A 72089-nucleotide genomic window follows, 5' to 3' on the forward strand; every position below is an offset into this window, starting at 1 on the left:
TTGGCATTGATATCTTAATACATGTATATTTTAAGATAAAACAACTAAGAGATTGAGATAGTGTCTTAGGACCTACAATTTTCAACAAAAAGAATATTAAATAGTTCAGAAGTTAAGTACCTGAAATTTTTAATTGGAATTGGAAATAGTGGCAGAAATTCATAATTTAGTTTTTGTTTTTTAAAAATTATGTATTTACTGGCTGTTTCCACTAAAATAGCCTAAAAATCATATCAACCCAGTAGCAATGGGCACCCTTAGCCCCTGACTATATTCACTTCAGTTTTCCAATGAAAACAGAGATCTTTGGAGAAAAGATTGATTCTAGGTCTGGAGCAGAAAATGTACTAGATGAAGTTGAAGCATGCTGTGGTGCCAGAGAGCAAAGGAGCTAGCAAAGACTATTGGGGTTGTGTTAAAATGACACATGAGATGACTTTAAGGGCTTCTACTGGACATAACTGAGACAATTTGAGCACCAAAAAATAATGATTACAATAAATATGAAAAAATCTATGAATGTGTAACGGGAGCAATCACTATTCAACATCGGATGTTGCTACCAACTCATGTTCTAAAAACTTGTAAATAGAAGGTAAGAGTCAAGTGTGTGTCCTGCTTTTCCTGTATGAACTGGGTTTTAGGGTTTCCAAACTGCAGATAAAGGAAAGTTCTCCTTTATGAAATGATTCCAGTTAATAAATGCAAAAGGAACAATTGAATTAGAAGGTCACCATTTTGCAGTCCTTAATGCAATAATGAATTCTAGGCAATGATCATCAGGCACTAATAAAACCATTAGGTGAAAGGTTGGTAGAGAACACTCTAGTCAATGTCCACATCACTAAAAGTGGTACAACTAGACATTATGGTCTTCCTGATGTTATTTCCCAAAGTGGGCTTGCTGTCTGATTCTCACAGAGGTCAACATTGTGACAACAGGATTTGGAGAAAAGAAAGAGTTTATTGTGAGCAGCTCATCAAGAAGACAGGAGGTGAACCTCCAATCTATCTCCCCAGGCTAAAGAGGGTTGAAATATTTATGCAGTTTTGGGTAGGTGATCCTAGGAGACTGGTTCAGGATAAGGTGAGGTGACGTGGGTTAAGGGGCAGGCTTAAGTGGAGCATGTGTGGTTTCAAATCATGTGACTTCATGCAATGCATGTTGAAAAATGGTGGCTTAGCCTGCTTGGTAGGTGTGAATTTTAGTATTATAATTAAGCAAAGGTAACTTTCGGTCAGAGTTATGCCCTAGTGGCTGGAATCTGCCAGATTTGGCTTTCAGCAGGTGCTGTAAGGGGAGAAGAAATAATAACTTTTCTTGAGTGTAGCAAGTTTCCTCTGAATAAACATGAGGATGTCAAGCCCAAACAAAGGAAATAGGAGCTTCTGCAAGGCCAGTAAAGGGAGGGGCTGTTCACTGGGAATGTGAGTATGGTTTCACTGATATAATGCAATAGAAAGTACACAGTGCAATTGGTAAGTTATCATTAACAGAAAAAATTAAGCATAAATCCAATTAAGGGCTCTAGGCTGAGTCATCAGTTTGAAGGAAATATTAGTCTTTAGGGGAAAAAAATGGGCTAGAGAAACACCAAAAGGACACAATTTGTCAGATTCAGAAGGTAGAAAATTCTACAGACCAAATGACCCAGTTTCTCTAGGAAATAACGTGGGTAGAAAAAAAAGGAAGGAGAAACCATCATAGATTTTAGAGGATACAGAAACAGCACACATTCTAGAATGACTCAAATTAAGAAGGCTGACAAAACCAAGTGTTGGGAAGGATGTGGAGCAAATGGATCTCTCATACATTGCTAGCATGAATGCAAGCCACTGTGAAACTGAGTTAGGAAGTTTCTTTAAAAAAATCAAACATGCACTTACCATATGAATCAGCAGTTCCACTCCTAGGTATTTATTCAATGGAAATGAAAAATTAAGTCTCCACAAAGATCTACTGTGGCTGCTCATAGCTGATTTATTCATAATAGTTAAAAACTGGAAACAACCCAAATGGTCCATTAACTGGTGAATGGCTAAAGAAATTGTGGTTTATCATTGTGGAGTGAGTTGCTCTATGGTGTGTTGTGGGAACATAGGCTCAGGCACAGCAGAAACTTTCAGCAAATAACCACATTATGACTTACGAAGGGTCAGCATAAAAGTTCCAAGAGAGCAGGGGAACAGATTCCATTATGGCGGGTCTCCTAGGGAAGCCAACTGCTTGGGTCAGGGTTAGTGGAAGGCAGCCCTGCACGCCCCACTTTGCAGTTGAAAAGAGACATAAATCTGTGCAGCCCAAAGGCAAGGCATTTATACTACTCAGGGGGGAGGGGGGCCCCGCCCCCCGCCCCGCCCCCGCCCCGCCCCAGAGACTTCCGCCCCAGAGACTTCCGGCCCTGATAAGCGGCTGGGGCCCCTTGTTTCCGGTTTCCTGGTTTAAGGTGTGGTCAGATTGCTCTGTTAGACCTAACGTCTCCCCAAGCCTGCGCAATGGAAACATTTACTGAGAACTGGATTAAATTAAGGAAATTATGTTAATTTTGTTCAGTGCGAGAAAGCATTGTAGATATAGATTTTATTTTAAAAAAGTTTGTTTTTAGATACAAATAAAAGCACTTATGATTGAAATAAATATGGTGTCAGGATTTTCTTTAAAAGCCTCCAGAAATGATTGCCGGCAACTGATTAACACGTTTTCTTTCATTCCTTCCTTTTCTCTTGGTAGACAAGGTGTCCATCCTTCTGTCTAGGGCTCATTCCTGGCCACCTCTTCAGCTCTAAATTTCACCAGTTCTCAACTCACAGTCAATGACAAGGGCTGATTCGTCACGCAAACACATAGAGCACTATTTACATAGACTACGATGTGGACGGCACCCCCAGGGTTTGGGCATCCTATGATCAGGTCATACTAAACGCTCTCCCTCCTCACTATGTCTGCACGGCTTCCCACACAACCTGGAACAGCCTATCTTCCTTTCTTTGCTAGGATAACGCCCATTCTTCATTCACAGCTAAATCAGATGTAACCTGCTTCCATTACATTACCTTTCTGCATCTATTTATCCCTTATTGTGGCAGGTTTCCCCTTCCTAGTTCCCCTAACTTGCTGAGATTCTTTCTCGTAGCTCTCTTACCACATGAGATCACAATGTCGGTTTATTTGGCTTCCTCCCCCATTAGACTACACGCTCCTTGTGGGCAGAGTGCATGCATTGTGTTTCTGCATTGCCAAGGTCTTGCTTTGCCTATCACAGAATAGGAGCTTAGTAAATATTTGTTAAACAAATGAATGAATGAATGAGTTAATAATATTGTAGTCATTAAAATCTGGTGTAATTAGGTATTCATGGAGGAAGCAGTGCTCCATTAGGCTCTAGACTTGATTAAGCATTTATTCAATTCCTTACCTTTAAAATATATCCATCCATTGTCCACCCAGGCAGTATTTATGCATTTTAATTCAAATAATGCTTATTAGGTTTCTTGGATCTACAGTTGGTAAGAGCTTGTGAAAAGTACAAAGCAATCATAAAAATAAAACACTAAGAACTTCAAAGAGATCACCATATAGTCAATTGATATGCTTTCTCTAGCCTTACAGGAGTAACTTTAACTTTCCAAACCCCTTTGCTTAGGGAATGAGCCATTCTTCCCGGCTCGAGACATCAAACAACTCTAAGAATCCCTGCAGTTCTTCTACATGGAGTAAGAAATGGCAGTGCGTCCATGGCATATCTAAATGGGCTGGACAAACGTTTCTGGAGCTGACTGTATGTAGACATCCAAATCTGGACTGTGTGGCAGGCAGTTGGGTGATATCTGTAAGAAATACCAATACTGCAAATGAAGTGTTTGGTTTTTTTTTTGTTTGTTTGTTTGTTTTTGTTTTTTTTTCATTGTAAGTTACTCTGAAAACCTAACAAACTGTTAAGACCTGACCTGGTGCTCTGATTCTCTCACCTGTGAAAATGACAGTGAGTGTGTCTCTGTGTTTTAATCACTGGTACTCCGGAGTTGAATTGCACCAGAGCTTCCTGCTGCCCTAAATTAATTTGCACATGCACCCTGCATGCCATGACAAATGCGCCTGCGGTCATTTTGTAAGCTAATATGAGCTGGTGCATCAGGACTGGGTCTCTGGTTGGCTGCACACTGGGCTGTGACTCAGAAAACCCCTGTTTCTATTTTTGCCTTGTTCACAGACAATGAGTAAGCTCAGTCTTTTAACCCCTCTCTCCTTGTATCCTTACCTGTGCTATACTTTTCTTTCTAAAGAGGTTAAGGTAGTAAAAAATAGTTTGGCACTGTAAAATATTGATGTTTATGAATTGGTTGCATCAACTGATTCTTTATCTGCCAAAATGTGTGTTAAGATTTTCCTGCTTGTCATTGTGGTAATTTTCCTCAAGGTTATCATCACTCGTAATGCTGAAGTCGTGGCAATTGACAGCTGAAGTGCCATGCCCTGCATTTCTGTCTAATTAGATACATCATTTGTATAGCAATATAATGGGAAGGAAGAAATTATCTTATTATATGTATGTATATATGGGTGTTCTCTCTCTCTCTCTCTTTTACCCCCTCCATCTCTCTCTCTCTCTCTCTGCTGGAAATAAAGAAAAGGAGGCTCATCACCAGTTTGCTGAGAGACACTACTTCAAGGGCAAGAAGCGAGACTTCAGGAGGAAGAGGGATGAGTTGGCTGTTCACATAGAAATAACAGATGAGAACCACATTGATGAGCTTGAGTTTTCTCTTCACACTTAACTGAGCAACAACATGGTGTATGATTCCCTAAGCAATCAACCTCTATCTTCTAATGGACGTGCACTAATCGAGTGCATTTTCCCCTTCTTTTTGTTGGTTTAAAAATTGTCACTGACCTTCCAGAATAAGCCAGTGCTCTAGGCACTGAATAAGCAAGATATATAAACCTCTATTTAAAAGCTATCATTAGGCCATATTTAAAGATAATATATAGTGTTTAGAAGTCCAAGTTTGGGCTTCGGCTAGTATTTCTAATACAGGAAATGGATTTGTGTTTCTTCACTCACATTCTCTCTGGCATTTCCCACCCATAACCAGTGGGATGCTTTGGCCCCACCAGCCAGCCCGAATCACCCTTTGATCAACTACATCACATTCTTATCTCTGGCCAAAGATGTCAGGTACTGACAAGCATCTAGGTAGAAAACAGAATGTTGAAGCCTGAAAGAAGCTAAGAGTCAGGTCAGTTCAACTCTTGTTTTTTTTGAGCCCCAACATTTTTCAGTTGCAGAAACAAAGACATGAATTAGCTTGATGAAGGTGACATAGCTAGTGTGATAGCGTGGTGAACAGAACCCATCTATCTGGTTAATCCTTATTACGTTACTGCATAGTTTTCCTCATTCCAAGTATATGCACTTTATCATAAAAGGTTGAGATGTGATATAAGAATTATAGCTTGGTGGTTAGGATCATAGATTCTGGAATCAGACATATTGGGTTTAGATTCTGATGTAAAACTTATGTGAGAACTTGGAAAAGTTGTAATCACCCTTAGCCTTCACTTCCCCCATCTGTAAATTGGATATAATAATAATGAATTCATAGGTGGTGTGTGTGTGTGTGTGTGTGTGTGTGTGTGAGGGGATACAAATGAGATAGTCCATATAAACTATTTAGCAGAGTCTTGAGCCCTTTTTAAGCATGCAATAAATGAAAGCAAGGTGTACCACCAAAATAAAATGAGTATTTTTTCCTCCTGGAATATTTTTTTTACTAAATCTGCTTAAATTACAGAGACATGCCTTATGTTCATATAAGTTAAAAATTGAGATGCTGTCTTAAAAATAAGATTCAAAGAACTGAAAGAAATCATTCTGATAAATGTGTGAAAACTTCCTTGAATGTTTATTTAAAATACGTAGTTGATTTCTGGAGTCAAGCCCAGAGTAAATTTTAACTGTTACATAAAGGAGCACAGTAAACCTAAATTTGGAAGAAAAAAGGAGAGCGCGAAGAAGGACAAACTTTTGGTGAGAATTCCACTTAAAATTTTTCCTTTTTAAAATCTCTAGAGGCTAAATTCATCTCCCAAAGTTTTACACATGGCCACGATAATTTATTTCGGTGTCCTTCAGAAAATACAAATATGGCAAGACACGAATCCAGGTTTTCCGTAGATCAAATAAAAACCAATGACGGGTTTTGCATTTCCCTCTTTAGTCTCTTGCCTGAATTCAGTAGATGAGTTCTGTGTAATCTGAACCAGTAAAACACAATTCCTCAGCTGCTCCAGGGACAGCAATGCTCCCACTTTGTCTCAGTTTTCCCTGACCATGTTTTTGCTTCCTCTGCCAGGCTCAAGTTATTCAGTCTCTCTTGCCTCTCTGTGGCTGCCGATGTACACAGATTCAAGTCTAAATTGCAGTACAAGCAATGAAATTTCAAACCACAATGAAATCTCCAACCACAGCCCTTCCTTATTATCATCTTAAGTTCTTTTCACCCTGAACATTACAAAACCAGTACATGGCTTTTCAATATAGGATATGAGTACACATTGGCCCAGGAAATTCACAAGTAAATGAGGCTGGTGACTCTTCTTTCTGTTGCATGAATTTTATATATAAGTAAACACATAGCCATCGAAACTGCTCCCCAGACATTGTCCTCTATCATAAACCTGGAAAGCTGTAAAAAGTTAAGCTTCATTTTAAAAATTCACTCATTCCCCATTTAGAGGACCATGTAGGGACCAGAATGAAAAAAGCAGGATTTTCATTGAATCCTTTTGCTTTGAAGGAAAATAACTTTGTGGTCTCTGTACTGCATTTTTGCACTGCATGTTGTGTTTAGCCAGGAAATGAAATGTTAGAGAATGCATTTGCCCAGTGACTCAGTGTGGATGCCGGGTGGTGAACTCCGTATTTTATGACAGTGGCTCCCATGTGTGCTTTGCCTACATTTCTCATCATTGTAAGACACTCAGAGCCCCATTTTCACCTCCAGTCAGTCAGCCTAGACTTGTAGGGCAGGCACTTTGCATCCAGTCTACCCTCCATTGTTTATTTTATTATCCAACTACTGCTTTTCTCTTTTTGCCCCAATTTCTGCACATGTCTTTCTGTCTTATGTGTTTTTAAAAGACCTCTTCCATACTTTTCAGAAAGAAGCACGAGTGAGTGAATTATAAATGAATGCATAAGCTTCTCAATGTGATCTCTAAGTTTGTCTTACTTTCTCATTTAAAGTTTCAACTTAACGAAAAACTACCACATTTTGCTAGGTAACAACACAGCTCTTTGCACAGTTGATGGTAAATTAATTCAGTTATCTGTTGAGGGCTTGTTTGGAACAAGGTTCTGTGTTTTGTGTCAATACAGTGGCATTTAAACAGACCTGGTTCCTGGCCTTATGGGTTATGCAGTCTCTATTAATGAGGTTTTTCTACAAATTAATTATGACAGCAGGTAATGTATCAATATTTTGTCTTCAACATATTTCGCTTCAATATATCTTGCACTAGTGTGTGTTTGTTTGCATTTAAGATGTATACTTATTTACATTAAACTTGTCCCGTCTCACACAGAATGCAGCAGGCCACAAAATCTTCCGATTTTCTGCTGAAGGAGGATAGGACTGTTATTTTGGGAAGTTATCCTTTAGGATACTGCCTTCATTACCTTCAGGTGTCTGTCCAATAGAGTTCAGTCTTGTTACTGTAATGATTTATGCAATAACATTTATTTTCTTTGGCTCATTATAAAAATAAAAATAATTTCCTCTGAGGGGTTATGTTTACCAAAAAGACAACTTTCTGCTGTTAAACTGAAATAAAGAAGGGCGTTTTTGTGTGTACAAGTGTGTACTTATTTATGTATGATCAGATGTTTATCTATATGCACAAGTAGTTAATTTCTAATTAAGTACACCCTTTTTCTTATCTTTTTCTTTCTTCTCCTCCTCATCAAAGCATTTAGTTATCTCCTTGCTTATGGACTAAGTGGGTTGAGCAGGCATGGCACCTGCTCTCTAGCATTATTGTCAAAACTTTCGTTAAGTCTGTAACTGCACAAGACGCTGGATAGCTGCTGCACATGATGTTCCCAGATTTTTTTTCTTGTCAAAGCTGATTCTTATGTAGTTTAATCTCCAGATTCAGAGTTAAAATATTGTTTTGTTTTCCTTGTTTAATGGGAGAGTGGGGCCATGTACATTAACTTGTGCATTCTTCCACATTGATAGCAATGTAGAAGGAGTGTTTTTTTTTTTCTTTTTCTGATTCTTTTACTTTCATACTATCTTCCCTGTCTGCAATTTTGTCTTTTCTATGCAAGAAATCCTTAAACAGTTTAATGAACAATTTTGGGGGAAATTCACAGGTGGATTTTTATCTATCTGACAATTTATTGCAAATCCATATGAGAAAATATCTTCAATAATTACAACATACATACTTATATTGTGTGCATGTCACAGCATTGCACATCTCCAGGGGCACCATTGTAGCTTCTGTGGCTCAAACCTCATGACCATTTGTGCACATGGGCCAAAGCCCCATCTCTGGCTCTCTGACCTTTCTCTTACTTTTCCACTCTGTCTGCTGAGTTTCCCATCTTCTCAATATCAAATAAAAATAAATGTCTACATTTGGCATTTTCTTTTCACCCCTCTCAACCCCAGTCAACTCCTTGCACTGGTATCCCTATTTTTGTCCTTTCTGACACTAGAAAAACACTAATCCAATCTTTTGAACTTCTCCTTCTTGCCTCATATCCAATTAGTCACAAAGATTTATTGATTCTTTGTATCAAAATGCCATGGGCATCCATCCAGTTCTTTTTCCTGCTGGTTCTAATGCTCCAGTTTAGATTCCTTATTAATTTGTGTCTGGGCTATTGCCAGCCCCCTTGCTTATAAAGGCCTCCCTCTGTCTCCCTGACGAAACAAAATCATTCAAGACCCACTTACATTAGCTAATTGCCACAACCCAAGGACATTCTCTAAGCACTTCTGTGGAACTTCTATGATTATTTTCTAAAATAATCAATGAAGTTGTAAGTTCCTTGAGGAGCACGACAGGGCCTGATGCACCTTGTATCACTGGCAGCACCCAGCACATAGTCTGTGATCAGAAAGTAAGCACATCAGATCTCCACTCTATGTGCTTATCTCCACCTGCCTTCTACACATCTCCCCAAAACATCCAAAGCTGGATCATTGCATTCCCATAAAATCTTTTCCCCTTTATTTCCTATCTCTGAATTGTACTGCTCTCCACCCAGTTATCCAAGCCAGAAACCTTGGCTCATCCTAAATCCTTCTCTGCCTCAGCCCCAACATCCCGTCAGTCACCAGGCCCTGCTGCATGGCTCCTCCTCAAGTTTTCCAAATCCTTCCTCAACACTGTTATCTTACATTATCTGTGGTTCTCCATTGTATTGCTGCAGTAGCCCCTAAATGCTCCCCTGTCTTTAGTCTTTTGCTCTCTAATACATTATCCACAATGCCATTTTAGTGAATTTTACATATTGCAGAAGTTGATTCTGCAGCGGCCTTGCTGGAAATTAATCCTTGGTTCCAGAAGCGTTCATGATAAAGTTCAGACCCATAGCATGGCATCCAAAGTTTATTTTCTGTGCCCTGCTTCCTTTTAAGTCTCATCTCTTTCCAGTTTTTTCCTCTCCTTGTCCCATAAACTGCAGTGATCATGGTGATTGACTCCCCACAGATCTTCACACTCATGTAATTCATCAAAACCTGTCATGGTTTGTTTAGGAGAGACTAGGGGACTCATTTTTGGGCAACAGGATGTGAGGGGCCAGCTGATGGTGCTCTAGGAATTATATCCTTGTTCTAAAAAATAGACAAGGAAAAGACAGCCCCTTTCTACCTCTGGGCACTCCTGGGTCTAGGTTGATGTCTGGACCTTTTGCAGCCATATTGCTCTAAGTAGGAGGCTGCAGCCAACAAAGGGAGGAGGTCTGAGCCACGAGGACTTCAGAAAAAACATTGCCTTGTTCCCAGAGCATGCCTTACTTACCGGTTCCCACCAGGTGAGATGAGACACTTCCTTATTGCTGAGGCCAATCCAGGTTTGGCTTTTCAGTTATTTGCAGCTGAAGACAACATGATAGGGTGTTGCTCCAAGCGTACCCGGTTTCTCTTCCTTTCTAATGCAGGTGCATGCTCCCACCTGGAATGCTCTTTCTCTAATGTTCAGATCTCAGAATATAGTGAAACCTTCCCTACTTGCCCAAAGTATACATGGTAGGACCCTTTGCTTGCCCAAATCTTAAAGGTTATCATTTATGGTTAAAATTAGTCACCCTTCTCTGCCAGTCGTCTGTTGTGCTAGACACATCAATCACAGTCCCTCATTCCCATGGTACCATTTAATACATTCATTTATACATTTATTGGACAAATATCCATTGAGTACCTCCTATGTGCCAAGCATTGTTATATATACCAGGATAGAAAAGTAAATGAAGCCAATGAATTCCTTGCCATTATGGGGTTTAAATTCTAGTGGGGGAATCAGCTAATAAACAAAGAAGTCAATATTCAATATGAGGAGCTTGAGGGAAATATGATGGGATGAAAGATGATCATTTAGATAGAGAGTCAGGAAAGACTCCTCAGAGAAAAGCCCTGAATGAAATGAGGGAGTGAGCATGTGGATGTCTCAGAGGGGAACACATCCAGGAGAGTGAACACTGAGCAGAAGGGCCTTGAGGAGCTAGAGCACTGGGTGTTTTGAGGAGCAGTAAGGTGGTTGGCAGGTCTGGAGCAGAGTGAGGGAGGGGTAGGGTGGAAGGAGATAAAAGCCAGGAACAGGTGACGTGGAGTCTTGTCAACATAGAGGGAGTTTAGGTTTTATTCTGAACAGGGCAGAAAGCCACTGGAGTCTTTTCAGCAGAAGATTGAAAATGATTTGACCAGGTCTTGAGACTATCACTGACTGCTGTGTGCAGAAAGGGCTCTGGTGAATGAGAGTGGAAACAGGAGACCATTTTTGTTGTCCAGGAGAGAGATGGTGATGGATGGAACCAGAAGGTGGGGCAGGGCGGGTTCTAAGGGACTTTTCTAGGCTCATCTCTTGTGAGGAAAGCAGCCCTGGATTCCTGATCAGAACATTCTTTTCCCATTGCCACTTGCTGTGGCTCCAGCTGCTGGTCAATCTATGAATGGATCATATGGTGGGCAGCAGGAAGAGGAGATATGAACCACAGAAAAGGAGATAGGAAAGAAGCGGCTGGGTTGGGTTAGTGGCAGAGCAGTGAGTAGGATCCAGCAAAGACAGTTAGCAGCAAAGACAAGTTAGCCCAGGCCTGGAGAAGCCTTGGGTGCTGAGTGGAATTGAGTTCCCAATTCTGTGGGGCTCACAGTGGGATCACCACTATTTCCTGTCTTCTCTTGATTTGTCTTGAGTTCTGGCAGCACAACTGATATTTCTGCCTTGCTACAAACCATTATTAATTGAATGGACCTATCTGGCATGTATAGAGAAATCGAGGATTTCAGATTGCACAATGGGTGTAGGACATTGGATTGTGAAGTTAGAGCAAATGGGAACCTCTAAAACTCCAGCTTGACTTTCACCGTGGATGCCAAGAGTCCATGGCTTGCAGTGGCAATTTAAGCCTCTGCCTGTGATTCAAACTTGTCTAAATGTGCTCCCTTTGAGAGCAGTACTTTGCATTACTGGATTGCTCCTGCGTTTGAGATACATCAAGAGGCTCAGAAAGGTAAAGATAAATGAGTTGGATGATTGCTTCTTTCAGCAGTGGGTGCATTCAAAAATAAATTTAAAAGCTCTGTCCTGGGTGGCTCAATTACTGGCAGATAAGCAAACAGAGTGTCATTATATAACCATTGCAAGATGAATTTTCTGCTGGCATCCATATCCAAAGCTAAGAGCCTGCAAATATTACATTCAAAAAATGGCTTTCTGCATTGAGAAAAAGAATGATTAAACAGGATATCTTTCTTGGTTATTTTACTGTGAGTTAAAAAATACTTGTTCAGTTGGTAGTGGGAAAGGAATATGAAAAGATGAATAGGGTAGGCCTGTGCATAGATAAATTTCCGAAGAAGAAGAAACTATGAGTCAGTAGAATCTAAGAGGCAGAGAGAAGGGGATTAGGTTTGGCGGTTATAGTTGAACCAAAGTGGAAAAGGAACTCATCACTCTAATAGTGAAGGAGGAACAAACACCCTCTATGGAGGGACAAAGCAATATCCCAAACTGCATTTCAGTAGTTCCTTCCTGTCAAAGCCTGCCTTCAGCTATATCTTGATGCCAAAGTGGTTTTCTGTTCCCCAGGACTAAACAGCATGATAAATACAATAGGACTTCTCTGAGGACAAAGGCTGTGCCTATAAAGACTTTATATCCCCAACACGTAGCACAGTGCCCCCAAAAAAGTAATGCTTAAGAAGTGTTTGGGTGATAAATAACAGGAAGAATGAGTGAATGTTTGATGAGTGTTGTTGGAAAATAATAGAAAGATCTAGAAGGAAAGCATAGAGATAGATTGGTCCTACCAAACCAATATCTGGAAGCAAAAATATATTATTTCAAGAGCCTTTATCATAAGGATATAATTACAGCATCAAAATGTGAGCACTCAGGGCTAAATAAAGGCACCTTGTCCATGAGGAAGTTTATATGGTGTTTTCACCCTGCTCTAATATTTAGAGGCATACATTTGCTGAATCACTCTACAAGCTCATAACGAAGTAAGTATGAGGTGATTTTAACAGTCATTTACAAAATGATTTCACATATCTGTTTTTTTAACTGATAGAATAATCCTAATGGAGCTATTAAGAGAGGTAGTATCTTCATTTAACAGGCTCAGCTGAGTTTCCCTTGGGAAGGTCACACAGCTAGTAGCAGCTTGACCTACCCAAGCCCCACATTCTCACCGCTATTTTGTGGAGCATCACAGCTTTCCAGTGAGCAGTGGAGACCATTTAGAATCAAGGCTGAACTGTAAATCATTTGCCATTATATACTAATTCCAATTAATTGGAACTCAATTATCTAAGTTTCAAGATCTTAGGTGCCTGTTGATTAATGGTAGGTATTGGTTGTTTTTTCTTTGAATGACAAGTTCCATTACCAGAGTCAGAATTTCAGGACTTTCCCACTGCAGTGCTCAGTAAAGCTGGGTGGTTATTTGAGACTCCAGGTTTCCACATGTTAAAGACTGCTTGTATTCAATGACCCTTAGCAAATGGGGTAGTTTCAAATATCCATAAGCAAATGACCTTGCTGCATTTTGGGGGAAAATGAAACACAATTTCTTTTTTAAAAAATTTAAATCCATACACAGTACAACGCGGAAGAAGACCAAGCCAAGCAGAGTTTTCAATAAATTTATTTTAATTTCTTCAAAACTACTCACTGTCAAATTGTTTTCTAACTTTATTGTCTGCAAACTACTGAAAGGCATCCCTAAAAGACTATCCTGTCACAAAAGATTACCGTTCCCTCTTAGCTGATGTTGTCACTGAATCCATGCAGGGTGCTCTGTTGTGTGAGGTTTTTGTTAATCCACCATAGAATCATACAATTTTCAGTGTTGGAAAAAACCTGAGAGATCATCTAGCTCCACCATCTATCTGAAGTTTGTAGACTATCCTAGTAATTCCACTGTTTGCAGAGTGAATTATTGTTTGCTGGAAATTCCTAGCAGGTAGAGCCAAATAAACAAATAAACACTCAAAAGAGAATATGACAAACAAGCAAACAAAACCCCACAACACTGAACAACTGGAGAAGACCTCTGTGGTTGACCAATGTCCTGATGCCCCATGAACTTCATTATTTCCAGAGCTTAGCACCTCAGTACAGGCAAGGACTCCAGGACTCAGCTCCACAGTTTCCAATAAAGACTAACACAAAGTAAAGCTGAAAAATAAGAATTGGTGCATACAGAGCATGAATCAAGGATACATTCTTTTTTTTTTTTCTTTTTTTCCTGGTGAATCCTCAGTAAATCTGGATGGAGAGAGGGGAAACTGCAGTAGCAGTTCAACAAGATTGAATGCTGGACTCAATAAAGACTGATGTGCTGAGGGAGAAGAGTTCTGGAACATCTTTTTGTCAAGATATTCCAATAATCTTCTCTAAGACATTCTAAATCAGTTGCCCCATCCTTTCAGACCCAAGATTTAATGAGACACGGAAATGTTCTCCTAATCCCTCAAGCTGGCTGAAGCTATTGGCAATCTGCTTGCAGAAATAACAGTGCCAAAGAATCCTCACTTTGCATATAACTGTTTCAGTAGACGACTGAGCAAGCAAGGAAGTGAAGATTAGAGTCCACATCTGCCGGACTCTAAAATCTGTACTGAAAAACCCAGAGCTATACTTTCCTCTCAGCCAATGTGAGTTGTACATTCAAAACAATGTGTTGTCAGCCTTCCGGAAACATTTCCATGAAATTCATTCCTGCATGGGTGGGCAACATGTGTTGACCATGTGAAATGACTTGAAAATTTAGGTGTAATAGAGGAAAAATCAAAGATCATGGGCTAATGCTACCAAGGATTACTTCCACGCATAGGGTTTAACTGATTAGAAATTACTTTCATGGATGTTTTTTCACTCGAAGCTCACAACAGCCCAACTGAGGCTCAGATATCTCAAATGACTTATAGAAGTCACAGAACTAATAAATGGAGTCACTGCTAACCAAACACAAAGATTCTTACACTGTGTTTGAATTTGTCAAACCTTGCCTCACATATTTAGATCAAGACAGAGGCCAGTTTGGGATCACACCCAGTAAACAGTATTTGTTGCTGCCCAACCAAGCTTATATAAACAATTGATGTCTTTTGTAATTCAAGACATCAAAGTTCAAGTTTAGGAAAAATCCTCAGTGTACAAAAAATCTGATTTAAAGACAGGATGTTCTAGGTTTCAAAATAGCACGCTGGGCACCCACTTCTCTTCACCTTGCCCCAATGAACCCTGGAAATGAAAGCTTGTGAGTATGTTAGTGTACATACATGCACTTTTGTATGTATTTAAGTAAGCAAACATGTAAGTCATGCATCTCCATTAAAAAGGGAAATTTCCAAATACTTTGATAAATTTTTAAATTACTGAAAACAAATGAAATCAGATTAAAGAGGGAAGTAGCAGCCCTGAACATGTGTAGAAATCCAAGGGGAAGTGACCAAGACCAGGATGGACCCTAAAAAGTGAGACCAACTCCGTGTGCATCAAGCTAAGAAGTTGTGGAAAACAGAACTGGAGGAGGCCAAGGGGCAATCAGAAGGAGGCTCCCTGTGTTATCTCAGTACACGCTACTTGGCTGGTAAGCCCCTTAGGAGGCCTCCTCCCCGACACACGCTGTTTTAGGGTTAGGAAGCTGGGACAGATGTTTCTGTTTCTGGAAGAAAGTAATACCTGGGACAGAGACAAGCCCTTGGTGGCAGGCGGAGCCTGGGGGAACAGGGATTGTTGAGCCCAAAAGACCAGGTGCCGAGATGAACCCCCCCTGCCCCCAGCAGCACACGCTGCCCTTCCTCCACGCTCAGAGCCATCTGGAGCGCGGCCCCTGCACAGGCTTCGGCTTTTCCTTCCAGGCGGGCGTGGTAAACAGAAGCAGAGGAGATCAGCTCAAAGTCAGGAATGCGAGACGGAAGGGACCCCCCCCCCCCAAAAAAAAGGGAGACAAAATTTAAACTGAAATAACAGAGCGGAAAAGTCCTAAGAACAGGATGTGTAAAATGAGTCTAATGCTTTTGTCAGAAAGATGAAGGGAAGTATTGCACCCAGGAAACAAATTACAGGCAGTTAAAGAACTAATTAGAAACTCAAAATTCAAAATTCAATATCCATGCATAATTAAAACACATACACACAGAGACACAACTAATAGAATGTTAGGAATAGCAGAGACTTTCCTCAGCCTGATGAAATTATTTACCAGAAATATCTAGCGAAGCTCGTACTTAAAGGTGAGACATTTGAAGCATTGAAAGTTAAGCCCGGAATAAGAGAGTGATGCTGGCTGTCGTGGCTAATATTCCAATTGTACTGGAGTAAGGCAACAAGTGAAAAACAGGAAGTAAATAATATAATGATTAGGAAAAAAAAAAAACTAGGACTATTTACGTATAATGTAATTGTTTACCTGGAAAATGAGATGACTGGCAAATGACTGGAATTACACTAATGATCTGAAAGTGGATCTGATATGATATCAACATACAAAAATCGATGGCTTCCACATGGCTCAGCAATTACCATGTAGAAAATTCCAATTGCAATAGAAATAGAAACAAAGAAGTAAAAGGAATAAATTTAACAAAAAAAAAATGTAATGCATTTGTGAAGAAAGTTGTAAGATGTTATTGAAGGCATAGAATCAAACCCAATAAATGGAAAGAGAACCATGGTCTTTGAAAGGAAGGCACACTATTATAAAGAAGTTACTCTTTCCCAAATTAACATACAAAGTAAATGCAATCCCCATCTAAATCCCCAACAGGCTTTTTCTAGAACTTGGCAGATTGAATTTAAATTTTCATGGAATACTAAATGTGCAAGAATAATGAAGACAATTCTGAAAATGAACTCAAATGAGCTGGGTTATCTCTACCAGATATCAAAGTTTTTTTTTGTTTTTTTTTTTTATAAAGCCAGAGTAAATATGATACTGGTGAGGAATAGACAGATAAATTAATGAACCAAAACAGAGAGCCCAGAAACAGATTCATCTACATGTGGATGGTTGGCATATGCAGTGAGAAGGAAGAAAAGCTGGGCTACCAACAGAAGGCTTCGTTACAACTGGCTTTCTACATGGAAAAACAAATTAGATGCCTACAAAAGCAATCTAAAAAGAATTATCCACTTAAAAGCAAAATTCATAACTATCCCAAGAATATGTAGGATATCTTTATAACCACCACATAAGACAGTATTTCTTAAGACACAAAAAGAAAAATAATGAAGAAAACATTGGCAAGTGTGCCTCCCTCAGATTATAAAATCTTTTACACAAAACCATCAATGGACCTGGGACATACCAGACAAAGACTTTTTAAAAATGGTCCTAAATATGCTCAGAACTAAAGAAAAAACAAGGACAAAGAACTAAAGGAAATCAGGGAAAAAATAGATGAACACAGAGAGAATAAATCTTTTATACCACAAACACATCATTAAAAAGTTAAAAGATAAGTGATATCTGAAAGAATATATTTGCATTCCATATGACAAAGTACTGAAATCTAGGAAGATTCAGTAAAGCAATATACTGTTTTTTCATTGATCAGACTAGCAAAACATTAAACATTAGATGATATCAAAAGTTGGCAAGGATTTGGGGAAGTGGGAACATTTATAAACTGGTGGCGGGCATGTAAATTGACATATCCACTTTGGAGAGGAATCTGTCAATAGGCAGCAAAATTTAAATGTTTTAAAATTTAAAAAGTTCTACTTCTAGGCATATGCTTAGGCAAAATTTTGTACCTGTATCAAGGATGGTCATGATAGCATTATTTTCATAGTGAAATAATAGAAATAATCTAAGAGCACATCCATCAGAGATAGATGAATCAAATGTGATGTTTTCACAAAATTGGAGTGCCCCCAACACTATAGCTAAAAGAAATGTACTAGAATAACAACATGGAGATCTCGAGAACAATGCTGAGGAATAAAACAGAACAGAAAATAAAATAAAACATCATGTTGTATGGTACATACAGTATCATAGTATTTAATGATTGACGTAAAATTTTAAATGCCAAAAAGTATGCTATATGCTTTTATGCATATATATGCTTAAATATAAAAATCTTATGATACTGATTGCCTCTAGGAGGCATGGAGGAGAACAGCATTAAAGGGGAGTGATAGTGAGTGGTCGAAGTAAGCTTTAATTTTGTAATGTCTCTATTTTTAAAAGCTGAATGTATTCTTTTATGAACTTGTGCATTTAAAGTTAATTTTTCAAACTTGCTATAAAAAAATCTAATGTTATAACTACACATACTTACACATACTCATTCACTTAGTGCCACACGATTGTTCTCATGATTTATAGTTCAGTCTTATAATAATATTAATAGGTACTATTTATTGTTCACCTACCACATGCTAGTAACTATAGCAGCAGCATTAGGCTCATCTCATCAATCCCACTATTAATTCTGGGAGTTGTGTCATTACAGCATCACAGGTAGAAAAAAACTGACCTTCAGAGAGGCCAAGTAACTGACCCCATCGGGATTCAAACTCATTTCTGTAAAGTTCTAAAGCCCACTTGATTCCCACTGCCCAGAGCTTACTTTCATCATAGACTGTCTAAAGCTGACTGCTTTCTGGCTCATATGAAGGAGTAGAGCATCATTTCAGCATGACGTCTTCCTCATTGTTGTATTTCTCTGGGCTCTTATGTTATAAAGCCAGTGTGGGGGTGCATGGCCTTATTTGCTGCTTGTGTTTCTATTAGTTTACGTTCCTGTATTTTCAGCATTCAGGATAAGTCCTAATGCTAGTTTAAGGGATTGTTAGCCTGACTTCCAGAAACTGGGAAAATGACCCAGTTCTATGACACTAAGAATGTTCCCAAACTAGAATGTACTAACCTGGAGAGAGTGAGGGTGATGAATGAGGTTTTTGTTTCTGCTTGAGCAAGTTGTGTATTGTGCTTTATAGAACCCTGAGATTGATGAGGTATAACTGGCCTGGATGTGGTGGTCTCTGGAACTTATCCTTGCCAGGCTGTGTGCAGAAATGTCCCAGACTGATGCATATAAGGCTTGGCCTGAAGAGGTGTAGTTGTGCTTCTAGAAAGTCACTCACTCGAACATTATCATCATCTACAACTCTGCAAGCCCTACAGTGAGGTATTGGGAGTGGGTCCAGAAACTGAGTGTGTCCAGATGCACCTCTCTGTCCAGCAGATCACCAAGTTGCCAGTGTCCTAGTCATGGTGCACTGCAATTGAATGGAGTTGAGCAGTGTACAGCCTGGGCAGCCATCCACTGGTTGGTTGTCCTGCTGCTGTGTGTACTGATCAGGCTGACATCTTTGATGTTCTCTGATAATTAAGCCCTGTTTAACTGGTCCTAGCAGTGCCTAGAGCTGTTTTTTTCATAAAGCTGTCCCATCTAGACAGTGGCTCTGTACATTTTGCTTTGCTGGATGCTCTGAGTATTCATTATGAGAGCATTTGTGAAGACAGCTCCTGATGTTTTCAAAGTAACCACTTGGATAATCTGTCAAACATGAGGGTGATCTTTCACTATCTAATCACTACAATCCTTCTGAGGGGATAAATTGGATTTATAGCCAATAATCCTTCCACTGATAGCAATAAATAGTTGTTATCTATAGACTCCACTCTCATTCAGCCCAAATGCTTTTATCTCACACTTCTATTGTGATCATGCAAAACAAGTACTCTAACCGACATGATTGGTACAAATTTCCAGAATACCAAAGAGTTATGGTGAGGTAGGAGCTGGGGAGACACGTCTTCTTGTTCTCTGGATAATAGCAAAGCCTTTTTTGTTTAGGTATATTTCCATTTGGTAGATGGCATTTTCCTTATGCTGTTGGCAAGTTATGCCTTAGATCCATTAGACAAATTGTTGCTAAGCACCATCCCAATACTCAAAATTGATGCATAAGTTATATGAAACAGGAGCTTATCGTGTAAGGATACCGTCATCATACTGAAACAGCACAGACTTGAAAGTCAGGAAATACTTTGTATTCTAAAAGTTGTCCTCAGGCCACTGACTTCACCTCCATAGAGTTTCCTTTTTAGTGTGAGTTGTAGTGACCCTACAAAGTTTGCCAGTAAAAAATAATAATAAAAATAAGTAAGCCTCACAAAAATTGTATAGAATAAAGTGATAGCTTTAGTTTATGGAAACCTTAATAATGGATGATATAACAGCTTGTCGTGGATAGAGTGATGTCATAAGGGAATGGCTGTGTGCTGTGCCCGGAAGCCGTGGGGGAGAGAAAAAGATGGTGTCTCAGTTGATTTCCCACACCCCTGGAACATGTGATGTACAGAAAATACATTGTGCTTTACGAAGTCCTTTTATGAATATAACCTCTGACAATTTCATTTTTTAGGGGATCACCATAATATGGAGTGACAGCTACAACACTAAGGAGACCCAGTTCCACAGAGCTCCAAGAATTTCACCTACACACATTTAAAATTACTCAGAAGGCTTCTGGAAGAGACACAACTGGTTGAATGCAGGAATACCATACAGGAATAATTGTTAAAGAGCTTGGGAAATGTTGAATTGGAGAGACCTTTCCCAGTTCTAACAGTAAGTTTTAACTGACAATTTTCCCTGGAAATGGGTGCAGAGAAGGAATTTTATTTCTGGTCTTCTTTAGTCTCATGACACTGAATTTCTTCATGCAAAAGGAACATAAATAGACTTCAAATGTATTATTAAAAGATATGCTGCAATTAGGGAATTCCTGGCTCCCATGTCAGCTCCCAGGTCTTTAGGTAACACCTAGGCACAGGTAATCATCACTGCAGGAAGGAGAGCTCCTGTTCCACATCCTTGTCAGCACTTGGTGTAGTCAGTGCTGAGCATTTTAGCCATTTTAATAGGTGTGTAGTGGTATCTCGTTGCTTCAATTTGCAATTCTCTAATGATGTGATGTTGAGCGTATTTTCATATTCTTATTTGCCATCTGTATATTTTCTTTTTGAGGCATCCATTCAGATCTCTTGCCCATTTTGTAATTGGGTCCTTTGTAACAATCAATACTACTCCCAATCCAACCCCCAGTGAATATAGAAACTACAGGAATCCAGGCTCACGAATATGAATATTGAATAACAGATAATAATAATAATGCTATTACTTTGGGACACACAAGCAGATAATAGTTAAAATTGTATGGCCTTTTCATATACAGGTAACTTATTTAATTTAATCCTAATATCCTATGAGAGAAATAAATCCCATTTACAGATGAGAAACTTGAAGTTTGAATGAGTTGTGTGCCTTAACTCAACATCACATGGCTTGTAAGTGATGGAATTGAGCATCTCATCCAGAATTTCTTTCTCCATCTTGCTATTTTCACTGCTTCTTGTTGGAATTTACTGCTCAACATTTCAGTGATTTTTCAAAACTAATTTTTAAGTCATCTTCCTTGAACACATCAATTAATGTTTTATTATCAGAGTAATAGACACAAATATGGTATATTTCCTACTCTGTTTTAACATTGCTTGAAATTGGAAAGCAGAATAGTAGAATCACCTGGGGGCTTTCTGAAATGCTGATCCCTGGGTTCCACCACTAGAGATTCTAGACTAATGGGTGTTGGGTATGGCCTGGGCTTTGGGATTTTTGAAAGCTCCCCACGTGATTCTGGTGTGCAGTCGGCTGAGAATCATTGTCCTAGAGTATCGGATCCCAATGGATATTGCTCAGAACCTGCAGCAGGTTTTCACTGAAAACTAGTTTTCACATCCAAAAGAGTCTGGGAAGTAATACATAAATTGTTCACCATTCTTTTGGAGATTTAACACATTTTGAAAAGTTTACTAGTAAAAATATCATTTTCCCCTTCATTCAAATAAAATCTACTTATAGTAAAACACACAGATCTTAAAGTGTAGAGTTCAGTGAGTTTTAACAAATGAATACAACCAACAATCAGCAAATCTGAATAAAGAAAATACTTAAGTTCTTTGTACTAACCTTGCACCTTTTCTGTAAGTTGAAAATTACAAGAAAATTAAAAGTTACAAAAAAAGCAAAACACGAAACAAAACAAAACAAAAAACAAAATAAAAAAACACAACTGGAACTATATATTATAAAAAATATTTTAAAAAATATATCTAAGGTAAGCAAATAGACTGCATAGTGATTTTTCTAAAACTATATAAACAAAAAAAAATGACAAAACTAAGACAATATATCACTGTCATATTTGTATGTAAAAAAGCCTTATTTCACCTATAAAAGAAACAGATCTTCAGAGTAAATCACCAATCAGTAACAAACTCTTTAATCTATATAAGAAAGATGCCTAAAACAAGTTGATTCGGAGGGATTGACAAATTTTTAATGGGCAAATCTATGCCAGAAAAATGCAAACCCAATACATCCCAAATCAGGTAATTAAAGTACAAGGTAGTTAACAGTGCAAAAATACATCCTAAGTAATATAATATAGATGACTGTAATAGAGAAAGTAGAAGAGAGCTGATAGAAGAGAAAGAAGAAATATTAGGTCACAATCCTAGTAGCAGAGAATAAGAAATTCAGGCCAAAGAGCATTCAGTGACACAATTCTAAAAAGTGCAATTCACAGTGAAAAATACAAACAACATAGCAGTAATGTTCACAAGGCAGAATTTACAGAGTTACAATAGCAAGCCAAAATGCACTAGTGGTGGGAGACTTTAATTCACTTCTCTTAGTCTATGCCAGATCAAGTAAATAAAGCAAAAAGTGTAGTATTATAATACATAGTTAATACTTAATGTTTTATAATTAATAAACAAACAATACAATTAATAGATCTGATTGATATATTGAAATTCTGTACCCTTCTTTTCAACTGCTCATAGTAGAGACTCAAAAATGAAAATTAGGCAATTTTTAAATTTTAATAAATTCCAAAAAGTAGAAAAAGCATGTCTTCAAATACCATGAAATAAAATCAAATTAACAGAGAAATCACTCAAGAGGCCTTTCCAGTTTAGGAATCAAAAATTGTAGAGATGGCTCTCTGCTTGTGCTGTCTCCACCCTTCTCCGCTTCACAGCCCTGGAAACTGAAAATGACTGGGGCTTTCTCCAAGATTTTATGCTGTGTTCTTGGGCATTCCTCCCAATTCAGGCAAAATCTCAAATAGTATCCAGCATATTGAATGTTGCCCATCAGTTTATAAGAGAAGTTAATCCACATGATCCCAAAGGGGAGAATCATTCTACGAAAGAGGTGGAAATGACAACATCAAAAAGAGCAGAATCTACAAATAAAAAAGATGGACCCCTGTGTGAAGGGTCGTTTGATGAAGAAGCTTCTGCTAGGTCTTTTCAGGAAGTTTTAAATCAATGGAGAACTGGAAATCATGAGAACACTGAGAAAGAGAACTTACGTGGAACAAAACCAGACTCAGTGGAAGCATGTGAAGTACAAACTAATCTGAAAATTTGGAGAGAACCTCTTGAGATTGAATTTAAGGAAGACAGTCTATCCTACATAGAAAAATTATGGCTTAAAAAACACAGGAGAACTCCACAGGACCAACTTCTTAACATTCAACCGGCTACATTCATCCGTTCATGTAAAACCACTAGTGAGACACAGTTTTCTCAGGATGAAAATGATGAAAATGATGACAATAGTGATGTTGAGGAGACCAAAGTACAACATCCAGCTCTTTTTTTGCCAGTAGAAAACAGAGAAGAAGTGAGACCTGAACCATCTTTAAAGATAATAGAACTGGATGATACTTATGAAGAGGAATTTGAAGAACCAGATGTTGTGCCTTACAAGGTTGAATTAGCTGATGCAGATAGTCAACAAAGTTGGATATTTCATGATTTTCAGAAGAATACTTTTCCATATCAGAATGACATTTATCAACTTAATTTCACTAAGGAAAAAACAGGCCTCTTAAATCTTTGTCCGAGCAACAGCTCTTCATACTGTAAAAATAACTCAAAAGCAGGAACTCCAAGTACAGATTTTGACAACATTGCTCATCCTGATGTTTGCTTTTCTGCCACTGAAGAAATAGAGGAAAGCAGCCTTTCTGAAAGAAATTTAAAAGAGAAAAGTGTAGATATAGAAAGTAATCAAAACTCTGATGATTCCAGCACTTCACTTAAAAGTAAGGATTCTTTGCCAAGTATAGATTTAGAAGAACCTTCCATTGAGGAGAAATTATCCCAAGACATCAAAGAATCCTTGGAATTTAATAATCTGTATGAGAGACCAAACTTAGAAGATACTAAAACTGCAGAGCCACCACTGGTAAATTTCTACTATGTTTATCATATAAAACTTTTATAAGAAGTTTCATAAGAGAATTTTATATTGACAAAATACATCTTAAAAGTTACGTTCTATTGAAGCTAAAATGTGCTCCCTTATTAACATGAGGTAATTCAAGTGTGACTCATATGAGAAAGGAAGTTAATGACTTACAGGACAAATTGCAATATGGTTATTGTCATTATAACAAGTAGTTTTCTAGGACAAGTAATACTTTAAGGCTCACAACATGAAACAGTAAAATAAATAATATTTCTACCACTTTACTATGAAATAGTCACTGATTCATTTGAAATATGTACAGGTATGTAGAAAGAACCAGTTTATGTGGCTTAATTTAAGTCTAGAGGGAAGCATGTAATCTTCTATCAGGAAGAGAGCTAATAAAAAATAGTGGAACATTTTTTTTTGTTTGTTTCTTCCTAGAGGAAAAAAAAGGTAAAGTAGATGATTATTGCATTATTACAAAATTTATAAATTATGTTTAAATCTCTGTTCTGTACACCAAAAATCTTTAGTGATTATTAATAATAGATTCTTGGGAAATTGGGCCAATAAACATTTTCCTATTCCTTCAAAAAAAAAAAAAAAAAAAAAAAATTGTAGAGATGAGTTAGTCCTCTGGAACAACTAGCATACAGCCAGGAACAACTAGTAAATAGTCTGGAACAACTGTTGGGGGATATCTGTGGTCAAACAAACATTGTACAGCAGTCTGGAATGTGTGAAACAGCTGAGATTACAGCATAGAACTGTACATAAAGACCCCAAACTGTGGAGCTGGCTCCCCTTCTGCTCCAGCATGGCAGGTTGAGCCAAAACACTTCCCTGTGGTTAAAAGAAGCAGTCTACTAGGAAAAAGGGAAGAGTAGCTCAACCAACCTCCAACTGCAGACTTAATGATTTGTGCTACTGAATACAAGCTACAAGTACAGATAAACCCAGAGCCAGAATCAAAATAAGCCAGAATCAAAAAGATAGACATTATATCACTTCATCAATATGGACTAACTATGATGTGCAAACTCTGAGAATTGAATCTGAGAGCTTAAGTTATCAGGGGAAGGCTTATGATAAAGGTTCCTAGATTGAAAGCTTTTATAGCAGTCACACATATTCATGAGTTGTAGCAGTTATTTCTAAATTCTGAGATGATGAGCTGTTTGTGTATAACCTGGTCAGTTCCTGTAACTTCAGGTATCTGTGTGACACCTGAGACTCAGAGTCAGAGTTCAACAGCTATGAATGTCAGCATTACCCCAAACAGCAAATGTTAAAGAAGCTGAAAAAGAGTTCAGACCTCAATTAGAGATATGAACAAAATGGGCTTGGTTAGGACTAATGAAAACTAGACTAAAGGGAAAAAGATGATATTGAGTGGGTTTTAAAACTTTAACTTCTATGTGAGACCAAAGGAATTGATGTTTATTTGGTGGAAAATCTGTATTTTTTGTAGCACACTATATAATTTAACTTTTGTGGTCAGTTTATTCAAACACCATAATTACATGGAACCTTGAATAGGAGGAGGTGAGATCTAGTTGGTTTATACAGGTTAGCATGGAGCCCCGATACATCCCAGAGTAATTTGGGCAGAGAATAAAAATTACAAAGCTGCCCTTAAGGGACTGGGGAAAAACTGGAGATATTAAACTTCCCCACCTGGGGAATTCCTGATACTCTTGCAAGCACTGGGGACTACCATTGCAGTAGGCCAAGCCCTCGATCTTGGGGCTTGCTCTTATGAAGTTTGTTACTACAAAGAAGAGGTTAAGCCTACTTATAATTGTGCCTAAGAGTCACCCCCAGAAAACCTCTTTTGTTGTTCAGATGTGGCCTCTTTCTCTAAGCCACCACTGTAGGTAAACCCACCGCCCTCCACCCTACATGGGACATGACTCCCAGGGATGTAAATCTCCCTGGCAATGTGGGACATGACTCCTGGGGATGACCCTGAAACCCAGCATTGTGAGATTGAGAAAGTCTTCTTGACCAAAAGGGGGAGAGAAATGAAACAAAATAAAGTTTCAGTGCCTGAGAGATTTCAGATGGAGTCAAGAGGTCATGCTGGAGGTTATTCTTATGCATTTTATAGATATCCCTTTTTAGTTATTAGTGTATTAGAATAGCTAGAAGGAAATACCTGAAACTGTTGAACTGTAATCCAGTAGCCTTGATTCTTGAAGACGATTGTATAACTATATAGCTTATATGGTGTGACTGTGTGATTGTGAAGACATTGTGGGTCATACTCCCTTTATCCAGTGTATGGACAGATAAGTAGAAAAAAGGGAAACAAAAAGTAAATGAATAATTGGGGGGAAAAGGATTATGAGATGTTTTAGGTGTACTTTCGTACTTCCATTTTTATTTTTATTCTTATTTTCATTTTTTTTTCTTGGAGTAATGAAAATATTAAAAAAATTTATTGTGATGATCAATGCACAACTATATGATGATCCTGTGGACAAATGATTGTACACTTTGTATGAATGTATGGTATGTGAATATATCTCAATAAAATTGCATTAAAATCTATTAGGGAATTCACTTTAATATTAAAATTAATATTTAATATTGAAAAAGAAATATGCTGTGATAATTTAATAATAATTATAAAAGCTGTTAAGTTTTGTAAAAAGACTATGAATAACTTTTAAATAGCTAAGTTCTATAATATGACTATTATAGAAGCTTATTTGCTAGATAACTTTAGAAAGAACATAATATCCTTTCTAAGTCAATAGACTATTTAAATTATTTAAATAATACAAGGCTGATTAATAAATATTAGATTATAATAATTCAATATTTGTTAAAATGTTATATGTTTATATGAATGTCATGTTATAAGACAAAATAACTTACAAACTGCATTTAATGTCTAGTTGTTTAATTCAATTTAGGATGAAAGTTTTTTAAAAATAGTAATCCTACTTGGGAATTATGTATGCCTTTTGACATTGTAAAGAAAGTATAATGATAAATTTGCCAGAGCAAAATTTCATGAGGAAGAAAATCTCCAAAATTGTGAACAACTTAATAAGCAGTCATCATCATCATCATCATCAACATCATCATCATGTGAAGTGTTTGAAGAAAACAAGTGTTAGAAAAAAATGAGATAACCTCCACCCCTACTAAAATCTTTCTGTTCAACTTTTAGAAATGTAAGATATAGGGACCAGTGTCACTCTAGCATGAGATAGTACTGAGAATGTATTGACCCAGCATTACAGTTTCTCATTTTTAAATTTGTATAACTAAACTTTTCAATAATAAAGGTAAAAACAATTATTTTAAGCAAATTTTTAGATTTATTTTATATTACAGAAGTCCATTCTATAAAGGTGATATTTGACTTTGACCTTACTTGACCATGTTACACAGAACAAAAAATGTACTTGGAGGGACTTCTACTATGTGTGTGTGTTTGTATGTGAGTATACATGTACATGTATATGCATGTATATTTAAATGTATGTATACATATTGCTTTTAGATATGTTTATGCATATATATTTAAATATGTGTATATATATTGTATTTATATATGTGTATACATATACGTATTCATATGTGTGTGTATGTATATCAGTCTATAAATTTATATATATGGAGAGAGAGAGCAAAAGAGTAATAAGAAGAGATGATGAAGAAGATGATAAAGAAGAGAAGGAGAAGGCAGAAAAATTAATTCAGGAAAGCCTTTAAAAATATTAATGGTAAATATCTCTGCAGGGCTTCATTAATAGAACTTTTATTTCCAATGGGGGAAAATTGTACAGTATTTATAAAAAATAATAATGAAAGCACTGGATGTATATCAGATCTAAGGAATATGTACAAATAATTGTCCAGAAGAAAATTCATTTCCTTACATCTTTATATTAATACAAGTTAAGAAATAGAAAGAAATAAAGTAATACCTGACTCAAAAAGTTAGGAAAAGAACAGCAAAATAAGATAAGTAAAACAGAAAGAAGGAATCATTAGAGATAAAAACAAAATTTTATGAGTTAGAAAACAGAAAAACATAGGAAAAATAAATCCAAAGATGCTTTGGGGAAAAAAGAAGAGAATAAATTACATAAGCCACCAGCTAACCTATCCAAGAAAAAACCAAGAGAAAGTTATAAGATGTGCAAAACAAGAAATGTTAAGAATTCCCTGGTGAAGCTATCTGAGTCTGATGCATATGTGAAGAATGGCTCTTTTACATTATTTACTTATTTTATATCAATCAAGATGGTGTAGATTTTCTATTTCTTCTGTGGTTAGTTTTGGTAAATAGTATATTTCCAGATAGTTATGTGTTTCATCAAGATTTTCAAATTTATTTTCATTAGTTTCATCAAATTGGTCTTTCGTGATACTTTTAGTTGATTAGGATATATTGTATTACCTGAAAGAGGAAGAACATATAACAAAGTCTCATGATTCATATAATGAAATGTGGAATGGAACTGTTCTTACTGTGTTTGAATTGCACTGAAAGCCCTGAAAGTGAAAACAATGAGTTCCCAGGAGCAGCAAGACATAACCCCTTTAGAAGTGGGAAAACCAGCCTTGCTACCATCAGCCCAGCTCCTTATTTAAACAGAAATCTAGAAATACTTGAAAAAAAAGCCATAGACTGGAGAGTTGTCAGCCTAAGCAGAGGAGGGCGGTGACTTCTCGTGGAGATGTGAGAGAAAGCCTCCAGCACCCACCCCCCAGCCACGGGGAGGTGGGCTCTAAGAACATCACCCTTGAATTGGGGATGGGAAGTCTACAAGGAGGTGGAACCAGCATTTCATCTGGGCTGATCTCCATCCTCTGTGGTTTTTTGATGAGGAGAAAAGGATTGGGCATGGTGGTGGGACAGGAAGAATGCCCTCCACCATTTGTCATGAGAGGATGGGTCAAGTGGATACTTCAGAAAGCAGCCAGGTTGAACCATCTTGCTAATAGGCTACCCAAGGTCACAGACCACCAGGGGAAGAGACCCCTGCAGCTAGAGACCCACGCGTGGGCTGCCAGGGTGGAAGTAGCGAGAGCAAGGCTTGTCCGTCAGACAACTGAGCAGAGAGGAGCCTCTTGGACAGCCAAGCAAGGACCAGCAAGAAGAGTCACCATCTCCTTCCATCTCTCTCCTCCTCTACCTCAACCCAGAGGAGATAAAAACAAAAATGGGGGAGCAGACCACTCCCACTGGCCTTGGGGGTGGAGGAGCTGGCCTTAAGATGGATCAAACTTTTAAATTGGCTGAACCGAGCTGGACTGTCTAACACCTGAAAATGGCAGAAAGCTATGGCACCTGAATGAGATGTCTTCAGGGACAAGAAAGCTCCAGTGCAGGCAGTGACTGGAGAAAAAAACACCACCACGATCTCATGTTGTACTCTCCTGAATTCAGGCTGTTCGGTGAATCACCAGCTGTAATAAAATACAGAAGGAGGATATTATGAACTTAGGCACCTCAGACCTCTTGTCAGATTTGACCTGGTAGCTTATTGCTCTGCATGAACTATTCTATGTTTCAACATTTGCAACAGAATTAAATATGAACGAGAAGCAGATTGACCTGAAGCACGCCTGTTTAGGAGAGTATTCTGCTCTGAAGTGTGTAGAATTCACTACAAGTAAATCCCAGTTGGAACTAATGGACACACGTCCTGCATCACTGTTTTGTAATGTAGCTGTTATGGGTTGAATTGTGTCCCCCAACAAGATGTGTTCAAGTCCCAACCCCTGATCTAGTGAACATGACCTTACTTGGAAATAGGATCCTTGCAGATGTAATTAGTTAAGATGAAGTCAAACTGGATTAGGATGGACCTAACCTAATATGTGGTGTTCTTATAAGTAGAAGGAAATTGGACACAGGCACAGAGAAGAAGGCTGTGTGAAGATGGAGGCAGAGCCTGGAGAGCTGCAGCTGCAAGCCCAGGGGTGCCAAGGGTAGCCAGCCTGTGCCAGAAGCCAGCAGAGGCCAGGGGAGATTCTCCCCTACAGTGACAAGAAACGTGGCTCTGACGACACCGTGATTTCGGAGTTCTGGCCTCCAGAGCTGTGAGTCAAAACCTTTCAACGTGCTGGTGGTAGTTCGCTATGGCAGCCCTAAGGCAATATCTAAGATGAACCTATTTTCATGTGTCTATTTAAGACCATATTTCTTACTGTACAATTTTTTTTCTTTCAAATGTAGAATGCCTATTTCCCCTCAAACTTAAGGGAAAGTAAAAATAAATAAATAAATAAATAATTCCAGGTTGCTTGTTACCATAGCGATAGCTACACACATAATGTGAGCAATAAGGATGTGCTCCACGGTGGGGGTCATTTCCTTAGTCGAGTAGGAGGTGTCCAGAAGCAGTGTGTGCTGACCACCCGTAACCAGAGTTCCCTGCCTTTTCCGCATGGCCCCGGGGTCCCACCAGTGTGTTCACTGCAGATCTTGGAAACAGAAGCTTTCTGCCTCTCGGCAGAGCTCTGCAAGGCAGGGAGCAATAACCTCTCCCGATTGCTTTCCCTCCCACTCCTCCCACGTCAGAAGAGCAGACAGAGCTGTTTTACTTGCTTGAGCTGAATGTAACTCATTTGTCATGACTTAATCCTTCAAGGCAAAGGTAAAACAAAACGACACTTCCTGGTGGTGAAATTATATGGGGTGGGGAGGGGGGGTGGGGGCAGGCAGGTGTGGAGAAACTGGGCACCATTCCTCCAACAGAATAGAGAGTGGTGGTAAGCACACAGCCCCTAGTAAAAAAGTATCACCTATGCCCTTTACTAGCTGGCTCATTGTATTAGCCTCACAGGCTTTTCCCTGCCCATCCTTCCCCTGAGGATGAAAAGCAAAAGGAGGAAGCAAATACCAGTATGAAAACAAGGTCTAACAGGAACACAGGAACAATTTCATGTACTTACAACAGAAGGTACTTAAGGAAGACTGAGAAGCCATCTGGGGCATCGGTAGAGACTCAGAGGTTAGCAGCCTCAGGCAGGCGCTCCCACCCTTAGGCTGGACAGGCAGGTGGAGGAGGCGGAGCTGCCACCAGGGCGACCAGTTGTCCAGTTTGCCCAGACATGTTCAGTTTCAGCACTGAAAGTCTCTTGTCCCAGGAAACCCATCAGTCCCAGGCAGCTGGGGTGGTTGGTCACCCCCATTGCTGTAGCCGAAGCCGAGATCCGCAGGACGACAGTGGGACCATGATGACCTGTCAAGCTGGAGCCCCAGAGGAGATGCAGCGGCTGCCAGAGCAGCTGTCCCAGGCAAAGAGAGAGGGGGAGAAATAGCCTCGTCACCCCACCCTCCACTCCCCCATCTGTGCCTTACAGTGGCCCAGACAAGCTGGAAACCAACTGATGTGGGAGCCCAGGAAAGCCAGCCTCCACTTCCCAGTAGAGAGCAGAGCAGGGGCAGGCGGAAGTCAGGCAGGCATGCCACTTCAGATTTGGTTTCCTTGTCTGTGTAGTAGAGACATAGTAGGTGGTAGGGAGAAAAATATGAGAGAGACGCAGAGTGCCCACTAGAAGCCAGGTGCATGATAGGCATCCGAGGTGTGGTAGAGCAGTGAGAAAATACTGAGATAGTAACCATTGTGTTTTATAGTGGTTATTTCTTCTCTATTTTTTGGTCTTCATACCTCAGTGGAGGAATGGGGCAGGAGAAATAGCTTGAAGTCTCTTCTTGGCTTTTGCCTCCCCAAAGTTTAGGCCTTCGGGAGATGGAAAAACAATGCAAAATGTTTGAGAGCAGGAGGTTTGAGGAGGGTAGAGATAACTTCCTAGTCTCCCCAGTCTCCACATTGCGATACTTGGTAAAGATTCCTCTGCAAAGGATTAGGAAGGAGCTTTGGAGGAGAAGCAGTAACAACATCGGGTTAGGTGGATGCTGCCTTAAAGGACCCTGTGGGTTCCTTCTGAGCAGACCCGTGAGGAGAATCCAGATCCCAAGGTAGGATCCTGGATCTGAGAGGGAGAAGGCAATGCTTGCCAGGGGCAGTGGCTGCATGGTATATGGACTCCTCCTGGATGTTCCCATGACCTGTCTAGCAGAGGGAGCAGGAATCTGAGGAGCCCAGGAAGACGGGAACAAGATACTCAGCTGCAACATGAGTGAGAGATCACAGCCACAGATTCTCTCTCCGAGTTCCCACTTAATGCTTTTAAACTGGAGATTGTATGAAGAACGTGCCGCGGAACACTGTAGACGTTTGATGTAGTCCCAAATCACATTGTTCATCGTGAGGCAGGTGAGGCTGGGGTTTGACTTGCAGGGGACATCTGTTCATTTTAATTCTCAGCCTTTGCACTCAGATTAAGCCAGTCAGAATATAATAAACCTTTCATGATTGCTTCAGGAGTGGGTGCAGTCTTGCAAGGTGAAAACTTCTGTTTGAGCTATTGGGAAATAGACTGTGTTTTCTGATTGAGCAGGAGCTGCCATGGAGTTCCATGCAGGGACAGAGAGTGGAATCAATACAGAGAAAGCTGAACTAGAGACCAAGAAAATCAGGTCCTGATGACAATATTTGGACACAGAATCAAGCTGTACCTGAAAATGGTCCTATTCCTGGACTTTCTAGTTATTTGAGCCAATAGATTCCTTTTTCCCCCCTCAAATCTATTAGTGTTATCACTTGCACCCAAATGAGTTCTGAGTGTTACACTTAGATACACTTTATTTATAATCCCATGTGACTTTGGGTAAGTGACTTAAAGATCCTGAACCTGTTTCTTCAGGAGGATTAAGTGAGAAAATATATGTAGTACCCCTGATTCCAGGGTATTAAAAAAACTGATAATCCTCTACACAGTATTGCTTAGTATTAAAGAGCTTGGGATTTAGAGCTGACAGTCAGGGTTTTCTAAAATCCTATTCCTGCCACATACTAGCTTTGTGACTTTTGGTCAATTTACTTGTCCTCTCTGTGCCCTCATTGCTTCATACATAAAATCAGGATATCCTTAGTATCTACCTCATAGGTTCATTGTGTAGATTAAATGAGTTAATAGTTAAGTGCTTAGAATGATGCTCAGGACATTTAGCTAGAACTCAACACACGTTAGAATCTGCGACATATGATAACTTGGGGCCTTTCATGTAATAGACGCTTGGTTACATAATTATTGCATTAATCTGAATGATGGGAAGGTTAAGTGATATAGTGGATATGATGCTGAATTTAAAGTTAGAAGACTTTGGCTCATGCCCCACCATGCTGGTTTGAATCTGTTATGTACCCCATAAAAGACCATGTTATTTAATCCAATCCTGTGTGGGCAGACCTATTGTGGGTGGGACTTTTTGATTATATTATTTCCATGGAGATATGGCCCTGCCCTTTCAAGGTGGGTTTTAATTAGTTTACTATGAGAGAATAAAAGGCAGAGACATTTTGAAGAGAGTTCAGAGACACTTAGAGAGAAAAGGCCCAGACACATTTTGGATACAGCTGTTGAAACCAGAACCACGAAAGAAGCTAAGAGATGAAATCCAGAGTTTGCCCTGGAGAAGTTAAGAGAGGACCCCCAAAAAACTTAGAGAGAAATGCTCTGGGAGAAACAAGCAAGCATGCAAAGGAGGCAAGAAAAAGAATCTAAGACAGAAGCCCATAAACATTTTGGAGAAAGCAACAGAAACCAGATGCTAACCTTGGGAAATCCCAGCAGACTCTGGCCATGTGCCTTCCCATGTGACAGATGAACCCCAGATGTCATTAACCTTTCTTCAGAGAAGGTATCATCCATGAGACATTTTCATGGCCTTAGAACGTAAATTTGTGAACTAATAACCCCCCATCATAAAAGCCAGTCCATTTCTGGTATATTTCATTTTGGCAGCTTTAGCAAATTAGAACACCCATCTTTGCTACTCAACATTGAACAAGGGAGCTTAGCAATTCATTGAGTAGCAAGTCTGAACTCAGTAATAGCTTCTTAAACTAAAAATATTAATTTAAAGATGATAAGCATTCTAGATAAAGTTTTGTATGAACACACAATAATAGAATATTAGCCCTGGAATGAGGCAGAGATTATCTAGTTCAAACCACTTATTCACAAATCATTTATTTTCCATATCTCTTGATGTTTCTGGACCTTAGAAATTTGTTCAAGGCCATACATTTTGTAAAATAGCTGGAATTAGAAACCAGGTCCTCACATTTCTTTCTCTTTCCCCATAACATCACCTCAACAGGCTATCCACATGAAATGTGCTTTTTGCTTCAAGAAATAAAAGGCAAGATTTCAAACCTACCTTCTGAACCCTGTTCTCAGTTCTCTGGTTTCAGCAAACTTGGCAAAGAGTTGTATTGTCTTGTCACCTTCCTGAATTCTTTTCTAAATACAAGCATGAATGACTAGTCTGGAAGGGAAGTAGGCTAATATTTACTGAACATTGATTCTGGAATCTAATTCACAACCACTGAGGGCTACAAAGGGGAACGAACACTGACCTAATGTGAAGATCCATGAGCGTGAGTTTTGTACAGCACAGCAACGGGGTCTGTGCATGTGTATTCTGCCATTTCTGTCACTAAGATTCAGCAACATCCATCTGTCATGTACCATTACTTTTTTCTCACATATCTCACCCTCTCTAGGGGAAGGCATGAGGGGATAAGAGGAATGGCTGAGTAATCAATTTATGCGGCTGGCAAAACAGATTCCTGAGCTCTGTTCCTATTCACTCAAATACCAAATTTGTTTTATTAATAATAAATTGCATTTATATTTAAAAATAGCTTCATAAGACATTTTGTAATATATATACATGACATTCTATTACAGGATTTGTATGGCACTGTTCTTCATTGACGTAAACTCTTAATGAGCCATATTTAAGAATCATCATCAAGCAAACCTATTATTACTCAAAGGCTATTAACATTTCACAAAGTTGTCTGAAAAGTGATTCCATTTAGATATAATTTATTTCATCTAGATTTTTAAATTTCTGTTTTAGAAGTCATTATTAAAACTTTCATCTAATTCCGTATATTGTTTTTGTTTCCCTAATGAGGAAGCCTATTTAACTAGTAGAATGGTGAAAGTGTTCTTTTTAGTAATTAATAAACTCTGCAGGAAATATTAATCAGCATAACAAGTAGAGGACTTTTAATATAATCTTCTAATAATTTTCAAGGACAATTTGGTTTTATGAAAGGAATCTGAGGATTTGATATGCCCGCTGGGTATTTCTGTCTTGAGCAAATACAGTATTAAATGTAATACTTTTAATATAACTTTCATGCCATCCCTTTCCTGGAGTAGTAGAGAATTATAAGGAAAATGATTATGAGAAGACCGAAGTGCACGTGTAACCAGCAGTGTTTTTTGAGCAGATTCACCTCTTTGCAGATTAGGTTCCTCATTTATTAAAATGGGAAATGTAATTTTGCCTTTTCTAATGCAGATGTGAGTCTTAAGTGGTATATTTTATGGGAAAGTGCTCTGTAAAGCTCTACACAAATGTTGGAGATAATAATCACTCTGTCAAGTTTCATAAACCATTTGGCATCCAGAAAATAAGGGGCTCCTTAGTTTTCTGTGGCAATTATAATGGTCCCAATAATATCTGAATCCATGGTACTTGTTGCAATCCCAAAGTCACACATATAACTGACTTTATCCTCAGTGTTCCCCTCTGTCTGATAGGGTGGATTTTATTTTCCTTATTTTATAAAAGAAGAGAAAAAAAGAAGCATTAGATATGTAATGGTTTTACCATCTCAATTAGGGTCCAAGGTGGGACTTGGAGCCTGGGACTTAGCTCTTTTCTCGAGAATGCCCTCTTCACTAGCATCCGTCTCCAAACGATTTCCTTCGTGCCGAGTTAAGAAAACCAGGAGGCAGGAATGTGGGTATTTGATTTTAGATGTGAACAAATGTCTTTTCTGGGACACAGGGTAGCTAGAGGCCATAGGACAGGCTGGGGCTCAAGGGCATGGCTCTCCTTTTCCCTGGTGAATCTGAGATTCTCCAACAGTGGATATCAGCACTGCGTAGAGTGGCCGAGCAAGTTCTTCTGAAATACAGAATTAAGGCAAATGATGAAGAAATGCAAGACAGCCCAGCACGACGCTTCTCCTATCTGAAAAGACTGTCCTGTGCCAGCAGCAGAACACACCTCTGAGGCTCTTTGAGGGGCCCTGGGAAACAGGGACAGCACAATCAGCCTCTGCCCTGCCACGCAAGCTGGGGTGCCCAGGCAGAGGCACAAAAACGAATTGATGGATTTTGTGCCATTTTGGAGTTTTTAGTGATGCTGCTGCAAAGTTACAAGAAGGCAGAAGGCAGTGGGCAATGTTGCTAGAGATGCTGACGGTGGGATCTAGGTCAGTACTGAAATAAGACATGAGGACAATGATAAGTCTCAGCTTCCCAAGAGTAGGGTTTTATAAGTGGAAGTGAGGAAGGGGCACACGGGCAGGTTTGTGGTCATCAAATTGTGAAAGATTTGAGTGTCCGATTAAGGAAATTACTTAATTTGCTGCTTCTTTTTACTAGAGCATAAGTAACAGTAAAGTTTGCTTATAGTTCTTTTGAAAACATTGCTGGCCATGTCTTGTTATTAGGAAGTTTATGAGTAGCCCCAAATAAAGCCATTTTACCTGTCTGAACCCTCACTATCATGGGCCTCCTGGAGGTCGTGGGTCTTCCGTTTGATGATGAGTCAGGGGCTTGCTTCAGATAACCTGAATATGTCACAAATACCTGACACAGCCACATTTCTATTTCTACTGAGAATTCCCCCAAACTCTCAAATGTGCCAGTTCCTTTGTCTGCTTTGGGTTTGGAAGGGGATGCTGGTTTAACAAATTGCCTCCTGACTGGTTCTACAGTGGGAGCACTTGCTAATGCTGCTTCTTTCATCCAGGTGCGAAGACGACTTTCATTATCACTGCAGTGATGTGAGTCAGATATTACTCATGGTGTCCTTTGTTTTTATTAGAGAGGAAACTGAAATGAAACAGTTCTCGGGGTGTCGCTAAGTAACGGAAAATATCTGGGATTTTTCACTCAATAGGTAGATTCTCCCTTTTCATCTGTTTACCTTCAAAGATTTAATTTATTCATGGTGAAGAGAGCACAGGGCTGTGTCTGTTTTACTACACAACAGATGTAGGTCTTTGGCAAGTCAATTTTATTGCTTTCTGTCTCAGTTTCATTATGGATAAAATGAAGAATTTTAAAAGAATTTTAAATGGAGCTTTCCTTTGTTTTTTTGTTATTCACCCAGCAAACATTTGTTGGGTGCGTATGGCTAGTCTCTGGGGAGACAAAGATGAGAAAATGACAGTCCTTGCCCTCAAAGTGCCTAGGGTCTCAGGGGGATAGACAAGTAACTTCAACTGCTACGCAGCGTAGTTTGTGACAAGATGGAATAAAGCTCAGGGCATTATGGGAACGTGAAGTTAGGACACTAAAATATTGAGGTTACTTTCTCAGTGTAATGATACTGACTGGCAAGCTTGAATTCAGACTGGGATCTTCATCAAAACACTCTTTTGTGACCCAACACCATTACTATGGAATAAACACAAGTATGGTGGATATATTTAAGGGAATAAAAATCATTGAGAGTAGCAAAACTTAAAAAAAACAAAAACAAAAATCCTTTTACCACCTGGGCAGCTGAGCCTCGTCTCCATTGCAAATACTCTGGAGAATGGCTATCTGGGATCAAATCCAAGCTCTGCCTTATGAACTCGGTCACTTAGGCAAGTTCTTCTGTGCCTAAGTTTCCCTATCTGTAAAATGGAGAAGACAATGCCCTAGCTCCTAGGTTTGCCGGAACTATTGAATGAGCCCAACTTTATTTTAAAAGTTTTAAGAGTCTAGCACCTTCTTGTAGTCTCTCAAAGGAAGACAAAATGGCTTTTATTATTACTTTCAACATCTTTGGTACACATTGCTGGGAATTCTATTTTGTTTCTCTATCCTCATCAGTAAGACCCCTGAATGGATATAGAGCTGGCAGTTAAAGTGGCAGTGTTGACAATCCAGCTACTGGCCTTTTTTTTTTTTTAAACCAGAACATTTATTGCACCACTAATCAGTGAAATCCTTAAGACAAACTGGATGCTAAAACAGCTGCCCTCATGGGTTTAGGTGTTTTACTTGCACAGAATCCGTGTCTGAATCTACACTCTGTGATTTTTCCTCATTCAACCAGTACCAGTGGTATTGCATCTTCTAGCCTTGGCACAGGGTCATACTTTCTCTTGCATTTGCCACAGGTCGAGTCCTGAAGGTGGTAGGCCTTAGAGCCATGGTGGTGACACAAGGTGTATGCCTTATTGCATCACTTTGCAAACTATGATGCTGTCTTTGTTATCTTGCTTCTGCAACTGAGACAAAGAGGAGAGAAGAGAAGGTTCTTCCACTATCATCATAATGGTTTCTTTTCTTTTCTTTTTTTTTATTAGAGAAGTTGTAGGTTCACAGAAAAATCATGCAGAAAATACAGAAAGTACAGAGTGCCCATATATACCCCCATTATTAACACTTTGCATTAGTGTTGTGCATTTGTTACAATTGATGAGAAAATATTATTATTATTCTACTATGAACTATATTCCATCGTTTAACATTAGGGTTCCCTGTTTATGTTGTACAGTACTAATACAGGTTTTTAAAAATTGTATTCTAGTAACATATATACAACCTAAACTTTTCCGCTTTTATTCACATCAAATATATAATTCAGTGCTGTTAGTTCACAATGTGGTACTACTATCACTACCAACCATTACCAAAACTTTTCCATCAACCCAAATAGAAATTCTGTGCAATTTTGAGTCCCAAGCTTTAAGACAATTAGGACTTTAACTAGTTGTGCCTGGTAAAATTGCTTATGGTATCTTGTTGATGCCAAATTTGGACATTTTCATGGTCTTAGAATTGTAAGTTGTAACTTAATAAATCCCCATTGTTAAAAGCCAATCTATTTTCTTGTACATTGCATTTCGGCAACTGAAACATGGTAGCTTTGTACTGGGCATTCCAACATTTGCTGTTTGTAACTTCTCCCACTTTGATCCCTTCTCCCAGATCAAAGTATTGCCCTTCTTTGAATTGTGCCTTTCTGCAGGGGCCTTCCCTTTCTGATCCTTTAAAGGCCCTCCATTTCTTGGAATGTTTTTATGACACAAGGTCTGTGAGCTTGTAAGGCACAACGACTATTTCCTGGGGAAAAGAAATCTGAAGGACCAACTATATGAACAGAGGAATGTGTAGCTATCTATCCAACTTGACATGGCCTTCAGAGCCAGCAGAATTTTCCAGTCATTAGTCTGTTTTATATCAAAGCTAAATAGCACATTCTACGGCCCAGCCATGGGAGATATTCTAATCTTTCTGATTAAGCTGCAGATGAGGCTCCTAAATCCTAGTTCAAACATGCTTCTCTGTAGATGCTTTGAAAAGTAACCTGCTGGGTCTGTCCTTCCCAGGGTCTCATCCAACTCCTCTTTATGTACCAACACGCTGATATCCTCTAGGATGAATTACTTCCTTTTCACGTAAACTGCTTCCTCTTTCTCATCATCCTTGCTGCACTTCTGATCTAAAAATAGCAACTTTTGGTAACAAATGACAAAATTCATTTTGTAGATGAGGAGACTGATTCCCAGAGAGGTTTGGGAATATCGCATCCCTTCTCATGGCTTGTGATAGTCCATTGCTTTTTCCAACACTCCATATTGATATAGCCACCTGCCAACTATACATGAGATGTGAAAGTTTTCTGAAACTGCTGCTTGTGTTACTTATTTACTCTAATAAGAATAGGAAGTCAAAATTCACACTAAAATCTGAGGTAAAGAGGGACTAGCTTTCAGAGATATCAAGACATTCCTTATAAAACTAGAAATCATGGCAGCAGGGTATGATCTCAGGAATAGACAAATGGAATTGGTTAAGTCAAGGAACAGACTTATACACAAATGGCATTACAAAGCAGTGGAGACAGGACTCAAAAAATAGTCCTGGGAAAACTGGGTTCCAAGCGGATTGAATACAAACTTGGATTCCAACTTTATACCATGCACACAAATGAACTTCAAGTGGATTAAAGACCTAAATGTGAAAAGCAAAAATTTTAAAGTTATGGGCATTGGAGAATATCTCTGCAAACTTAGGCTGAGGAAGGGGTTCTTTAAGAATACCCAAACAGGAGGAGAACCTAAGATGGCGGCTAAGAGAGACAGGGCAAAAAAAAATCCTCCATGAAGAATACTAGATAGAGGCCAGAAAGTGACCCAGAACACCAGTTCCAGCGATGCACCACTTGGACGAGGTCTGCTAAATCCACAGGGACCATGCACTTGGTGAAACCGGGAGTCTGTGTTCTGAAACGAGTGAGTGAGCCTGCTGAATGTCCAGCAGCCACGCTGTGGTGGGGTGAAACTGGGGGTTGGCATTTGGAGGCAGACTAGTTATTTTTAAAAAAAAAAACAAAAGCGGCTGCAGATATGGCAGCAAGAACCACACAGTGAAGCGCAGCAGGAAAGGGCTGTGTGAACGCCTCAATATCTGGCATGGAAGATAGACTTTCGTGCGCCCACTGCTAGTTGTCTCGGAGCAAGGAGGGCAGAGGGGAGCCAAGAGGGGAAAAAAACATACCCCTTGCAGCCATCTTCCCAGTGGGCTGGTAACGCTCCTCCTGGGGCCAGAGCCACAGCCCAGAGCCGCGCCAAGGGACCCAGTGTGACGGGAAGTGTTTCCGGCAACGCCACTCACATGCCACAATATTGGGCATGGATAATAGCCTTTTGCACATCCACAGCTAATTGTCCTGGAGCTGTACGAAAAGGGGGAAATTAACACGCCCCATTCAGCCATCTTTACAGCAGGCCGGGAATACCCCTGCACGGCCCGGTGGCCCAGGGCTTCCCTTGAGGGATGGTGTGCACTTGTGATGTAGCACAGCCTTCTCTCGGCAGAGGCCCTAGAAGGGCATGGCTGGGAAGAGGAACCCACCCAGAAATCCCAGGGACCCTACGCCAATACCAAGGACTTGTGGGTCAGTGGCAGAGACAATCTGTGATGAGACTGAAATGAAGGTTTAGACTCTTGCAACAGCCTTAAATCTCCAGGAACACCTGGGAGGTTTGATTATTAAAGCTCCCCTGCCTGCCTAACCACTCAGACACATGCCCCACATTCACGGTGGACAGTACCAAAAACACACCGAAACTGGGTGCACCAATTGGACCCCATAAGAACCAGACACCCACACACCACAAAGACAAAGTTGGGGAGAACTGACTTGAGGGGAATAGCTGACTCGTGGACGCTGTCTGCTGGTTAGTTAGAGAAAGTGTACACCACCAAGCTGTAGATCTGACAAATTAGAGACTGGTGTCTGAATAATCCTTCATATCCTAAAAGAGCCCTATCAAGTAAAGCAAATGCCAAGAGGCCAAAAACAACAGGAAATTTTAAAGCATATGAAAAAAACAGAGAATATGGATAACCCAAACCCAAACACCCAAATCAAAAGATCAGAGGAGACACAGTACTTGGAGCAGTTAATCAAAGAACTAAAGACAAACAGTGAGAGCATGGCACAGGATATAAAGGACATGAAGAAGACCCTAGAAGAGCATAAAGAAGAAATTGCAAGAGTAAACAACAAAATAGACAATCTTATGGAAATAAAAGAAACTGTTGACCAAATTAAAAAGATTCTGGATACTCATGGTACAAGACTAGAGGAAGCTGAGCAATAACTCAGTGACCTCGAGAACCGCAGAACAGAAAATGAAAGAACAAAAGAAAGAATGGGGAAAAAAATCAAAAAAATCACAAAAGATCTCAGGGATATGATAGATAAAATAAAACATCCAAATTTAAGACTCATTGGTGTCCCAGAAGGGGAAGAAAAGGGCAAAGGTCTAGAAAGAGTATTCAAAGAAATTGTTGGGGAAAACTTCCCAAACCTTCTACACAATATAAATACACAAAGCATAAATGCCCAACGATCTTCAAATAGAATAAATCTAAACAAACCCATGCCAAGACATATTCTGATCAGACTGTCAAATACAGAAGAGAATGAGCAAGTTCTGAAAGCAGCAAGAGAAAAGCAATTCACCACATACAAAGGAAACAATATAAGACTAAGTAGTGACTACTCAGCAGCCACTATGGAGATGAGAAGGCAGTGGCATGACATATTTAAAATTCTGAGACAGTAAATTTCCAACCAAGAATACTTTATCCAGCAAAGCTCTCCTTCAAATTTGAGGGAGAGCTTGAATTTTTCACAGACAAACAAATGCTGCGAGATTTTCCTGATAAAAGACCTGCCCTACTTCAGATACTAAAGGGAGAACATTACATCCCAAATCACCAGGATACACATTCTTCTCTAGTGTTCACAGAACTTTCTCCAGAATAGACCATAGGCTGGGACATAAAACAAGCCTCAATAAATTTAAAACAATTGAAATTATTCAAAGCACAGTCTCTGACCACAATGGAATACAAATAGAAGTCAATAATCATCAGAGACTTAGAAAATTCACAAATACCTGGAGCTTAAAAATGAGGGGGAGATGAAAACATTCCTGAATAATCAAAAGCTGAGGGACTTCATCACCAGTAGATCAGTCCTATAAGAAATGCTAAAGGGAATTGTGCAGGCTGAAAGGAAGGGACACTAAACAATTGACTGAAACCACATGAAGAAATAAAGATTTCCAGTAAAGATCACATGGTAAATACAAATACCAATTCTACTGTATTTTTGATTTGTAACTCCACTATTTACTTCCTACAGGATCTAAAATACTTAAAGTGTAATGATTAACCATTGGTTTTCAGCTCAATGTAAAATATGTAATTTTTGACAAGAACTACATAAGGGTGTGGGAATGCAGGAGTATAGGGACGTAGTTTATGTGTCCTTTTGAAGTTAAGTTGGTATCAAAGAAAACAAGATTGTTATAGACTTAAGATGTTAAATTTAAGCCCCATGGTAAACACAAAGAAAGTATCAGAGAATATGATCATAGAGATGAAAAGTAGAGTATGGGTTACAAGAAGTGGGGGAAGGGGCAATGGGGAGTTAATAAGAAATGATTGTAGGGTTTCTATTTGGGGTGAAGGGAAATTTCTAGTAATGGTTGGTGGGAAGGTGATGGCATTGCAACATTGTTAATGTGATTAATCCCACTAAATGGAATGCTTGGGAGGGGTTGAAATGGGAAGATTTATGCTGTATATATGTTTCCACAATTGAAAAAAAAGACAGTCTAAATAGATAATGACAATTAAATGCCATAGATGATCCTGGATGAGATCTAAGAATAGAGGAGAAAAGGCTCAAAAGGACACAATTGGGACATAAGAAAAAAAAAATGAAATATAGAATGTAAGCTTTATATCAATGTTAAATTTCTTCAACTTCTTAACTACGCTTAATGTAATTACATAAATGAATATTCTTGTTCATAGGAAATGTATATGTGAATTATATTATTTGATCAAGGATGAGTGTAAGTTGCTCTCATATATTCAGAAGACAGAGCAACAGATAATGGATGATAGGGAGGGAGGGAGGGAGGGAAAGAAAGAAATGGTAAAGTGACAAAATATTAAAGTTGGTAGATCAGGGTATCGGTGGAGGGAGGTTGGGATATGCTCAAGTTCTGTGTATGGGGTTTGTATTATTTTCACAACTGCTACTGTAAGTTTGAATTTATTTCAAAATAAAAATTAAAAAAAAGAATACCCAAACATAAAGATTAATAAATTCATATACATTACTATTTAATTCATTTTCACAAACAAGAGACCCCACAGACAGTCCAAAGACAAACTAGATGGGCAGAAGATATTTACAACATGTAAACTCAACACAGAATTAATATCAGACTATATTTTTTGAAACACTTCTAAAAACTGATAAGAGAAAGCACAAATAACCCAATAGAAAAATGAGTAAAATATATGAATGAGCAATCCACAGAAAAGAAACTACAAATAGTCAATAAATATATGAGAAGGTGGTTACCTTACTATTAACCAAAAAAATGCAAATTAAAACCACAAGATAAAATTGCTAAAATTGTAAAAGTCTAATAATCCTGAGTGTTGGCAAGAATGTGAGCAACAGACAATCTTGTGCGAATGGGAGTCTAAATTAGCACAATCCTTTGGACAGTAGTTTGGATTTTCTAGTTAAGTTGAAGATGCACCAACCCTAAACCCAGCAATTACATTCTTCAGACCACATCCTGGGGGAATTCTTGCACATATACACAAGGAAACATAAAAGTGTTTAAAGCAGGATTGTTGGCAAGGCAAAAAAGGCTATCAACAGAAGATTAGATCATAGAATCATGATGTTTTCAGAAACCAGAATATTGTGCAGTGATGAAAATGAATGAACTAGGGGTAAATAAATCAACATAAATAATTCCCCTAAACATAAAGTTTAGTGAAAAAAAAAGCAGTTTGTAAAATACGTATGAAATGATAGCATTTATATAAAGTTTAAAACATATCAAATGGTACAATATAATATTTTTGATACGTAGTTTATTTTGAGTTACCAAATTTTGTGCTGAAAGCTGTGACATAATCCTGCCAGGTAACTAATTTCTGATAGTGCAATTTATTTTGTTGAGCAATTAGCAGGTTGGAGAACTTTAACCACAGATTACCTCTTTACATTGTTCTGTTTTGAAATAACAAATGATGTTTTGGGGAGTTTCTCAGGTTGCCTCTAGGATGCTGTTGCTGGCGAACATGGTACAGGTGATTTTAACTGGATGCTTTACTATTCAATCTTATTTTTTCAGGGTGCTTATAGACCACTAATCTCTGTACAGAGTATGATCATCATGGTCACCAAGAAAAATGCTTTTTGAGCTGGTATCTGCTAGCAGTGCCCCTCTGGGATGCACAAAGCATAATTAATGGACTAGCATCTGCTACTAAGACAGGAATTCTGCAAGTGGCCAGTGTGGTCTGTAAAGACTCTTGTGGTGGTCATGGTGGGGTTCTGTAGCCCAATCGCCTGCTTTTTTCTTTGTTTAAAAAATCATAAGGAGGAAGGAAGAAGACAGAGGCATAGAAAGGAGTGGAAGTTAGTTAGTCCCCCCGAAACAGCCAGTAACATCTAGAAAATAATCTGGAATAACTGTGGGGGGGACAAATGTGACTGCCCATCATCATGTACCAATCTGAATTTGGAGGAATGCCCAAGATTGCAGCATAAAATCTGGAAGTAAAAACTGTGGACCTGAGCTGGGAGCCACCCTCCCCTCATAGCCCAAAATGCAAAGCCTCTTGGGGCTAGAGAGCAGCACTCTCCCAAACTGCAAAGCCTCGCTGTGCTAGAGAGTAGCACTCTCTGAGCAAGTGAATACAGCTTAGCTGAGCTCCAACTGGGCTTTTAATTAGCACATGTGGATTGCTTAATACAAACTATGAATCCCCAAAAAGCAGACAGAGGCTTTTGGTGATGACTGACTGTTCTAGTTTGCTAATGCTGCCAGGATGCAAAACACCAGAAATGGATTGGTTTTTATAAAAGGGGGCTTATTTGGTTACAGAGTTACAGTTTTAAGGCCATAAAGTGTCCATCAGCATTGGGTACCTTCACTGGAGGATGGCCAATGGTGTCCAGAAAACCTCTGTAGCTGGGAAGGCACATGGCTGGCATCTGCTCCGGAGTCTGGTTTCAAAATGGCTAAATGCTTACTCCTAGGACGTTCCTCTCTAGGCTTCAGCTTCTCTCCAAAATGTCACTCTCAGTTGCTCTTGGGGTGTTTGTCCTCTCTTAGCTTCTCCAGAGCAAAAATCGGCTTTCAAAGGCCATTTCCAAAATGTCTCTGTAAGCTGAAGCTCCTCTCTCAGTTCCAGTGCATTCTTCAAAGTGTCCCTCTTGGCTGTAGCTCCTCTTCAAACATCACTCACAGCTGCACTGAGTTCCCTCTGCCTGTCAGCTCATTTATATGGCTCCACTGATCAAGGCCCACCCTGAATGGGTGGGGCCACACCTCCATGGAAATATCTCATCAGAGCTACCACTTACAGTTGGGTGGGTCACATCTCCCTGGAAATCTAATCAGCAACAAAACATCTCCCCCACAAGACTGCATCAAAGAATATGGCTTTTTCTGGGGGACATAATACATTCAAACCAGCACACTGACCTTGGAGAGCTGGAGGACATCTCCGAGAGGGAGGGAGAGCCCAGAAGACCAGGTGCTGTCTCTGGCCAATGGGTGAAACTAAGAGAGGCCTGCAGACTGACCCTGAAGGGAATCTTTCTGTCCCCTTTTCAGCCCAGTGGAGAAAGCCTCAGCCACTTTCAATTCCCAGTGCTCAGACCCAGACAAGAGTGGAGATAGCAGAGTCAGAGACAATTCAAATGCAAACTACCTCTCCCCAGGGGGTATATCTTCCCTAAGAGGAAAGAGGCAGTGCCAAGCTCTACTACCTGCCTTCCATTCACAACCAGACCCCAGAGCCTGGGGGAAAACAGCCATGGGCCACACCTCCTTACACCACTCTGGAGCTACAGGCTGACAGATGCCACCTGCTAGGCAGAAAAGCACAGTGGCTCGAGGTCTCTCAGGGTGCATCAATCTTCTAAGACACCCTCAGGGAGACCTGAAACTATTGCCTGCTTCCAAGACCTGAGCCCATTCTGGTCTAGGAAAACCTGGTTGGGGTAACCAAGGAGGCCAGATGCCTAGACAACAGAAAACTACAACCTACACTAGGAGGGGTGAAGTTATGGCCCAGTCAAAGGAAAAAACTTACACTTCAACTGAGATACAGGAATTTAAACAACTAATGCTGGATCAATTCAGAAAGTTTAGGGAAGATATGGCAAAAGAGATGAAGCATAAAATGAAAATGAAAACACTGGGTGTACATAAGGTAGAAATCAAAAGTTCGAAAAAACAACTGACAGAATCTATGGAAATGAAAGGCACAACACACGAGATGAAGGACACATTGGAGACATACAACAGCAGATCTCAAGAAGCAGAGGAAAACACTCAGGAACTGGAGAACAAGGCACCTGAAAGCCTACACACAAAAGACCAGATAGAGAAAAGAATGGAAAAATATGACAAATGTCTCCGAGAACTTAAGGACAAAATGAAATGCAGGAATGTATGTGTCATTGTGTCCCAGAAGAAGAGAAGAGAAAAGGGGCAGAAGCAGTAATAGAGGAAATAATCAATGAAAATTTCCCATCTCTTATGAAAGACATAAAATTACAGATCCAAGAAGTGCAGCATACCCCAAACAGAATAGATCTGAACAGGCCTATGCCAAGACACTTAATAATCAGATTATCAAATGTCAAAGTTAAAAAGAGAATCCTGAAAGCAGCAAGAGAAAAGCGATCCATCACATACAAAGGAAGCTTGATAAGATTATGTGTGGATTTCTCAACAGAAACCATGGAGGCATGAAGGAAGTGCAGTGATATATTTCATATACTTAAAGAGAAAAACCACCAACCAAGAATCATATATCCAGCAAAACTATCCTTCAAATATGAGGGAGAGCTTAAATATACTCTGACAAACAGACAATGACAGAGTTTGTGAACAAGATACCTGCTCTACAGGAAATACTAAAGGGAACACTACAGACAGAAAGGAAAAGACAGGAGTGAGAAGTTTGGAACACAATTTGGGGAGATACAAGCACAGCAATGTAAGTACATTGAGCAAAAATGACTGTGAGTATGGTTGAAAGAGGAAGGTTAGGAGCATGTGGGACACCAGAAGGAAAGAGGAAAGATAAAGACTGGACTGTATAACTCAGGGAAACCTAGAGTGCTCACAATTGTGATAAAAGGTACAAATATGTTTTTACATGAGGTAGAACAAATGAATGTCAACATTGCAAGGTGTTAAAAATGGGGTGGGATTGGGGGAAAAATACAATCAATGCAAACTAGAGACTACAGTTAACAGAAACATTGTATTATGCTTCCTTTAACATAACATAGGCAATATACTAAAGCTAAATGCATATGGTGGGGGGGGCATAGGGGAAGGGATGGGACTTTTGTCATTGGTGTTGTCTGACTCTTTATTGTACTTTATTTTAATGCTATCTTTCCTTTTGTTGCTTCTTAGGTGTTATGCTTTTTCGCTTTTTTTTTACTCTTTCTTTTTTTTCTTTTTCTACTGTCTCTCTACCTTCTTTGACTCTTCCTCCTTCTTTGTGGAAGAAATGAAGATGTCCTTATACAGATAGTGGCGATGGTGGGGAACACATAAATATATGACCATAAGGAGAACCATCGATTGTTTACTTAGGATGGAATGTATGGTGTGTGTGAACAAAACCATCTTAAAAAAAAATGGGTTGATGAAATCTTGAGGGCACTCTGTTGAGTGAAGTAAGACAGACACATGAGGACAAATATTGCTGGTTCTCACTGATATGAACTAATTATAATATGTTAACTCATAGACATGAAATGTAAGTTATCAGGATATAGAATGGGGCTAAAGAATGGGGAGCGGTTGCTTATTGCGAGCAGAATGTTCAACTAGGGTGAACTTAAACATTTGGAAATGGACAGAGGTGATGGTAGCATGTTGTGAGAATAACTATCAGTGCTGAATGGTGTGTAAAGGTGGTGGAAAGGGGAAACTCAGAGGCATGTATGTCACCAGAAGGAAAGCTGGAGGTTAAAAGATGGGAATGTATAAAACAGTGAATCTTGTGGTGGACAATGTCTGTGATTAACTGTACAAATATTAGAAATCTCTCTCATGAACTAGAACAAATATATGACACTATAACTAGAAGTTAATAATAATAGAGGGGCATACAGGAAAAAAATATATACCTATTGCAAACTATATACTGCAGTTGGTAGTATTTTAACATTCTTTCATCAACAGTAACAAATGTACTATACCAATACTATGAATCAATAATGGAGTGGGGGTGGTTAGGGGTATGGGAGGACTTGAGTTTCCTTTTTTTGTGTGTCTTTATTTCTTTTCTGGAGTAATGAAAATGTTCTAAAAATTGAAAAAAAATTAACTGTGGTGATGGATGCACAGCTGTATGATGGTACCACGGGCAAGTGATTATACCACTTTGGATCTTTGGATAATTGTATTGTTTGTGAACAATCTCAATAAAAAAAAATGGGAAAAAGAAAAAAATCACAAGGAAACATGCTAAAATATTAAATATCCAAATTAAAGATAATTTGGTGTAGAAGGAGAAGGGATCTCAGAGTGTTCCATAGGGGCTTTCAACAGTGTTAGTAGCACTTTATTTCTTAAACTGAATAATGAATATATCTGGAATATTTCATAATAACTTTTTTAATCAGAAGAAACATGTAATATTTTTCATTCACTTCTCATAAAAATTCCTTGCATAATCTCAGGCATTACAAAGGAAAATGTTCTATTTACCTTCTGAAATACAATCCACGTTGCCAATGTTAGACTGAAAACACCAATGGACTGGACAATTAGTGTCTTATGTTCTAGTCTAGCCCATGCCACAGACTAGCTCTGTGGCCTTGAAACAAGATGCTTAACCTCTGTGGGTCTCTGCTTCCTCATTTATAAAATCAGATGGTTGAACTGGCTGTTTTTTAGGCCCCTTCCATGGTTATTTTCTAAGTTCCAATAATTGTATTATCTCCCATGAATAATTTAATTTCACTTAAAAATTAAAACAAGAAGAAATTACTGACAGAAAACTTTTGGATGAGAGTAGTAACTTGCAGATATCAAATGTCTTGAGTGGTTATTAGAATGATAGTATAATCTGATAAAATATGCTTGTTGCAAAATACATAGAAAAAACTCCTCTTAAATATAGATAGGGAAATCTATTCCTCCCTGAACTGACTCAGATTCTAATTAAGCAGATTATGTAGTGTCAGATTCTTTTTTTTTATTGCACAGTAAAACTGAATTATTTAGTACTATAATTTGAGAATTGGTCACTATGGTTTCTCTATTTCTATTAAATAGAAATGGAATTGAAAAGAACACTATTGTTCATATGATCTCTTCCCGCTCAATCAAGAAATCTATATTATCCTTAAAATGCAACAAACTGGTCTTTCACTGCAGTTATTTCTTATCGCATTTTTCCATCTTCTTTCCCTTTCATTAATATGCAATTTTGTGTCATGGTTGTAGGGTATATGAATGGGTAGTTCTATAGTAATAGCCACTGGGGATACTTCTGCTTGTCTGTAACATCTTCCTGATTGTCCAGAACCAAAACACCAATTTCCTGGATACTGAGGGAGAAGCACCGACAAATTCTTGCTCAGCATTTCCCTTTTTCTATACCTCCAGCACTCCACGGAAATAGCTATTAATGCATCCTGCTATTAATGCAGTTGCAACACAGTTTAGTAGACTGTGGTTTCCTTACAACATTTCAAGATTTTTAAAAAATCGAAATCAAAATACAGAATTTAATAACCTCTCACAGAATTTGGCAAATGATGCAGCCCAAACTGTATATTGTCATAGAGAATTTGAATAAATATTACTAAAATAAACATGCTCAGTATAAAGGTATTTATAGAATTTTATATTCTACAAACAAAAAGCACTTTATTCTCTTTTGCGTGTGAAGCATTCAGAACAGAAAGACCTCAGAGCAGTTGAGACAGACATTTTGGAGATGGTGGCTGAAAGCAGACTTTTGTTGAAACTTTGGAGATGCTACCCCAGAGTTTGCTCCAGAGAAGGTACGAGAGGACAAACGCCCCATAAGCAACATTTTGAAGAATGCACAGGAACTGAGAGAGGAGCTGGAACACAACCCAGGATCATCAGACACCAGCCTTATGACTTCCCAGCTAACATGTTTTCCAGACACCATTGGCCTTCCTTCAGTGAAGGTATACTTGTATTGATGAGTTAATTTGGACATTTTCATGACCTTCAGACTGTTAATTTGTAACCAAATAAACCTCCTTTATAAAAGCCAATCCATTTCTGGTATTTTGCATAATGGCACCCGTTAACAAACCAGGACACCTCCTATTATTCATTTAATTTTGTCCCCATTTTTCTACTCATCTGTCCATACACTGGATAAAGGGAGTGGGAGCCACAGGGTTTTCACAATCACATAGCCACACTGTGTAAGCTATATAGTTACACAATCGTCTTCAAGAACCAAGGCTTCTGGATTGCAGTTCAACAGTTTCAGGTATTTCCTTCTAGCTATTCCAATACACTAAAAACTAAAAAATGATATCTATATAATGCATATGAATAACCTCCAAAATGACCTCTCAAATCCATTTGAGATCGCTCAGCCACTGAAACTTTCTTTTGTTTCATTTCTCTTCCTCCATTTAGTCAAGAAGGCTTTCTCAGTCCCATGATGCTGGGTCCAGGCTCATCCCCAGGAGTCATGTCCCACATTGCCAGAGAGATTTGTACCCCTGGGAGTCATGTCCCACATAGAGGGGAGGGCAGTGACTTTACCTGCAGAGTTGGTTTACAGAGAGGCCACATCTGAGCAACAAAAGAGGTTCTCTGGGGGTGACTCGTAGGCACAATTATAAGTATGCTTAGCCTCTCCTTTGCAGTAACAAGCTTCATAAGGGCAAGCCCTAAGATCAAGGGCTCAGCCTTCTATATTGGTAGTCTCCAATGCTTATGAAGTTATCAGGAATTCCCCAGGTGGGGAAGTTTAATATTTCCACATTTTCCCCCAGTCCCTCAAGGGGGCTTTGCAAATACATTTTTATTCTCTGCCCAAATTATTCTGGATGTACCAAGGCTTCACATTAAACTGTACAAACCAACCAGGTCTCACTCCCTTTTCAAAATTCCACGTAATTATGGTATTCGAATAAACTGACCATACAAGTTAAATTATATAGTGTAGCACATTTATTAAAGTAGAGATTTTATAAGATATATTCTTTAATAAGATAGAATAAGATTTTAAATCAATAAAAATATAAACAGAAATCTAAAATTTAATTCTGTAAGTGATATTATATAAAATAATTATAAATAACTTCTGAAAGATAAATAACTTCTGAAAGATAGAAAAAGAAATAAAAACCCAAATAACACTTTATCTAAGATCAACTAAAAGGAAAAACTTCTTATAAGAATCATTGTCAAGGAGTAAAACTCACTTCTTCAGAGGCCAAGCAGAGAGGTAAGGGTCTGAATACATATCATGTTATGAGACAGTAGAGAGTGGTGGGGACTGAGGAGGACTCAGAATTGATGGCAGGCTCAGGGAATTCAAAATTTAAAAGAAAAATAAGATGAGAAATAAACAAAAACAAAATTTTAAATTAATAAAAGTAATAAATTAAGAAAAAGAATAGGGTAAAAAAGCAAAGGAAATGTGAGCCTGACAATACATATTTGTGGTTAGCCAGGTTTTGACACCTGATCTATTGGATACAAATAGAGAATAAAAATAACGTTGGTCTACTGGATAAGTGTTGGGATGATTTAGAAGAAAATAAAATTAGAGCTATATTTCAAACCATTCATAATGGTAATTCCAGGGGAATTAAAAAACTAAATGTAGGATAATCTATATGAGTTTTGGAAAAAAAATAGGAGAATATTTGTCATGCAGGAATTGTCAAGGCTTTCCTCAGAAAGAGAGGAAACACCTTGCCCAAATAGGAAGCAAATTGAGGGATTTTTCTACATAGCAATTTGTAATTTCTGTGATAAAAGATGATACTGAAATTCAATTAGACTAATAAAGAGCACTTATTTTAAAAGAAGAAAATTCTCTAAGATTTAAAGAGTTTCTAGAAATTAATGAAAGCACAACAAAACATAAAACTGGGTAAAGAATATAAACAAGGTAATTCAGGGTAAGAACTGCAGATGGACAGTAGACATATTAAAAGGTGTTTGCCACACTAGAGATGAGGGAAACGTAAATGAAAAAGATGTGTTATCACTTTTAACCCAGTGGATTGGCAAAAATTAAAAAGATTGATAATATCTAGAACTGGCAAGGGTGTTGGGAAAATGGGTATACTCATGCACTCTTATTGAAGTTGTGAATTTGTATGTTGCATTTTGGAAAGCAGTTTGTGCAGAATTTATAAAAATTAAAATGTGAGTTGCTTTTAACCCATTTACAATTAGTTAAAATATATAGGATGGGAAAAAAGCATGCATATTTAACACTTTTTATACAAGGATATTTATTAGTTCATTGCTTCCCCTTGCAAAAATTGAAAATAAACTAAATATCCACCAATAGGTCATAGATAAATGTATTATGGCATATACCTATTCTAGAATAATCTGCCGTTAATAAATGAAGTAAATCTAAACATAATGACGTATAAATAAGTCCACAAATCAAAGGATTATATGTGGGGTATAGCTCTAATCTTACTTTTTCTCCATGTATGTTCATATACATTTATTTGAGCATAGAAAAGTATGCTACCTCAGATGGGTGGGATTGAAATGAGAAGCAAATCCATTTTTTATAACAAACACTTCCGTATTGTTTGATCTGTTACAACAACAATGCAACCTATATTATTTTTATATTTTTAAAGTTTATTTTTAAATGCTAATTCCCACTTTACAATGATGAATATTATTCCTTCAGGGATTTGGGGTGTCTTTCATGTGTTCCTCTAATTAGATACAAATGAAAGCTAGGTAAAAAAAGTTATGGTCCAGCCTGCCAAGATATACAGGCCAGGGAGCTTCTTGGTATGACACCCAGACTTTCAAATCCCGAAAATCTTTTATTGTCATTCAAATGGCGAGCTTACCTTTTCTCCAGCATTTTCTTCTTTCCCTTCTTGCAAGGGGCGGTGCAGACAGGGTCAATACCCCGGTGCACATAATTCACTGTTCCCTGGAACAGCTCTGCACTGAGCACTCTTAGAAATTGCATGCATGCATGCACATCTGTGCACATGCACACCCATGTATACCAACCCACGGAGTTAGGGGAAAAGTGAAGAAAACAACTACAAAAATGTATCACAAAGACAGCCCATACCCTGCCAGCCTGAAATAGAGATCGTGAGTCAAAATGAAGTTGAGATTTAGAACTGCCTCCTTTACTATGCCTGGGCTCAAGGAGGCACAAACTGCTTAGGAGAATTTCCTTTTTTTTTTTTTTTTTTTTTTAATGTTAAAAGTATCCTCTCTTCTCTTGATAGATAAAGCTTCAGGACTAGATGTGAAATTCAGCCAGAGTGCTGTCTTTTGTCTCCCTTGTTCATGTAAAAGAATTAAGAGTTCTCAATCTGCTTCTAAGAAAAATCTTCCTTTAATGGAAGGAATCAAAGAAAAAAACAAGCATTTGGCTCAGAGGTTAACAGTGATTTTGTGATGCAAACCTGCAGATAACAAATGAGATCTCTATTCCAGTTTTTAAACAGTATTAAAAGCAATTTAAAAGCAATTTTAAAGTAGAGGAAACCACAGGGGAAATCTGACCCCATTCCAAGGCAGATTCATCTCTTCAGCATCCCAGTCTAGTGTCCAAGCAAGGCAGGGCAATGACTTTCTTTCCGGGCACTCCTGGGCTCACTGATCTCATAAGCAAGGCTAAGCCAGTCTCCCTTGTCCTGTTCTTCTTAATTTCTTTTTAAAAATTAACTTTAAAAAATTTCTTTTTAAGCCTAAGTGAAGGAATTGTTATCTAATTCTATGAATTCCATAAAGTTAAATATACTCATTCAACACATTTTTTACTGAGCTTTGTTCCAGATACTAGAAATAAAACAAATATTTTGAGAGTCATTTAATTTTATTTCATAGAACTTTTATAGGAGAATGGTCAGGAGTCTGTAAAACGAGGATTATAATAATAACTACTTTGGAGAGTTGTCATGAGGATTAAATGAAATTGGAATCACCAGAGTTTCTGGAACATAGTAAGAGTTAGTTATTATTTTTGTTATTATTTGTGCTTAAATGAGCCTGTTTTTTTTTCCTGATTTTATAAGCAAAGATATTATCACTGTAAAATATAGACACCTCAAAGAAGAAAATAAAATCCTAAAATTCTGAAAAATTGCTTCTTTTTTGCATTTTAAATATATTACATAGGATTATATCATACATAGAGTTTTACCCTATTTTATTCTCTTAAATATATAGCAAGCATATTCCCATATCTATTAAAATTTAAAATTATTTGAAAGAATCTTTAATATCTGCATAATATATTATATTCATGTATCATAATTATTTAATTCTTCCCCTATTGATAGATTTTTGGGTTGTTTTCTGTTTTTCATCATTAATTTTTAAAAAGTGGGAAATCTTTGTGTATTGCTTGGATCTCTGCTTATTTCCTTAGGGAAAATTCCTGTAAGTAGAACGGTGGGCCAGAGATGATAATTTTTAAAATAGATTCACTGTTTTTTGGAAAGTTTAGACCACTGCCAACTTTCACAGCAAGAGTATGAGAGTTATATCCTCATCAGTACTTTAACTCAACTTACCTTTCCCAGATGGACTGTCAATCATATTTTTACATTTTTCTTTTATGAAGGATGAAAAAAATAATGGTTACCCCTTTTTTTTTTTTTTTTAATTCAGTTTTATTGAAATATATTCACAAACCATACAGTCATCCATGGTATACAATCAACTGTTCACAGTATGATCATATAGTTATGCGTTCATCACCACAATCTATTTCTGAACATTTTCCTTACATCGAAAGAATCAGAATAAGAATAAAAAATAAAAGTGAAAAGAGAATACCCAAACCATCCCCCCATCCCACCCTATTTGTCATTTAGTTTTTACTCCCATTTTTCTACTGATTTTTTTTCAATTTTTTAACTTTGTTTATCAAAAAATTAAAAACAAACAGGCAAACAACAACCAAAAAAACCCCACAACATTTCAAACAAAGCAATGGATTAAGGAAAACAAATAACCTAAAATAACTACTTTGCTTCCCAGTATGTTCCTACCATACCCCCAGAAAATTAATAAACCATGTCTCCAAACAGAGGAGTAAGGAAAAACAAATAATCTAAAATAACTACATTGCTTCCAACATGTTTCCTTCCATACCCCAAGAAATTAACAACCCCTAAGAAAACAAAGGAATAGAGAGAAAAAAAAACCTAAAATAACTCTATTGCTTCCAACATGATCTTACTATATCCAAGAAAGTTTACAAACCATAATCATTCCTGGGCATTCCCATAACATTGAGATTACCCTCCATAGTTTATCTGTTCTTATTAGATTATCATTCCCCCTCCACTAATTGGTATCTCTAGGTCCCCTACATTCTACAGTATAAAACATTGTACATTTTTCACAGAATTCACATTAGTGGTAACATACAATATCTCTCTTTTTGTGCCTGGCTTATTTTGCTCAGCATTATTTCTTTTTTTTTTTTTTTTTTTTTTAATCTTCATTTTATTGAGATACATTTGTATACCACGCAGTCATACAAAACAAATCGTACATTCGATTGTTCACCAGTACCATTACATAGTTGTACATTCATCACCCAAATCAATCCCTGACACCTTCATTAGCACACACACAAGAATAACAAGAATAATAATTAGAGTGAAAAAGAGCAATTGAAGTAAAAAAGAACACTGGGTACCTTTGTCTGTTTGTTTCCTTCCCCTATTTTTCTACTCATCCATCCATAAACTAGACAAAGTGGAGTGTGGTCCTTATGGCTTTCCCAATCCCCTTGTCACCCCTCATAAGCTACATTTCTATACAACTGTCTTCGAGATTCATGGGTTCTGGGTTGTAGTTTGATAGTTTCAGGTATCCACCACCAGCTACCCCAATTCTTTAGAACCTAAAAAGGGTTGTCTAAAGTGTGCGTAAGAGTGCCCCCAAGAGTGACCTCTCGGCTCCTTTTGGATTCTCTCTGCCACTGAAGCTTATTTCATTTCCTTTCACATCCCCCTTTTGGTCAAGAAGATGTTCTCCGTCCCACGATGCCGGGTCTACATTCCTCCCCGGGAGTCATATTCCACGTTGCCAGGGAGATTCACTCCCCCTGGGTGTCTGATCCCACGTAGGGGGGAGGGCAGTGATTTCACCTTTCAGGTTGGCTTAGCTAGAGAGACAGGGCCACATCTGAGCAACAAAGAGGCATTCGGGAGGAGGCTCTTAGGCACAACCATAGGGAGGCCTAGCCTCTCCTTTGCAGCAACCGTCTTCCCAATGGTAAAACCTGTGGTAGAGGGCTGAACCCATCAAACCACCAGTCCCCTATGTCTGTGGTCATGTTAGCAAAATGGTTACCCCTTTTAATTTGCATTCCTTTGATTTTTAGTGAGTTTCATTTTTTTTCATAGTCATTTCTGCTTTTTATTTGAATTACTTATGTGTCGTTGCTTAGTTTACTTGGGCTTGGTGTTATTTGAGAGTTCTTTGTATGTTAAAGTTGTTATCCCCATGTCAAATTGTAGTGCATATTCTTCTCCCACTTTTAGGTTGTGGTAGTTTTTAACATCAAGGATTTCAACTTCTAAGTGGATAAAAATGACTGATCTTTTCCTTGTGAATGTTTTTTGCTTTTAAAAAGCAGAGAGTCAACTAAATTTTCTTGATTTTCATGGTTTTCATTTTTTAACCTAACAATTTAAATGATCTGAAATTTATTAAGAGAAATAGTATGAGTTAAGGATCTAATTTAATATTTTCTTCCAAATAGCCATTTTCCCCAATATCATTTCTTGACTAATACAACCATTCCTACTTGATTTATGATTCTTCTTTTAGTTTTTCTATATATTAGGATGTGTTTCTGTACTTTTTGGTCCCATTGATTTAAGATGTTTTTTATGCCTCAATTCTGTCATAGAACCTCGAAGCTCTGTTTTTTCTGTATTGATTCATAACCATCTTGGCTAAAATTGCCTCTCTTTCATCCAATCAAAACTTCTAACAAGGCAAAATGGAGTGGCATAACATGAGAAATCTCCTTTCAGTTTGACATGAATCCATTTATCAATACTTTTTGGACAAGTTTGTTTGATCATTTAAAAAGCTCTTTGGAAAGGAGGAGCAAGATGGTGGCATAGAGAGGAGTGGAATTTATTTAGTACCCTGGAGCAACTAATAAACAACCAGGAACAACTAGCAAATAATCTGGAACAACTGCTGGGGCACAACCATGACTGTCCACACATCGTACACCAACCTGGAATGGGTGGAATGGCTGAGATCACAGCAATAAAAACAGTAAGTAAAAACTGCAGAACCATGCCAGGAGCCCCCTCCCCCCAGAGCAGGCTGAGCTGCAAGACCTCACTGTGGGAGAAAGCAGCAGTCCCAGAGGAAGTGAATATAGCTCAGCCTAGCTCCAATGGGGGTTTTATTTAACAAATATGGACTGCTGAATATAAACTACAAACAAAGACTACCTCCTAACAAGCAGCAAATTACCCTGAGATCACTCCCAGTGGAGAGGAGGTGGGGCTGAAGGAAAAAAAAATTAATTTAAAAAAAGAAGAAAAAATACAGAGGCTTTTAAAGGTGACTGAATGTAGAGAGCCAGAAAAGACCTGTGCCCTGGGAAAGGGATCCAGGAGACTGGGTGCTCTCTCTGACCGATGGGCAAAACTGGGGGGCTGGGGACTGGCTCTGAAATGGGGATTTCTTTCCCTTTTTCTCTCTCTCAACCTGTGAGGCTCAGTGGAGAAAGCCTCAGCCATTTTCAGTTTGCAGCACTCTGACCCAGAGAGGGGTGGAGCTAACAGAGTCAGAAAGACAAAGGAGTAATTCAAATGCAGAAGATAGCTCCTTAGGGGGTGTATCTTCCCTAAGAGGAAGGAGGTGGGGCCCAACTCTAGTGCCAACCCACCTTTCAGAACCCAGAACCCAGAGCCTGGGGGAAAACAGTCAAAACAGAAACAACCTAAGTGGAGAATTAAACGGGTCGAACTCCTTACACCAGTTGAGAGTGACAGGCTGACAGGTGCCACCTGCTGGGCAGCTTAGGAAAAGCACAGCAGCTAGAGACCTCACAGGAAAGTCTGTCAATCTTCTAAGACACACCTTCAGGGAAACTTGACTCTGAAATAGTCCCATTCTGAGACCTGAACCTATTCTGGTCTGGCAAAATCTTATTGGGATAACCAAGGGAACCAGATGCCTAGACAACAGAAAACTACAATTACACTAGGGAAAACGAAGATATGGCCCAGTCAAAAGAACAAACTTACACCTCAGTTAAGATACAGTTGAGAAGATGGTGGCATAGAGAGGAGTGGAAGACTGTTAGTCGCCCCCTGGAACAATTCATAAATGACCAAAAAACTAGTAAATAACCTGGAATAACCGTGGGGAGACAAACGTGACTGTCCACTTATCATCCACCAACCTGAATTGGGAGGAATGCCTGAGATTGCAGCATAAAATCTGTAAGTAAAACTGTGGACCCGCGCTGAGAGCCAAGAGTGGAGAGCCCCTCCCTCACGGCAGCCTCGCAGTGCTAGAGAGCAGAACTCTTGAACAAGCGAGTGTACCTCAGACTGGGGTTTTAATGTTAACTGTTCAATACAGACAGTGAATCCTCAACAAGCAGACAGAGGCTTTTGGTGACAACTGACGTTGGGAGAGTCAGGGGACATATCTGTCTCAGGATGGGGAGCCCAGAGGATCGGGTGCTATCTCTGGCTGATGGGTGAACCTGGGAGCTTTTCTGTCCCTTTCTCTCTCTGTGGAGAAAACTGCAGCCATTTTTAACCTGCAGCACTTTGCAGTAAACACAGCCTCATTTTAAAATCAAAACACTTTTATCAGCAGAGTCAGAGAAACAAAGAACTTATTGATATGCAGTGACCTCTCTGGAGGGGGCATAGCTTCCCAAGAGGCAAGGGAGGGGCCCAGCTCTACTGCCCATCTTTCAGTCTTTCCTGAACCAGACTCCAAAGCCTGGGGGAGGAGAGACACAGGCCACACCCTCTTACACAGGCAGTGACAGGCTGACAGGTGCACCTGCCGGACAGAAAAGCACAGGTGTATCAATCCTCTATGAAAAACCATCAAGGAAACCAGATACTGCATATATCCTCCTTCTGTGACCTGAGCCTGTTCTTGTCTGGGAAAACCTGATTGGAGTGGCCTAGGTCAGATGCCTAGACAACAGAAAACTACAACCTTCACTAAGAAAAACAAAGCTATGGCCCAGTCAAAGGAACAAATGTACACTTAACTGAAATACAGGAATTTAAACAACTAATGCTAAATCAATTCAAAAAGTTTAGAGAAGATTTCACAAAAGAGATAGAAGCTATAAAGAAAACACTGGGCATACATAAGGCAGAAATTGAAAGTTCAAAAAAACAACTAGTAGAATCTATGGAAATGAAAGCCACAACACAAGAGATGAAAGACACAATGGAAACATACAACAGCTGATCTCAAGAGGCAGAAGAAAACACTCAAGAACTGGAGAACAAAATACCTGAAAGCCTACACGCAAAGGAGCAGATGGAGAAAACAATGAAAGAATATGAGCAAGGTCTCTGGGAACTTAAAAATGAAACAAAGTACAAGAGTGTACATAACATTGGTGTCCCAGAAGGAGAAGAGAAGGGAAAAGGGGCAGAGGCAATAATAGAGGAAATAATCAATGAAAATTTCCCATCTCTTAAGAAAGACATAAAATTACAGATCCAAGAAGTGCAGCATACTCCAAACAGAAGAGATCTGAATAGGCCTACGCCAAGACACTTAATGATCAGATTATCAAATGTCAAAGACAAAGAGAGAATCCTGAAAGCAGCGAGAGAAAAGCAATCCATCACATGCAAAAGAAGCTTAATAAGACTATGTGCAGATCTCTCAGCAGAAACCATGGAGGCAAGAAGAAATTGGTGTGATGTATTTAAGATACTGAAAGAGAAAAACCGCAAACCAAGAATCCTATATCCAGCAAAGCTTTCCTTCAAATATGAGGGAGAGCTCAAAATATTTTCTGACAAACAGACAATGAGAGACTTTGTGAACAAGACACCCGTCCTACAGCAAATATAAAGGGAGCACTACAGAGTGGTAGGAGAAGACAGGAGTGCATGGTTTGGAACACAATTTTGGGAGATGGTAGCACAGCAATGTAAGTACACTGAACAAAGATAACTATGAATATGGTTGAGAGAGGAAGGTTGGGAGCAAGTGAGACACCAGAAGAAAGGAGAAAAGATAAAGAATGGGACTGTGTAACTTGGTGAAATCTAGAGTGTTCAACAATTGTGATAAAATGTACAAATATGTTCTTTTACGAGGGAGAACAAGCAAATGTCAACCTTGCAAGGTGTTAAAAATGGGGAGGCATTGGGGGAGGGATGCAATCAACATAAATTAGAGACTGTAACTAACAGAATCATTGTATTATGCTTCCTTTAATGTAACAAAGGTGATATACCAAGGTAAAGGCAGATAAGAGGGGGGATAGGGGAGGCATGTTAGACACTTGACATTGGTGGTGCTGTCTGACTCTTTACTTTGATTTAAGGTTACTTTTCGTTTTGCTACTTCATAGCTGTCATTTTTTTCCTCTTTCTTTTGCCTCTCTACCTTCTTTGACTCTCCCTCCTGCCTTGTGGACAAAATGAAGATTCCCTTATATAGATAGTGGTGAAGGTGGTGAACACATAAATATGTGACCATACAGAGAACCATCGATTGTTTACTTAGGATGGAATGTATGGTGTGTGAACGAAACCTTCTTAAAAAAAAATGGGTTGATGACAAAACCTCAAGGGAAATATACTGAGTGAAATAAGCCAGACACACAAGGACAACTATTGCAGGGTCTCACTGATAGGAACTAATTATAAAATGTAAACTCATAGACATGAAATATAAGGTACCAAGATATAGGACAAGGCTTAAGAATGGGGAGCAGTTGCTTAGTATGGGCAGAATGTTCAACTAGGATGAACTTAAATGTTTGGAAATGAACAGAGGTGTCCATAGCAAGATGTGAGAAAACTAACAGTGCCAAATGGTGCATGAATGAGGTGGAAAGGGGAAGCTCAGAGTCATATATGTCACCAGAAGGAAAGTTGGAGGTCAAAAGATGGGAACGTATAAAACTGAATCTTATGGTGGGCAATGTCCATGATTAACTGTACAAATATCAGAAAACTCTTCCATGAACCAGAACAAATGTATGACAATACAACTAGAAGTTAATAATAGAGGGGCATATAGGGAAGAAATACATACCTATTGCAAACTATATACTACAGTTAGTAGTATTTTAACATTCTTTCATAAACAGTAACAAATGTAATATACCAACACTATGAGTCAACAATTTAGGGGGGTTGGTTAGGGATATGGGAAGATTCAAGTTTCCTTTTCTTTTTCTTTTTTTCTTTTTTTTTTTTCCTTTTTCTTTTTACATCTTTCACTTTATTTCTTGTCTGGAGTAATGAAAAGATTCTAAAACTTGAACAAAAATGAAGTGTGGTGATGGATACACAGCTGTATGAGGGTACCAGTACAACTGATTGTACACTTTAGATCTTTGGATAATTGTATGGTATCTGAACAATCCCAATAAAAAAAAAAAAAAGATACAGTTGAGATACTGTTTCACTTTAATGAAACAATCAATTAAAGATTTTCAAATAAATGTGCTAAATCAATACAAAAAAGGAAGTCAATGAGTTCAGGGAAGATATGGCAAGAGGGATGAAGGATATAAAGAAAACACTGGGTGAACATAAGTTAGAAATCAAAAGTTTGAAAAAACTACTGGCAGAATCTATGGAAATGGAAGGCACAACACAAAAGATGAAAAACACATTGGAGACATACAACAGCAGATTTCAAGAGGCAGAAGAAAACACTCAGGAACTGGAGAACAAGACACCTGAACTCCTACACACAATAAAACAGATAAGGAAAAGAATGGAAAAATAAGAGCAACAGCTCAGGGAATTGAATGACAACATGAAGTGCAAGAATGGACATGCCATGGGTGTCCCAGAAGGAGAAGAGAAGGGAAAAGGGAAGAAGCAATAATAAAGGAAATAATCAATGAAAATTTCCCATCTCTATGAAAAACATAAAATTATGGATCCAAAAAGTGCAGCATACCCCGAACAGAATAGATCTGAATAGGCCTATGCCAAGACACTTAATAATCAGGTTATCAAATGCCAAGGACAAAGAGAGAATTCTGAAAGCAGCCAGAAAAAAGTGATCCATCAACTAAAAGGGAAGCCTGATAAAAATATGTGTGGATTTCTCAGTAAAAACTATGGAGGCAAGAAGGAAGTGGTGTGATATATTTAAGATATTGAAAGAGAAAAACCACCAACCAAGAATCCTACATTCAGCAAAACTGTCCTTCAAATATGAGGGAGAGTTTAAAATATTCTCTGCAATGAGAGTTTGTGAACAAGATAACTGCTCTACAGGAAATACTAAAGGGATTGCTATAGACAGATAGGAAAAGACAGGAGTGAGAGGTTTGGAACACAATTTTGGGTGATGGCAGCACAACAATGTAAGAACACTAAACAAAATGTAAGTATGGTTGAAAGAAGAGCATGTGGGACACAGAAGGAAAGAGGAAAGATAAAGGCTGGGACTGTATAATTCAGTGAAAACTAGAGTGCTCAACAATTGTGATAAAATGTACAAATATGTTTTTACATGAAGGAGAACAAATGAATGTCAACCTTGCAAGGTGTTAAAAATGGGGTAGTATTGGGGGAAAATACAATCAATGCAAACTAGAGACTATAGTTAACAGAAACATTGTATTACACTTCCTTTAATTTAACAAATCAATATACCAAAGCTAAATGCCTATAAGAGGGGGATAAAAGGGAGGGATATGGGACTCTTTACATTGGTGGTGCTGTCTGACCCTTTTATTGTACTTTAGTTTAATTCTTTCTTTCCTTTTGTTGCTTTATAGCTGTCATTTTTTTCTTTCTTTTTCTTTTTCTTTTTCTTTTTCTTTTGTCTCTCTACCTTCTTTGACTCTTCCTCCTTCTTTGTGGAAGAAATGGAGATGTGCTTATATAGATAGTGGTGATGGTGGTGAATACATAAATATGTGATTATACAGGGAACCATTGATTTTTGACTTAGGACAGAATGTATTGTGAGTGAACAAAACTGTCTTTAAAAAAAAATGGATCATTTAAGAAACCTTGAGGGCACTATATTGAGTGAAATAAATCAGACACAAAAGGACAAACATTGTGTGGTCTCACTGATATGAACTAATTATAATATGCAAACTCATAGTCATGAAATACAAGTTATCAGGACACAGAATGATGCTAAAGAATGGGGAGCAGTTGCTTATTATAAGAAAAATGTTTAACTAGGTTGAACTTAAGTGTTTGAAAATGGACAGAGGTGACAGTAGCATGTTATTGTGAGAATAATGAACAGTGCAGAATGGTGTGTGAATGTGGTGGAAAGGGTAAGCTCAGAGTCATGTATGTCACCAAAGGAAAGTTGGACATTAAAATATGGGAATGTATAAAAGTGAATCTTGTGGCAGACAATGTCCTTAATTAACTGTACAGATATTAGAAATCTCTTTCATGAACTAGAACAAATGTATGACACTATTACTAGAAGTTAATAATAGAGGGGTATATAGGGAAAAAATATGCCTATTGCATACTATGTACTAAAGTCAGTAGTACTTTAACATTCTTTCATCAATAGTAACAAATATACTATACCAATACTATGAATCAATAATGGAGGGGGGTGGTTAGGGGTATGGGAGGATTTGAGTTTTCTTTTTTGTTTTTATTTCCTTTCTGGAGTAGTGAAAAAGTTCTAAAAATTGAAAAAAAATTAACTGTGGTGATGGATGCATAGCTGTATGATGGTACCATGGGCAATTGGTGGTGCACTTTGGATGGCTGATTGGTATGTGAATACCCTCAAGAAAATTGAATTTAAAAAAAAGTCCTTTGCCTTACATGCATCTCTGATGATAACAGCCTTCATGGATATCCATTAATGCACACGTATTTGTTGATCCAGATATGGTGCCAAAATAAAAACACTATTAAATAATGAGTCCACTCAAATACCAATTTAAAAATGCTTAAGTATTAGGGATAATTTATGTATAATATTAAGTCTTCCCTTTGGAAGGGATTTTTCTTGTTATAAATGATATTAATTTTGAATATTTAATATTTGCTAGATATTTTATAAGTATATGCTAAATATAGAGAACCATAATTTATCATAATTATCACAATCCCTTTATATAGAGGAAAAAAACAACTGGTAATATTTTGGTGTATTTTCAGGCTTTTATGCAAATGTTCCATACATTTTAAAATAATGTTTATTTTTCCGCTGATTGTGACAGTTGTTTCTAGAAAATACTAAAAATTCTTTTAAAAGTAAAATTAATTCCTAATATCACAACATATACAATTTTATTTCCTGCTTTTATTTTAACTTGACATTTTAACATGTGCATTTAAGTATTGTTCTACATTAATAAAAATTGTAAATATCACACAGTTATGCACTATAATTTGCTTAATAATTCGTGTACTGATGAACATTCAGGGTCTTCCAAATTTTTGTGATTTTAAAACAATGTGCAATGAATAGCTTTGAACATAAAGGTTTCTGTTTGCTTTTCAATTCATACTATTTTCTTTGAATCATTTCCTAGAAATGGATTACTGGTATTATCTTAAATAAAACACACCTATTGCCAAATTTTCCAGAAAAGTCATATCATTTTAAATTCCCACGAGTTTTGCCTATGTGTTCACAAAATATCATTAATCTGTATTTTTTGGAATGTACATTTCTTGGTAGATAGGGGCATTTTCCCATCTCTAGGCTTCTGTGTTCTGAAAAGATTTTTGTGATGTTTAAGTAATCACCGCTGTAAGTCCTTTTATTTCATCAGAGTCTGAAGACTTAAATCCTTTAGGCCAGTGCTTCTAAAAATATGAATCACCCGGGGATCTTGTTAAGACGCAGATTCTGATTCAGGAGGTCTGGGGTGGGACCTGAAAGTGTTTCCGACAGACTTCTACCACTGGTTGGTCTCCACACCATGCTGCATTGAAGAGCAAAGTATTCAGATGCCCAGTTACTTTCTCACCTAATCTTGGGCTTCACTTCTTTCCTGAGTATATTTATCACACTATTTTGAAAATTATTCTTCTTGTTGTAAAAGATGGAAGGGATGGAGGGAAGCAGGTAGGGAGGGGAGGAAACATAGAAAGAAGTTGAGAAAAGCTGCTTTCTGACAGTTCTATGTTAAAATTATGTTGCAGCATGCAAGATACCCTCCCTTTTCCATTTTTTTTAAATGCTTTTTATCCTCAGTGTTATAACAGACACCAGTTCACTATAGGATAAAATCTTACTAACTTAATTGTAATTTGTTCCCCTTTTCTCATCTTTGACTGTGCCCCTCTCCTGCCATTTGTCAGTGTACTTAAAAATTCCAAATACATCAGCCAGCATGTACAGTCACAGTAGTTTTTAATTGCCCTCACTTATGCCTCCTTATGGTCAAAATTGTGTATTATCAGAACCTCTAGAGATGTTGTCTCTTTCAACTCTAACCTTGTCCTTTTGTCTTCCAGTTCACTCTGAGCAAAGTCTGGCAGAATATATGTTTTTATAGCCACATTTTCCCTTCTTTGACTATTTTGACCCTTAAAATGGCATAGCTACCTACTCCCAACATTTCTATCATTTGCACATCCCCAAGGAGTTCTTCTCTATCGGAATTGGTCACAATTGAAATGAAATACTGAATGTGAAGGAGCTTGCTTTGCAAAATGTAAAGCATTTAATGTACTATATCATGTTAGAGGGTGAATTATTCCCCCTATTGCTTCCTTAGTCCTGAGATTCCCAGCAAAGCAAGTGAAAATACGTTAGTCTACCTTCAACAGAATGAGACTTTCAGATGCCAACTGGCTCAGCCCCCTCCCTGTGCTACATCTTGCCTCCACTTCAGATCTGTGAATTGCATCAGGAAGGCAAACACCTTTGCTGTGAAGTCACTTCCAATTCTCCTATGTATGTTCTTCTAAATACACATTTACTCCTTATTTTAATTACAGCTTTATATTTCATATTTTGATTTTTATTTGTGCATATCATATGCACTTGACATAAATATTTTCCCAGTATATTTTAATGCTGTATCATATTCCATCAAGTGGGTATCCCATAATTTACATAAAATTTCCTATTGTAGGACACTTGATTTAAATTATCATTCATACTGTTTTTCCATAGTTCAGATTGTGTTTCCTTAGCATAGATTTCTAGATGTGGCTTTTCATAAATAAATTGCTATGGTATTTTAAAAAAATAATTTGGCAATACAGATAAAAGATAGAAATTACTGTTGCCTCAGAAAACCTTATTCTCTAAGATAAATTTTAGTGCTGTGAAATTGTTAGATCATGTTATATGTATATTTAAAAACTGAACGGAGGTCTGTGTCCAGTCAATACGGCAGAGTGAGATGCTTCAGGGCTCTGTCCCTGTGCTGGTTTGAATTGTTATATGAACCCCACAAAAGGCCATTTTCTTTTAATCCAATCTTGTGGGCAGCAGACCTATTGTGGGTAAGACCTTTTGATTAGGTTGTTTCCATGGAGATGTGAACCTGCTCATTCAAGATGGGTCTTAATCCCCTTGCTGGAGTACTTTATGAGAGAATAAAATGTAGGTGAAGCTCAGAGAGACATTTTGGAGACAGCCATTGAAACCCAAACCAGGAGAGAAGGTAAGAATGAAAATGTCTTGGGAGAAACAAGAAGGATCCACTGGAACTAAGAGAGAAAGCCATTGAAACAAGAGCCCAGGAGAGAAGGACCAGCAGGCATTGCCATGCACCTTCCCATGTGACGGAGGAACCCCAGATGCCATCGGCCTTTTTCAGAGAAGGTATCATCCTGTTGATGGCTTAATTTGGATATTTTCATGGCCTAAGAATTGTCACTTGTAACTTAATAAATCCCCATTAAAAGCTAACCTATTTTTGGTATGGTATATTGCATTCCAACAGCTTTAGCAAACCCAAACAGACTCCCACAGAAGCTTTGAACAACCAGCAAGAACTGGCAGAAATGTCTTTCTCAAAGCTCCAAAAAACAGGTAAAGGATTGCTGCAACAGGGTAACTGATGAATTAAGGAAAAGGGTATTTAAAAGTGGTAGGAACTCCCGGTACACTGACTGACTCCTGCCCCACCCCACACTGGCCCATGCTCCCAGTGCACATCGCTGGTCCAGATTCCAGATGGAGCAACGTAATCTTCATGTACATGCTGGGAGCATGTATATCTGGCCCAATCTGTCTTTTAGTGACATGAGGGACTCTCTGCCCCAGAACTTGCCCTGCCTGTAGAAGACTTGGGGAGAGCCAACAAGTGGTCGCCTGGGTCAAGGGATTGCAGACATACAGTGCAGTGCCCTGGAGCTTGAGGAAGCCGTTTTCTAGGGAAGAAGGGACATTTGTAACAGTGTAAGTGGAGGCTACATGGGTATACCCAAGAAGACCCATGCACAGAGAGGATCAGGAAGGATGGTACACTTTGGCCTGGAATTATTCCCTAAACTATTGTATAAATAAACTCTGAAGGAGAGCAAAGATCAATCTATAACAACTGGGAAGGGTGATTTCTTTTTTCTCTCTCTTTTTTTTTTAGGTCCTGGCATTCAAGGAAAGCTCTGTCATAACATAGCTGAATAATAAGCTTGGGGAACAGATGCCTCAGAGTCTAAATTTCAGTGACAATATATTAAAATATCAAAATGTCAAGGTTTCAACAAAAAACTTCAAAGCATACAAAGAAGCAGGAAGTGATGGCCCAGGCAAAAGAGAAAATTAAAACATTAGGAACTACCAATAAGGAGGCCCAGACCTGGGACATTCCAAAGAGTTTTTTTTAAAAATGTTCCTAAATACACTCAGAGAGCTAAAGGGAAACATGGATAAAGAATTAAAGAAAATCATGAAAACAATTGATGAACACAAAGAGAATATCCATAGAGAGATGGAAATTATGAAATGTAATCAAACAGAGTTGAAGACCACAGTAACAGAAATTAAAAATTTCCTAGAGGGTTTCAACAACAGTTTGGAAGTGGTAGAAGAAAGAATCAGTGATGTTGATGACATGACAACTGAAATCACTCAGCCTGAAGAGAGGGAAGAAAGTATGAAGAAAAGTGAAGAGAGCCTAAGAGACCTGTGGGACACTATCCAGCATGTCAGTATACTCATTGTGGGAGTCCCAAAGGAGAAGAAAGGAAAGAGAAAGGAGCAGAGAAACTATTCAAAAATATAATAGGTGAAAACTTCCCCAATGTAACATAAGACATGAATATACATATCCAAGACACTCAAGAAACTACAAACAGGATACACCCAAAGAGATCCATACCACAGCAATAAATTCAACTGTTAAATGACAAAGATAAAGAGAGAATTCTGAAAGCTCCAAGAGAGAAGCAACATGTCACATAACAGAAAGCCTCAATAAGATTAAGTGCTAGTTTCTCATTGGAATCCATGGAGGTAAGAAGGCAGTGGGAGAACATGTTTTAAGTCCTGAAAGCAAAAAATTTCCAACCAAGAATTCTACATCCAGGAACACTACCTTTCAAAAATAAAGGAGAGATTGAGACATTACCAGATAATCAAAAGCTGAAGGAGTTTGTCACCATTAGACTGGCCTCACATGAGATGCTAAAGAGTTCTACAGGTTGAAATGAAAAGGCAATAGACAACAGATCAAAGATGCACGAAGAAATAAAAACCTCTGGTGAAGGTAATGACATGGGCTTAAATGCCAGTGCTATTGCATTTTTGGTTTTTAACTCCACATCTAACTTCTACAGGATCTAAAAGGCAAATGCACAGAATGCAATGATAAATCAGTGGCTTTGGACTCATAATGCGTAAATATATATTTTGTAACAAGAACTACATAAAGGTGGGGGTTCAGAGGGGTTTAGGAACATAGGTTGGTCTACTATTGAAGTTAAATTGGTGTCAAAGCGAACAAGATTGTTACAGATTTAGGATGTTAAATTTAAGTACCATTTTAACTACAAAGAAAATATTGGGCAAGATGCAAGCTCCTAAAGACAGAAATTCAAATGTAGGCTGCCAGGGGCAGGGGGTGGGGAGGGAGGAATAGGGAGTTAATGCAGAGTGGGTGTTGGGTTTCTGTCTGGGCAGATGGGGGAGTTTTAGTAATGGAAAGTGATGAGGGTACTGCAACATAGTGAAAGTGATTGTTCCCACTGAATTGTATAATTAGAAGTGGTTGAGATTGGAAACTTGATGTTGCTTATAGGTTCCCACAATAAAAATGGAAAAAAGCAGCTAAAGAAACTATGACAACTAAATGCAATATATGATCCTGGAAGGGATCTAGCAAGGGAGGAGAAAAGGCTCAAAGGGACATTATTGGGACATATGAAAAAATTGGAATATAGACTGTAAGCTTTGTATCAATGTTAAATTTCTAGAACTTGGTAAGTGTACTTAAGTTGGATATATAAGTGAATATTCTTGTTTGCAAGAAATATATAAGGCAGTATTAAGTGTTCAAGTAACATGCTATATATAACCTACACTCAAGTGTTCAGAAAATCGATTGGTCACTAGGCAGATAGATGGACAGACAGATAGATAGAAAGACTGATAGACTGATGGATAGATAGACAGAATGGTAAGGCATATGTGGCCAAGTGTTAAAACTGGTGGATCTGTGTATCTGGGGAGAGAGGTATGTTGGAGTTCTCTGTAAATGTCCTGTATGTTTGAAACTATTTCAAAATAAAATTTTTTAAAAACTGAATGAATATTATAAATTGTTTTGTAAACAATTTCAAGACTGTTTTCCAAAAGAAAAATTAACAATGCCTTAATAACATTTGCAAATTAGGGAGAAACTCTCATCATTATTTGATACTACAAGTTTAAAATATTCTTTCTAATTTAATAGGCACAAATGAAAATGGTACTTTGGTTTACTATCTATGCCTTTTATTGTCAGCCAATTTGTATATTTTTAACAATTTGTTTACTAATTATATTTCTTAATTTGTGATTTACCTCTTTCTCCACCTACTTGACATGGTAAATCCCAAAATAATTTTTTAAATGCAGATTTAATAAATAATAGTAACCCTTCCTGTATTTTTAATAATTATTCCCTCTATTCCTAACCTTGTGCTTTATGTTTCCACACCTATATAAAAAGGTTTTACTTTTTTTTCCCCCCCACATATGGTGCTAAGTATTTATTAAACAGGTCTGTTTCTTTAGAAAGTCTTATAAAATTCTCTTGTCATATTTGTGGCTTGAACACCATCCATCAGGACCAAATTCCTGTGAACTTAATTCTAGTTCACAGGCTAGGCTTATAGACTCTTCCTACACACCTGAGAAAACTACTTCAGAGCATTAAGAAAAGAGCTGCAGAGCCAATCGAATGATATTGATGTGCCAATTATATGAAATTGTGTCACCTATCAGGAGTTTTTAAAGAATCCTCAAAAAGAGGTGCACAAGAACAGCAACATGGAGAGTTTATATGCACCAAGAAGTTCTTGAGATATGAAGGGCTCAAGTAAACTGATCATGCAGGCATATTGGTTATTTCAAATCCTGTATCAGTGAAGTTCTAGTAATTAAGGAGACTGGTTTTTGGAACTCCACAGATAGCTTTGCAGCCTGAGACCCTGTGTGTTGACAAGTCCCCTCTTAATCTCTGAGCATAGGGCAGTTCTCATATTAACGTCTAGAATGGTTGGGAGTGGGAGTGGAGTGGAGGACAGAACTGACAAGCTGGCTAATGTCTAGGATTACTAATTTACATCATTCACTAACCATGCATAGACTAGAAAAAAAAGGTAGTGTGATAAGGGTGGGCTGGGGCTGCTGAGACAAGTTCTAAGGTCAGATTTATAACAGTGAAGGGTTGGAAAATGAAAAACACGCCGATATCCTCCTGAAAAATATTAAATGGTTCTCAATGGGGGGCATGGGGTGATTTTTCTCTCCAGGGGATATTTG

At 38.3% G+C, this 72089-nt stretch overlaps 1 protein-coding gene and 1 pseudogene across 1 annotated transcript; one reads left to right on the forward strand and one right to left on the reverse strand.

Moving 5' to 3' along the window:
* The first annotated feature begins 15507 nt into the window (after window positions 1–15507).
* On the forward strand, window positions 15508–31326 carry LOC119540480 (zinc finger B-box domain-containing protein 1-like). The gene is made up of 3 exons (XM_037844615.1): window positions 15508–15645; window positions 22885–24027; window positions 31051–31326. Exons 1-3 carry the CDS (start codon window positions 15508–15510, stop codon window positions 31324–31326), a joined length of 1557 nt encoding a protein of 518 aa, XP_037700543.1.
* A 6781-nt stretch (window positions 31327–38107) lies between these two features.
* On the reverse strand, window positions 38108–53943 carry LOC119540481 (annotated as a pseudogene).
* Window positions 53944–72089: the final 18146 nt, after the last annotated feature.

This window comes from Choloepus didactylus, chromosome 7 (genome assembly GCF_015220235.1).
Source record: "Choloepus didactylus isolate mChoDid1 chromosome 7, mChoDid1.pri, whole genome shotgun sequence".
In the NCBI taxonomy this organism is placed as follows: Eukaryota; Metazoa; Chordata; class Mammalia; order Pilosa; family Megalonychidae; genus Choloepus; species Choloepus didactylus.

Excerpts from the sequence above, each read along its gene's own strand:
- LOC119540480 (XM_037844615.1), top strand. The coding sequence starts at position 15,508 with ATGAACCCCCCCTGCCCCCAGCAGCACACGCTGCCCTTCCTCCACGCT. Across the intron at positions 15,646-22,884 it reads GCAGAGGAGATCAGCTCAAA|GCAAAATCTCAAATAGTATC; the intron begins GTCAGGAATGCG and ends CTCCCAATTCAG. Across the intron at positions 24,028-31,050 it reads AAACTGCAGAGCCACCACTG|GCTGGACAGGCAGGTGGAGG; the intron begins GTAAATTTCTAC and ends TCCCACCCTTAG.